The sequence below is a fragment of the Plecotus auritus genome, assembly GCF_963455305.1.
Source record: "Plecotus auritus genome assembly, chromosome: 3".
Classification (NCBI taxonomy): Eukaryota; Metazoa; Chordata; class Mammalia; order Chiroptera; family Vespertilionidae; genus Plecotus; species Plecotus auritus.
Window position 1 is genome coordinate 52,430,336 of NC_137772.1, and position 72,089 is coordinate 52,502,424.

A 72,089-nucleotide genomic window follows, 5' to 3' on the forward strand; every position below is an offset into this window, starting at 1 on the left:
GAATGGCAGATAGCTTGTCTTCAACCTGGTGAGAAAGAGTGGGGAAGAGTCAAGCAGCTAAGGTCCTCCTGGGTTCCTGTCCCACAAAAACTGAGAGATAGTTTGTTTCTTTACATTTTTATTTTTAATGCTATGTTTGGGGGTAACTTGTTACACAGAAATAGGTAACTAAAACATCAGCAGATCCAGGAAGTTACACTGATCAGATAACAGAAGAGTAGCTCCTGGATAGGAAAATACTCAGAGGAACAGCGGGGAGATAAGGGAAGGGCCGGTGTGCCTGATGTTCCATGGTAGAAGACGCTCCAGGATCACAGATACAATTAGAAGCTATATATTACTAGAGGCCTGGTGCACGAAATTCGTGCACGGGGGGGGGGGGTGTCCCTCAGCCCAGCCTGCACCCTCTCCAATCTGGGACTGCTCAAGGTTGGACATCCCTCTTACAATCCAGGACTGCTGGCTCCCAACTGCTTGCCTGCCTGCCTTCCTGATTGCCCCTAACTGCTTCTGCCTGCCAGCCTGATCACCCCCTAACCACTCCCCTGCCAGCCTGATTGATGCTTAACTGCTCCCCTGCCAGCCTGTTTTCCCCTAACTGCCCTCCCGTGCAGGCCTGGTCACCCCTAACTGCCCTCCCCTGTAGGCCTGGTCACCCCCAACTGCCCTCCCCTGCAGGCCTGGTCACCCCCAACTTCCCTCCTCTGGTGGCTTGGTCACCCTTATCTGCCCTTCCCTGCAGGCCTGGTCCCTCCCAACTGCCCTCCCTTGCTGGCCTGATCGCCCACAACTGCCCTCCCTTGCAGGCCTGGTCCCTCCCAACTGCCCTCCCCTGCTGGCCATCTTGTGTCCACATGGGGGCAGGATCTTTGACCAATGGGGGCAGCCATCTTGTGTGTTGGAGTGATGGTCAATCTGCATATTACTCTTTTATTAGATAGGATAGAGGCCTGGTGCATGGGTGGGGGCCGGCTGGTTTGCCCTGAAGGGTGTCCCGGATCAGGGTGGGGGTTCCCTTGGGGCATGGGGCAGCCTGGGCGAGGGGCCTGTGGTGGTTTGCAGGCTGGCCAAGCCCCCTGGTGACCCAAGCGGTGGCCCTGGTATCTGGGGTTTATTTATCTTCTATAATTGAAACTTTGTAGCCTGGAGCGGAGCCAAGCCTTCTGCTTGCTCGATGGTGGCAGCCATTTCTGTTGGGACTTATGTATCTTCTATAATTGAAACTTTGTAGCCTTAAGCAGAAGCCTGGGCCGGCAAGGGTGTGCAGAAAGCTTGGCTTCCTCCATCGCCGGGGGCAACCCTAGCCTCCTGCTCTCTCCAGCTCCGTGGCTGCTGCCATTTCTGTTTGGGTTTATGTATCTTCTATCATTGAAACCTTGTAGCATTGAGTGGAGGCCTAGGCCGGCAAGGGCAGGCGGAAAGCTTGGCTTCCTCCATTGCCGGGGAAACCCAAGCCTCCCTCCTGCTCTCTGTGGCCGTAGCCATCTTGGTTGGGTTTATTTGCATATTCCCTCCTGATTGGCTGGTGGGCATGGCTTGTGGGTGTAGTGGAGTGGTGGTTAATTTGCATATTACTCTTTTATTATATAGGAATTCCCTGTAAGAACGAGATGTATTTTAAAATAAGACAAGTAAAATGAATCTTATAAAAGTAACAAACCAAATATTTTAAAAGGCCCCATGATATCAGAAGTATTTATTTCTCTCTCTTTAAACACATTCCAGTCTGACTCAGTTAAAAAAAAAAAAGACAGAAAGGAAATAGAAAAAGATGAGAACACCTATTCTACTATTTTAGTTAGCATAAAAAATCAAAATGTTATCCATATCAGAGATTTATTACTATAAGCAAAATTAAAATAATGACCATGCCATCTACCATAGTTCCCCCCACTCCTTACTACCACTATACATAAAAGGACTTTTATTTAAAAAAGTGCTAAAGAAAGGATCATAGATAAAGTCTACAGAGACAACTTTCCATATAGCACAGAAAGCTATTAAAGAAAAGCACCAGGCACAGAAAGTGTTTTAGCGAGTTTCTACCAAATGTTCAATGTCCAGACAATTTCACTGTATTATAAATTGTATTATTATGTAAAAGAAAACGCCTGAGTTCGTTTTATAAAGCAAGCATAACATCAACATCTAAATCTGATAAAATATAAATGAAAGAAAACTAGGGCCAATGACACTTACCAATATCTATGCAAAAATACCAAATAAAATATTAGCAAAGTAAATACAATACCACATTAAGAAAAACATTATAAATGAGTATGATTTATTATAAGAATGTATGTTATTTCAATTTTAGAAAATCACTTAAAATCTTATGACACATTAATACTTCTAAGGATAAAACCAAATCTTTATAGATGCTAAGAAAACTGCAAAAATATTCAACATGCATTTTTGATAAAAGTACATTGAAAAAATAAAAATTCAGTAATAATTTCTTAAAGTGAGTACACACACATACACACGACTTTTATACTTTAACCCATCATCTTATAAAGCAGTGAAACAGTAGCCTGATCATTAAAATTGTAAAACAGAAGCAACACATAAACAAACAAGAAAAACAAACAAAAACTCATAGACACAGACAATAGTATGGTGGTTACCAGAGGGAGAGATGGATGAAGAAGGGTAGAAAAGGTTAAAGGGGCAAAATATATGTTGATGAAGACTTGACTTTGAGTGGTGAACACACAATGCAATATACAACTGTATTATAGAATTGTATACTTGAAACCTATAAAATTGTATTAACCAATGACAACACACTAAATTTAATAAAATTTAAAAAATCATGAATAAGGTAAAGATCCCATTATCTCTACTACTACTCAACAATGCATAAGTCAAGATAGATTAGTCAATGAAATAAATAGATGTTTTTAGAATCTCAGGAAATGGTAAAGAAAAAGTAAAACTGTATCTACTTGTAAATGATAGGGTGATAACCTGAAAATGTCAAAATTATTAGTCAGTGACAAAACTAATTAAAACAATGCAAAATATTAGAAATGTAACAGAGTATACAATTAACATAGAAATATCTCAAAAGCCTTCATATATCCAACAAACAGAATTTGAAGAAATAAGATAAGAAAAAAACATTCACAATAGTAGTAAACTAATGAAATAATTTGGAGCTACTAAGAAATGTGTAAAATCTATATGAGAACTGAAAAAAAAAATTTCCTGGATGATAAAAAGATTTGGAAAAATAATAACCCTCTGTTCTTGAATATGATAACTCAACATTATAAATACATGTTTTCCCTAAATAAATTTATACATTTAATTAATTCACAATAAAAATAACCATAGTCTTTTTATTTTTTTTAGACAAGTTGATACTAAAGTTTATATGGCGAAACAAACAGGCAGAAATAGCTCCTAAAACTGATTTTAAAAAACACTATGAGGGGAGCAAACTTCATAGAACATTAAAACACACTACAAAACCCTTATAAATAAAAAAATTATGATGCTGGTGTAATAGAAAATTATAGAATAGAAAAGGATAACAGAAATAGATCCAGCATAAATGGACATTTAATATATAACAAAGGTGGCATTGCAAATCACTAGGGCAAATATAATCTTTTAAATAAACAATACTTGGGTAATAGGGTAGCTATTTAAAAAGAGATAAAATTTAGATCCATGTTTGTACTAATACAAACATGAACTACAAATGGATGATATACAATGTAAAGAAATAAAACCATTCAAAAGAAAGACAAATATCACATAATCTCACTTATATGTGGAATCTAATGAACATGATAAACTGACAAAGTAGGTCCAGAGGCATGAATATATGCAACAGACTGACAGATGAGGGAAGTGGGGTGAGGAGACACAAAGACTTTAACCAAAGAAATTATATATGGGGTGTCCCTCCAAAATGTATACACATACCTTCAATAATTATAAAGGCAGTGTTTATTAAGAGATATTGTATTTTAAAAATTGAGCTATCAGCTGTTAAAATGTGTATATATTTTTGGGGACACTATGTACATATATGCATAGCCCATGGACACAGGCAATAGCGTGGTGAAGGCTTAGAATGGGGCAGGGGACAGGTGGAAGAGGGTAAGGGGGAGATGGGGACATCTGTAATAATGTCAACAATAAAAATATATTAAAAATTTTAATCTTAGTGTAGGCAGGAAATAGCTTTTCTAATTGTTTCGGAATGTTAGGCAAATAAAAAATATTCATACATTGGACTATATATAACTTTTCCCCCTCAAAAAATACCATAAGAAAGTCAAGACACAATAAATAGATAAAGTGGGAGATATATGTACCCTTCTTCACCATAAAGGAAGGCTCCACTGTACCTTAAGATAGAACCTCTGCAGCTGCTAAAATTGCCAGATGAAATACAAAAGGTTGACTTAATTTGAATTTCTAATAAACAATAAATATATTTTTTAAGTATAAGTGTGATGACTTTATCTCACAAGTGAGCTTGCCCAGATATATGCAGCACAGTGTGAGTGAATATGGATAATGTCCCTGAGGCAACCTCCAACATCCAAAATTCACTTGGACAATTTTAAGGCATATTCCTCCTAACTCAGGATAGACAGCAAGATTGAGCCCTATTTGTTCTCCATAATAACCAAACTAATGCACTCACTAATGATTTATGTCCTTACTCTGTTTCACTTTCTCCATTTCTACCGTGCTACCTGTGACCACCTCCAAAAGGAACTACCTACATCCCAGTCCTTCTTTGAAGGGAAACACAGCTAAGATACATTCCATCCATCATTGATTTGCATCTGCATATTTTTTAAATAGTTGAAAATTTATTTTCCTGAGTACTGTAAAATTTAAATTTTAGAATAAAAGTATTACATTATTCTTACAAGTGTATCTAATGAAATCTAAATATAATAATGATTTATTTAAAGCATTATAAAAATTAACATTCTTCTCAAGATGTACAGTTTTCCCACATATGTAGATTCATGCAATCACCATCAAAATCAGAATACAATTCCATCCTTTTGCCCTGAAAAAAAAAAAAAAAAAAAAAGAAAAGTCTATTGGGCTTGACTTTCTAGTCCAGATTTCATTTTACTTCTAATCCCTGATAACTACTGATCTATTCTTTTTTTTTAAATAAATCTTTATTGTTCAGATTGTTACAGGTGTTCCTCTTTTTTTTCCCCCATAGCTCCCCTCCACCTGATTCCCCACCCCACCCCACCCCATGCCCTTACCCCCACCACTATCTTCATCCATAGGTGTAAGACTTTTGTCCAATCTCTTCCCGCACCCCTCACACCCCCTTCCCCCTGAGAATTGTCAGTCCACTCCCTTTCTATGTCCCTGATTCTATTATATTCACCAGTCCATTCTGTTCTTCAGATTTTTTATTCACTTGATTTTTAGATTCACTTGTTGGTAGGTATTGATCTATTCTTATCCCTATAGATTTTCTTTATTCAGAATGTCATGTAATGAGAATACAAAATGTAATATTTTTGAGATTTTTACTTTACATATCATAATTCTATATACATGTTGTATATTCCAATCATGATTGTGTTAGTAGCATTTTATCCTATTGAACAGATATATCATGATTTGATTATGCAATTATCAGTTAATATTGTAATGTATTTTTGACACTTCAAACTAGAAGAATCCTTAATGGTATGTCTTTCACAGCTATGACTCAATGATTCTCACAGTGTTAAGTTATGAGGCTTCTAGATTTTCATATCAGCACCCTCAAGCAAAAACCATGCAAATGGATAACTGCTTCTTGATGAGAAATGGCTTTCTTCAAACAAAGTATGATGCTTTAAAGGGACAGAGGCTGAAGAGAATAATGGGGGTAGTAATTGGTCCAAACCAAAATTGGTTCACAGAAAACATGGCCTCTGGCACAGCATCTTCACCAAACAGAGAATAAAATTTATGAATATGAAATTTATCTAAATGACTTCCTAGGGCTCTGGCTGCCTGCCAACTTACTCTGACTGTTGGATAATTGAACTGGCTCTCAATTTATATCAACCATACTTCCTCCTTATTTTAGAGGATGATGCTAATGGAAGCCAATTAGACAGTGTTTTAGAAAAACTACACTCTCTACATCCAAGTGTGAAAAAAGGGAAGAAATTTGTGCTATCTATAAAATGTATAAACTGTGTAGAAGAAAAGAACATAAAACTTTGTGAAAAACATATAATAGAACACCTAAATATACATTAGATATTACTTGCCTTGAATTCTCAGTCCCATTTTATCTATCATCTATCTATCTATCTATCTATCTATCTATCTATCTATCTATCACATATCTATCGTCTATCTATTTTTCTATTTTAAAATTTTATTTTTCAATTTGCAGAATATATGGATTTCAAATGTGGGTAAGTAATGTTAAGTAAAGGGTCTCCAGGATAAACTCACCAGGACTTCATTATTTAAAATTAAAATAAAACTTTAGTAAAGTGAGAAACAATATGGTACTACAGACATAAAAGCAATCATATCAGAAAAAATTAAGGAGAAATAATCAACCTTGAGGTGTAGCCTTTTTAATGTGAAGAATAAAAGAAAAATTCAATATCAGGCAAAAACCAGTTTAGTTACAAAACAAAAAGCAAGTTTAAAATCATTAAATTTATAAAATATAACAGCCAAATTTGCAGAAAAAACAAAATTATACAAGAACAAAATATTTTTTCAAAGTGATTTGGCATTCATATGTGCATACTTCAAAAGAGACATTTGTGGAACTGCACATCCTTCCTAAAAATGCAAGTCTGCACATCGTACATACACACAGAAAGGAATACCACGCTTGTACGAGAGTAAAAATTAACTTAAGGAGAGACTATAATTTAAAATGGTAAGAATATTAGACTGCAAGTCAGTCTTCTCAGCTCCAGATTCTCCTTTTACTAGCTATGCAATTTAGACAAATTCACTTCTTTTGTATAATTAATAATACCATAAGAGCAGACTATGAAAACTAAAAATTAAATAATTTATGTAAGGTCGAAGTAGCACAATATGTTTGGCATAGTAAATGTACTAATAAAGATAAATATCTGATATAATAAAGAGGCAATATGCAAATTGACCCTCATGCCCTCACATCACAAGATGGCTGCCCCACAAGATGGCCACCACAAAGATGGCCACCCCCACGTCATCACAAGATGGCCAGCCCCATGTTGTCACAAGATACCCGGCAGGGGAGGGCAGTTGGGGGCGACAAGGCCTACAGGGGAGCAGTTAGGTGTCAATCAGGCCAGCAGGGGAGAGGTTAGAGGGCTATCAGGTTGGCAGGCAGAGTGGTTAGGAGCCAGCAGTCCCAGATTGTGAGAGGGATGTCCCAGATTGGAGAGGGTGCAGGTTGGGCTGAGGACACTCCCCCAGTGCACAAATTTTGTGCACCAGGCCTGTAGTATGATATAAATAAACAAGAGAAAAATGAGATGAATAGAAAATTTGTTTTAAAAAGAAAAGTTTGGTGGCTAATACTAGAACTACTAAGTATTTTTGCACATCTTTAGTAAATAACTAATAAATTAAAATGACAAAGTTATGAATAAAAAGAACACCCCAAGAATGTTGCAGGTCTGGTTCCAGACCTTCATAATAAAGAAAGTCTGGCAATAAAGAAAACTGTAATCTTTTTGCTGCTTTCAATTTGTAACAAAACACAACATCTGCAAATCGCAATAAAGCAAAGTACAATAAAAAGAGATATTTCTGTACTTCCTTAAAGAAAAAGCATAACAGATTAATATTTATAAATCCATGATAATCAGCAGTTGTACTCCAAGAAGCAGGAAGACAGAGCTGTAGATAATTAAAAGAGTGGTTTGTTCTCCTATATTTGACATTTTATAATTAATGAAGAATAATTTTCATTTACTTTTTAAAATATGGTAGGCAGCAAACCTTTTCTCCTTCCTGGGCAAGGAGCAGGCACATTGCAGGGGAGGGAAGGTTAAAATTTAGTAAAACACTGCAAAGAACTGTCCAGCCCATTAGAGATCTCCTACGCTGTGAGGGGCAGGATCAAGGAGAAGGCCCCAGGTGGGACACATAAACATTAACTAGCAGTCTACCACTTGGGGAAGAGGCAGGAGGATGGAGACCCTTTTTGATGGGCAGATATACAGGGAAGGTACAAAGCTGATGACAGAGATGGAATATTGAGAAAAACCCTCCAGCCTATCAATGCCACCCTCAGGTAACACCAGAAGAATATGAAGCCAGTGCACTGCATGTAACCATAGTAACAACAAAACCCAAAAGCAGCTTAACTCATGACAGGATTGATTCAAGCCCCTACATTAACATCCTAGCAGATAAAGAGACATATACTATTTCAAGGCACAACTTTTACACACCTAAACCTCTAATCTTCCAGACACTGGTAATCAATCACTTAAATTTTCAAACAGAAAAAGAGACAAGAATAAAACCACTGTCTGCCAAGAGACAAAACAATTAACAGAAGTTTATTCAGAGGCTATCACGTGTGAAGCTAAAAGGAAGAGAATATAAAATGTCTATGTTTGACATGCAACAGCATGGAAGAACCTGGAGGACATTAATTAAGTGGAATGACAGTCACGGAAGGACAGATTCTACATGATTTCATTAATATTACGTATCTAAAATAGTCAAACTCATAGAAGCAGAGAATAGAATAGTGGTTACCAGAGGAGGCTGGCGGGGGGCGGATATGGGGATTTGTTATCCAATAAAGCTTTAGTTTTGTTAGGTGTCATAGTTCCACTGGGCTGCTATAACAAAAATACCATAATAAAATCACATATGCAATCACACACATACAAAACTGCATACATAGTCATACATTCACAAACAGCCTCATTCACACTCACACCCCCCCCAGACACCCACACAAACTCTCTCTCTCTCTCTCTCTCTCTCACACACACACACACACACACACACACACTCATGCTATAACTATTTTATATGTATTTCTAAATTGAATAGATATATAAAGATGCATCCAACTGTTTAGGAGCATTGTATGAATATGATATTCAGATTTCCTGAAAAGTAAGTATTGGGTTGGGAGATGAGAGTGAACTTTGAGGGAAACATAGACACCAACATTTCATCATCTGCTTTTGATTGGCAAGTTAAACTTCAACATGACAGTAAAATTTCCACTGGCTTTAAAGCTGGTGAGGTGACTTGCCCCATTGCCTGGTATTAGTTTTCAATGTAATTAAATTTTATAAATTTTATTATCATTTTTGGTTTGTTTATTGGTTGCCCTGCTGTATCTGTAAAGAACATTGGAATTGACAAATTTTGTTGTTGAGATGATATTAAGAGAAATATGAATTTAAACAATTTGAATTTAGTTGTGTGCTGTTAGCTCTATAATGAACAAGCTCCTTGTTGACCTCATTACTTTTTTTTTTCCCACAAGGCTGACTTCACACAAATGCCCTTTTACTACTCAAATGGAAGTTATGCTTCCAACATAATCCCCAAGTGCCACAGCTTCCACTGCCCCATTGTCCTCAAAGTCTGTTTCAAAGCCAATAAAAAAGTTTTCAGGGCTTTGATTTCTTTTTTGAGCATGACTTCTTTAATGCTGGCCTATATGAATTCTTTATGATTACTAAAAATGTCATTAAAAAGTCATCCTTTGAAGCTTACAGATGTGTTTCTTTTCTTTTATCTCAGTTCAACACGAACATAAAATATTACAGTAAACCTTTCATACAATTTGTTACATATATTAACATTTACCTCTGGAAAGAGTATTTTAGCACATATATTTTCCACCAGTTTTCCATTCTTATTTCTACCACTTATAATCTGAGATTAATTATTAGAAGTCATTACTCAAGTTCTCCATTGTGAAACTAGATCTATAATTCAAAAGCAGATTTTGTATCTAAATCAACTGGGAATCTGGTTCAAAAAGGATATAATAGACAGCATCATTCTTTGACATACTGATGCAGTAAGTCTGATTTGAAGCATGGGAATTTATATTTCAGGAAGTTCCTAATGATGTAATGATATTCCTGTAATGGGAAAAATAAGTGCCCAGGATAATTTGACAATTTCTCCTGTAAGTTCAACAGATTAGTTATTTTTCAACGGTATTCAACCTTAATAATGCTTCTCTTCTATTTTAAGTTGAGTACACCATTCCTACTAAAACAAAATTATCTTAATAGATCACCCATAACAGTATACACTTAGATATCATTATCCTTTAATTCATAAAAGCCAATATATATCTTCATATGAATAAAGTATGCAGTAGCAGGAAGTTTGTGGAGGGGAAGAGTACCATTTTGCTCTAAGGACAGTTACTACAATGAATAAGGAATTGAAAAATAATGTTAAAAGTTAAACAATACACAAAAATGAAATGAATATACATAAAATAATTTATTGAATTCAATTAAGAAAGGAAGCAGTAGGGTAATAAAACAGAGCCTAAAAAATTTTGAGAAACTATTTTTTAGACAATGTTAGAATCAGCCCACCAGCCTAACTCCAAGGCTGGGTAATGTCTAACAGTACCATAAAACATAACTCTTTGGACTATAAGTCTCATTAAATAGAAAGTATTTGCATATCAAAAAATCTACTTTTCAACAAAATTATACAGTTTAACATGTAACCTAACTAACTCTAGGACACTTAATCAATAACAAAAATAAATGGAATTTGAATTAAATATATTCCCTTAGATAATCTTTTACCCTAACATGACCTTAAAGGGATAGGTTACCCACTTTTTGCCTTATTTTTAAAAATTTTAGGAATTTTCCTCTGAAGGTGTAGTATTAATAAGCAAGAGTTTTGAAAGTGAGATTTTAATTTGGAATACAGAATTAGAAAGTACCATTGAAATAAAAAATCCCCAATTTACTAAAGAACCACCTGACTTTGGGAGCTGACAAAATTAATGAAAGTTTTGAGTGACATATGTAAGAAGGGTTTGACTTTACACAGAGATTACTTAAACCAGCTTACATTGAAGCATCTCACAAACTCTCTACATTTTTCCAAAATGGAGTCAGATCACAATAATATAAACCAATATGTAAAAAGAGGATAGCAAACACAGCTGTCAGATCATCTTCCCTCTATTCTTGCTAACATGACACACCAAACAGACAGGCAGTTCATTCAGCCTCATGAAGTAATTATTGATCCTTATAACAAAAGCCATAATCTAATTGGAGAACTCCTTCTGAAAAGTCTATTAGTGTAGCAGCTTTTTTGATGTTCCATTTCTGTACAGTTTTATTGTACTATAGAAATTGATAAACTAATTTTGTCTGAAAGGTTTACTAACACTGAACTTCAATTTCCTACGTATTCAATATCAGAATTAAAATTACACATTAGCAGGGGAGAAACCAAGATGGCGGCATAGGTAAATACCTAAACTGCTGCCTCGCACAACAATTTCAAAACTACAACTAAAAGACAAAACGGACATCATCCAGAGCACAGGAAGGCTGGCTGAGTGGAAATTCTACACCTAGAAGGAAAGAGAAAAGCATACTGAGACTCACAGGAGCTGCAGAAGGCAGAGGTACTCAGACGCGCATATGGAGAGGACTGGCAACTGAGTGCGCGGCTGGCTTTCTCAACCGGGAGGGAGACAAAAGCTCCCGACTGTGCTGAACTCCAGTTCTGGGCGAGACTCTGGGGACCCAGACTCATACGGGGTGAAACTGGACTGTCAGGAAAAGAGAAAAGCACACTAAGACTCAGAGGAACTGCAGAAGGCAGAGGTACCGAGGTGTGCGTGGAGAGGGCAGGCAACTGAGTACGCGGCTGGCTTTCTCAAGCGGGAGGGAGACAAAAGCTCCCGACTTCACTGAACTCCAGTTCCAGGCAAGACTCTGAGGACCCAGACTCATTCGGGAAGAAACTGGACTGTTTGGCAGCAGGCAAAACTTGAGGGCGGCTTTCTCTCAGAGGTGCTTGCACGATTACCATGGGACACTGAGACACAGGGGCCTATTAGAGCAGGGCTAATGGGAAACCAATGCTGTCTGCTCCGCCCTGAGACTCCGCCCCATCCAAGATGAGCACGGAGGCTTTTGCAAGTCTTGTTTCATAAGGGTGTCTCCAGCACAGAAGTTCTCCCAGCATAGACACAGCTAACCCTCATAGCCAATTGGCCTGGAGCTCAATTCCTCCCAGTGATACCAACAACAATCAAGGCTTAACTACAACAAGACAGCCCACAAAGGGGTGCACCAAGAGTGTCCACCTCAGGTAACTGGGGAGGCTGAGCCACTGGACCCTATAGGACACCTAGCACACAAAGCCACTCTATCAAATCAGGGAAGCAGCCAAAATGCGGAGACAAAGAAACAGATCACAAATGAAAGAAACGGAGGAAAGCAAACGACTGGATATAGAGTTCAAAACCACAGTTATAAGGTTTTTCAAGAATTTTCTAGAAAAGGCTGATAAATTTAGCGAGACCATCGGGGATATGAAAAAGGACCAACTAGAAATTAAGCATACACTGACTGAAATAAAAAATATTATACAGAGATCTAACAGCACACTAGAGGATCGCAAGAATCAAATCAAAGATTTAAAATACAAACAAGCAAAAAACACTCAACCGGAAAAGCAAAAAGAAAGAAGAATCCAAAAATTTGAAGATAGTGTAAGGAGCCTCTGGGACAACTTCAAGTGTACCAACATCAGAATTATGGGGGTGCCAGAAGGGAGAGAGCAAGATACTGAAAACGTATTTGAAGAAATAATGACCGAAAACTTCTCCCACCTGATGATGGAAATAGACTTACAAGTCCAGGAAGCACAGAGAACCCCAAACAAAAGGAATCCAAAGAGGACCACACCAAGACACAGCATAATTAAAATGCCAAGGGCAAAAGACAAAGAGAGAATCTTAAAAGCAGCAAGAGAAAAGCAGTTAGTTACCTACAAGGGAGCACCCATACGACTGTCAGCTGATTTCTCAACAGAAACTATGCAGGCCAGAAGGGAGTGGCAAGAAATATACAAAGTGATGAATAGCAAGAACCTACAACCAAGATTACTCTACCCAGCAAAGCTATCATTCAGAATTGAAGGTCAGATAAAGAGCTTCACAGAGAAGAAAAAGCTAAAGGAGTTCATCACTGCCAAACAGTATTATATGAAATGCTGAAGGGTATTCTTTAAGAAGAAGAAGAAGAAGAAGAAAAAGGTAAAGATAAAAATTATGAACAACAAATACATATCTATCAACAAGTGAATCTAAAAATTGTCAATAAAAAATCTGATGAACAGAATAAACTGGTGAATATAATAGAATCAGGGGCATAGGAAGGGAGTGGACTGACAATTCTCGGGGGGAACGTGGTTTGGGGGGGTGCGGGAAGAGACTGGACAAAAATTGTATACCTATGGATGAGGACAGTGGGGAGGGGTAAGGGCAGAGGGTGGGGTGGGAACTGGGTGGAGGGGAGCTACAGGGGAAAAAAGAGGAACAATTGTAATAATCTGAACATAAAGATTTATTAAATTAAAAACAAACAAACAAACAAATAAATAAAATTACACTCTAGCTTTATATAAATAATCCAATAATGTAAAAATGACTGACAAGCAATGAATACAAACCAAATGGGTTATTAGAGAAATATTTTTCTAAAAAACTTTCCTATAATTATACCACAGAGTTTTTTCTTCTTCCCAAATAACTTAGATACGATTAGCCATCAGCACCCAATATTTTAAATTCACATAAATTTTAGTCATTCAGCAAATTGTCAGTGCTATTTTCATAATCAACAATTGTTATAATAGGCATTATGCATATTGTTCGTTTCTGTGTAACTTACTCCAAGATACTAAATTTATGAATCTTTAATTTTGTTATTTATTGTTGGCTCTAAACTCTGGCTGACTAAATGTAAAATAAGCCCAATCTAGGAACTTGCCATCAAGATTTTCTTTTTTTGTTTTGTTTTGTTTGTTTTTATCTACTACAGTTTCTTATATTACCCCTACAGGTAATATGCCATGCCTTTTCAATTTATTTTCAATAAAATTCAGCACTATGTTAAAAATATTTACATTACCTCTTACATCAGTGATTTATTAAATTGAACCTTAAATACCACTACAAATTATCCTTCATATTTCTCCTTTACCATATTTCTTCTTTTAAATACCCCATCATCTATAAAAGCACTTTAACTTTATGTCTTGTGTCAGGAAAATCAATGCTTGAGAAAAAATGGATGCTCATTTGAGGATTTATCTTATTGGTTGGCCCATTTCCAGACCGAGTGCAAAAGATACTGAAAATATTCCACAAGGATATCATAGGAGATATCCTTTTTAAGAAGAATAAATCTAAGTATGGAGCATATTTTTCCTTATGAAAATGTCAAAGTTTAATATTGGAACATCTTGCAAACTTATTATGTTAAACCTTACAACATTACATATTTTTATTCTGCATTTCCATAACAAACCATTCAACTCTCCCCTATCCAATCTAATAAAAGAGTAATATGCAAATTAACCATACCTCTACTACACCCACAACCCATGCCCACCAGCCAATCAGGAGCGAGTATGCAAATTAACCCAACCAAGATGACTGTGGCCATGGAGCGAGCAGGAGGCTTGGGTTTCCTTGGTAATGAAGGAAGCCAAGCTTTCCGCACACTCTGGCCGGCCTAGGCCTCCACTCAAGGCTACAAAGTTACAATTATAGAAGATAAATAAATCCCAACAAAAATGGCTGTGGCCACAGAGAAAGCAGGAGGCTTGGCTCCGCTCAAGGCTACAAAGTTTCAATTATAGAAGATAAATAAATCCCAGATCCCAGGGCCTCCACTTGGGACACTGGGGGGCATGGCTGGACTGCAAATGACCAGAGGCCCCTTGCCCAGGCTGCCCCATGCCCCAAGGGAACCCCCACCCTGATCTGGGACACCCTTCAGGGCAAACCAGCTGACCCCCACCCATGCACCAGGCCTCTATCCTATCTAATAAAAGAGTAATATGCAAATTGATCATCACTCCAACACACAAGATGGCTGCCCCCATGTGGTCAAAGATCCTGCCCCCATGTGGACACAAGATGGCCACCACAAGATGGCCAGCAGAAGAGGGCAGTTGGGAGGGACCAGGCCTGCAAGGGAGGGCAGTTGGGGGTGATCAAGCCTGCAGGGGAGGGAAGTTAGGGGTGACCAGGCCAGTAGAGGAGGGAAATTGGGGGTGACCAGGCCTGCAGGGGAGGGCAGTTGGGAGGGGCCCAGGCCTGCAGGGGAGAGCAGTTGGGGGGGACCAGGCCTGCAGGGGAGGGCAGTTAGGGGTGACCAAGGCCTGCAGGGGAGGACAGTTAGGGGCAAACAGGCTGGCAGGGGAGCAGTTAGGCATCAATCAGGCTGGCAGGGGAGTGGTTAGGGTATGATCAGGCTGGCAGCAGAAGCGGTTAGGGGCAATCAGGAAGGCAGGCAGGTGAAAAGCTGGGGGCCAGCAGTCCTGGATTGTGAGAGGGATGTCCGACTGCCTGTTTAGGCCCGATCCCGATCAGACATCGCTCAAGGCATCCCAGATTGGAGAGGGTGCAGGCTGGGCTGAGGGACACCCCCCACCCCATGCATCAATTTCGTGCACCAGGCCTCTAGTACTAGTATATACTAGAATGGTTCTGTATATACTAGTATTTGTAATCTTTTGTTAGGTAAATATCCTATCTAATAAAAGAGTAATATGCAAGTTGACCATCACTCCAACACATAAGATGGCCACCCCCATGTGGTCAAAGATGGTTGCCCCCATGTGGACACAATATGGCCGCCACGGGAGGGCAGTTGTGGGCAATCAGGCCAGCAGGGGAGGGCAGTTGGGAGGGACCAGGACTGCAAGGGAGGGCAGCTGTGGGCAATCAGGCATGCAGGGGAGGACAGTTGGGGGGAGACCCAGGCCTGCAGGGGAGGGCAGTTGTGGGGGACCAGGCCTGCAGGGGAGGGCAGTTGGGGGCAACCAGGCCAGCAGGGGAGGGCAATTAGGGGTGATCAGGCTGGCAAGGGAGGGCAGCTAGGGGTGTCTAGGCTGGCAGGGGAGGGCAGTTAAGGGCAATCGGGCCAGCAGGCGAGCAGTTAGGTGTTGATCAGGCTGGCAGGGGAGTGGTTATGGGGTGATCAGGCTGACAGGCATAAGCAGTTAGGGGCAATCAGGCAGGCAGGCAGGTGAGCAGTTGGGAGCCAGCAGTCCTGAATTGTAAGAGGGATGTCCAACTGCTGGTTTAGGCCCAATCTCAAAATGGCAGTCGGACATCCCCTGAGGGGTCCCAGATTGGAGAGTGTGAAGGCTGCGCTGAGGGACACCCCCCCCCAGTGCATGAGTTTCGTGCACTGGGCCTCTAGTATATTAATATGAATTTAATATCTAATAATTACATTCCCAATTTGTTAAATGAAAGGTGAATTTATTAAACAAATGTAGTATGTAGAAAGTTTTGAACATATTTTAAATATGGATTTCAGTTGTGTTTATGTTCTCTACAAAGAAAGCTATGTAGTTTACTACTTAGTGCCTGGAAAAGCCTCAAAGTGGAATAATGTGTAAAAATAAGTTTGAACAAGGCTATGTACACTTTAGAGTAATTATACATGACTCCAACTTTTTCTTGACATAAACTATTAATATGGTTGTGTCTGCTAGATTTTTGGCTAAAATTCTCTTAGGCAAACAGACAGCAGCCATAATGTCAGAGTAGGGGCCTCTAAATGTTTGCCCTTCTAGGAAAGCAATGAAAAAACTGAAAGAAATTGTGAGAATCCATATTTCATAACTGGAAATTAACCAAATATTTGCAGAAACCAATTTAGTCAATAAAAATGGTTGAATCTTGGTAGAACAGTGAGTTTTGTGATAATTTCACCTACTGGAGTCCTGTCCCTAACATTTTATTACATTTTCTTCTTCAGGTACAAAATAACTAGTACTGAATCCTATAAAGTTTGTCAAGAAAGCAGTTCATGCAAGTTCTCTTACATGTTTAAACACAAAAATTCCAGAGCACAGCTTTAATGATGTTTAGTTTACTAATGTGTTGTCCCTATTTTAACAAATGAATACTTATATCAGTACATCTCTGTTCTTTAATTATATCCAATTTTAATTATCTTCACTGATTATTCTTTAAAAAAAAATTTTTTTATTGATTTCAGAGAGGGAGGAAAAGGGAGAGATAGATAGCGTGTTTCCCCGAAAATAAGACAGTGTCTTATATTAATTTTTGCCCCCAAAGACACGCTAGGTCTTATTTTCAGGGGATGTCTTATTTTTCCATGAAGAAGAATATGGTACACATTTATTGTTAAATGAAAATAAAGGAAATTTATTACCTGTATACGGTACGGTAGTACGGTAGTTGTCAACACAAACCAGACAAACTGTGAATCCTACAGTATCAAGAATTTACTCATTTATTCAATGACAATCATGTCATCATCTTCTGGAACATCATCATAACAATCCAATTCCTGAATTTCCTGGTGAATTTCTTGTGACTCCATTTCTTTCAGAATCAGTGGACCAAATCTCTCATGTTTAGCAATAGCACTGTCTTTAAATGACTACTTCTTGTCAAGGTAGCCTGCTCGCAGTGCATTTGCAATGCAACTGTCAGTGATATTCTCCCATGAATTCCTCACCCAAGTCACAACTTCTTGCAGTTTAGGTTTCACAAAGTTTCCACGCTGATTTCTCTCCATTCTATTTTCAATGTAGTCATGAATTTCCATGAGCAAACTGTCTTTGAATGGCTTGTTGATTGCAATATCAAGAGTCTGGAGATAGGCCGTCATTCCTGCGGGAATCATTATCTGATCTATTTTTCTTTCGAGAAGAAATGTCTTCATGTCTTTAGTGCGGTGAGTGCTGGCTGCATCCCAGACTAGCAGACCTCTTTGGCTCCCTCGCATAACAAGCGGCAGCATTAAATCGACCCACTTCCCTATAACTGCTTGTGTGGCCCAGGCTTTTTCAGTTTCAAGAATAAAAACGCCCAAAACACGTTCAATCTTTTCCTTCTTGCCCTTAGAAATGATTAAAGGTGGGATTTTAGTGCTATCCAGACGAATTGCCAAAATACAGGAAACACGTGCACTTTTGTAAGCAGTGGACGGAATGTACGCCAAGGAGGCACCCCGCTGTTCAATTGTTGTTTGAGATGATTGGCCCATAAACACTGCAGTTTCATCCATAGCAATCATGTTGGAAAGATTGTATTTAGAGAAGTCAGCATCATCAATAAAGGACTTGAATGCAAGTGCTCGCTTAATAACTTGAGTATCTTCCAACCTAAACAATGTTGTAGATCTTCTTAAAGACAGTTCACTTCGCTGAAGGAAATTATCCAGCCAGTGTTGTGATGCTTTGAAGTCTTCGGGGGCTATGTCAAACTGTGGTGCCATTGCAAGGGCAAATTCTTGAATCTGAGCCCTATTCACAACCAAAGTCTTTGCTCTCCCGTCAACAACCCATTCACAGATCAGGTCTTCCAGCTCGGAAAATAATGGTTGCCGACCTGATCCTTACTTGCGCTTTTTAGCATTTCCCTTGTCCACTTGTTCAATGAGGTTACCATACTCTGCTTGCCATTTTCAGACCAATTGGATACTCAACATCTTCTCTTTGCAGAAAGCAGTAAGATTTTGGCCCCAAGAGTCTTCCACGATTCCTTTCTTGTACTCCACAGAGTAGCTTTTTCTTTTGGCGCTCATTTCTACCGTAGGGGTAAAAAAAAAAGGAATTGGGGTATCAAGGTGGGGGGGGGAATCACTCAAAATGACACAGGGGGGATCAGAGGGAGGAATCAAAATGGCACAGAAGAATCAGAGGGGGGATTACCATTCTAGTAACCCCTTTTGATCCTCCTGTGTCATTTTGATTGTCCCCTCTGATCCTCCTGTGTCATTTTGATTGCCCCCTCTGATCCTCCTGTGTCATTTTAAGTGATCCCCCTTCCCCCACCCCTGTGCCACTGAACACCTCACCAGACATCCCCCCTACCTCTTTATCAGACATTCACCCCCTGGGGCCTGCCTGGGGACTGTCACTGGGCTTGCTGGGGCCTGGATCTGGGCTGGAGCAGGGTCTGCCACTGACTGAGAACCTTCAGTCATCATGAAGGCGGCCGCGAACATCAGGTAGTGTCACCAGAGGCAGACCAGCACTCACCACCTTCGCTGCGTCCCATCCGCTCTAATCCTCCTGTTCTTCTACACACATCTGTGAAAGTCTCCTCCTCTCTCCCGCCCCACGCTCACCGCTCACTCCGATCTCCGCTCCGCCTGCACATAGCAGTGACGTCAGGACTCCACGTAACGTCACTGGTTGCTAGATGCCAGTCGGGGCGGCCCTAGCGACCAGTTTACGGTAAATTAATTTTCATTCTGAAACAGAGCCTGGGGGCCTTATTTTTGGGGGATGCCTTATATTTCACTCAGAAGGAAACCTGTAAGTAGGTCTTATTTTCGGAGGATGTTTTATTTTCGGGGAAACACGGTAGAAACATCAGTGGTGAGAGAGAATCATTGATCAGCTGCCTCCTGCACATCCCACACTGGGGATCAAGCCCACAACCTGGTCATGTGCCTTGACCAGGAATCGAACCATGACCTCCTGGTTTATAGGTCGACATTCAACCACAGAGCCATGCTAGCAAGACTTTTTAAAATCCTCACCCCAGGACATTCTGGGGACTGAACCTGCAACCCAAGCATGAGCTCTGACCAGGAATCCAAATGACAACATTTCGGTCCATGGGATAACACTCAAAATATAATTCATACATCTACTTTAAAAATAATTTTGGAATACAATAGTTCTCTACCAGTCCCTAAAGAAAATAGCTACATGGAATTTAGTTTTTGTCCTGTTTTATATTTGAAAGTGAAAAATGCAAGTAAGTAAGAGAATTGAAAACTTCTAAGATCCTGCAGAAGAGTAGCCTGAAATTTGTCATAGACTTTGCTGTCTTCAAGAAATGTGGTTCTCTGATCTGGTACTCAGTAGAATTACCTGCATGCCTTATAAACCATTAACATGTCTTTCTTATCTGAATTTATAGTGAAAATATAAATATATCATGACAAACCACAATAATCAGAAAAAGGATGATTTTAGTGCTTAGCAGATCTGATAGTAGCTACTAAAACTAATATGATGGTAAGACAACTATAGGTATATCAACTTACCTCTAAGTCTCTGAGACTATCAGACAAAGATGAGGAAATAGCATCATTTTTCTGCTTCTGTGTTTTAAGAAACACATCCTAGTACTCCCCACAGCATGAAAGGAAGGTGACCCTGTCTTTCAGTGTTCACTCATTAGGCCTCATTATTTCCCAAATGATACTACTACTATATAATCCTATCTAATAAAAGAGTAATATGCAAATTGACCGTTACTCCAACACACAAGATGGCCACCCCATATGGACACAAGATGGCCACCACAAGATAGCCAGCAGGGGAGGGCAGTTGGGAGGGACCAGGTCTGCAAGGGAGGGCAATTGGGGGTGATCAGGCTGGCAGGGGAGGGCAGTTAAGGGCAATCGGGCCGGCAGGGGAGCAGTTAGGCATCGATCAGGCTGGCAGGCAGAAGCGGTTAGGGGCAATCAGGAGGGCAGGCAGGCAAGCAGTTGAGAGCCAGCAGTCCTGGATTGTGAGAGGGATGTCTGACTGCCCATTTAGGCCCGATTCTACCGGGTTTGGGCCTAAACGGGCAGTCGGACATCCCTTGAGGGGTCCCAGATTGGGGAGGGTGAAGGCTGGGCTGAGGGACATTGCCCCCCATGCATGAATTTCATGCACTGGGACTCTAGTACTACTATAATCTACAAGATGCCCAGTGCGTGAAATTCGTGCATGGGGGGGTGGTGTCCTTCAGCCCATCCTGCACCCTCTCCAATCTGGGATCCCTCTCACAATCTGGGAGTGCTGGCTCCTAACAGCTCGCCTGCCTGCCTGCCTGATTGCCCCTTACAGCTTCCCTGCCAGCCTGATCGCCCCCAACTGCTCTCCCCTTCCAACCTGATCTCGCCCCCAACTGCCCTCCCCTGCCAGCCTGGTCACTCCCAACTGCCCTCCCCTGTAGGCCTGGTTGCCCCAATTGTCCTCCCTTGCCAGCCTGGTCACCCCCAACTGCCCTGTCCTGCAGGCCCAGTTGCCCCCAACTGCCCTCCCCTGCCAGCCCTATCACCCCCAACTGCCATCCCCTGCTGGCCTGTTTGCCTGCAACTGCCCTCCCCTGCCGGCCATCTTGTGCCAGCCATCTTGTGGTGGCCCTCTTGTGACAATGTGGGGGTGGCCATCTTGTGATGTGGGGGCAGCCATCATGTGATGATGTGAGGGCGGCCATCTTGTGATGACATGAGGGCATGAGAGCCAGCTAGGCTTTTAAAAACCCAGTGGTCCTAATGCTGTAATGACCAAAGATGAGCGTGGGTGGGCGGGGCTGTGAGCACGGAGAGGCGCACGTGGGTGGGCGGGGCTGCGAGCATGGCGGGGCTGAGCCTAGCGAGGCTACGTGGGTGGGTGGGGCCTCATGATTTCGTGTGCTGGGCTTCTAGTAATAATATATTGTTAATGCCAGAATAACTCCAGAGATACTTTCTGTAAAGGGTCAGATAGAAATATTTTTGGTTTTGTGGGCCAAAAGGAATAATCTGATAAAAAATAATAAAAAAAATCTGGATATTATGTAGAAATTCACATAATAAGAATGAAACTAACTTTTATATATTTCATGAAAATATAAGTATAATAATTTTAATAGTACAAATATAATAACAAAAATTTGTGTGTGGGGTTTACAACATTTTGCTTGATTGTATTTCAAATTTAATATTTCCTATCAAAATTGATGACAAAGATTTATAAGTTAATGATAAAAAAGAATGAGATTTTATGTAGTTTATCTTTGAAAATATCTTCACATAGGTACTCTCAGGTACTGATATTAATCCATAAGCATGTAATAATTGAATATATTTATTGCTTAAAAGCCATTTACGTAAGTCTTTTAAATCCTTCTTTAGATATTTGCCTATTGGTATGTCATTACATTGCAGAGTAGTCACTTCCAATTGAAAGTTAGATAGATCTCTCCTGCAGTTAAATAGCTTCTTAAACATGGAAATTTCCTTAGAAAATTTATCCACTGAAAATTTGTATTTGATTGGAGATAATAATTGTTTTAACTCTTGATAGCATGGAAGTGGGTAAAGAAGCTTGAGAATACTTATGATTCAAAATACTGTCACTGTCATAAAAATTATTTTACTACTGTATAAGCCTCACATATAAACTTATTTCTCTTTTAGTTTTTTGGATGAATTATTTGAGAAACAATTCTACATAAAAAGCTAATTTCCAGAGCCATTCTATAATAGTGGCTAAGGACAGTTATCATTCAGAAAAATGTCAGTTTGTTCCTGAGCTAAAAAAAAAAAAAAAAAAAAAAAAAAAATCCCACTAAAATATTACCACAGCTAGTTCATTATACTGAAGTGTGACAGGGCAAGTAGGTTATTCCACTTGTGTCTGACTAAATATTACAGAACTTACAATGGTTAAATCCACAAGAGAAATTAAGTTCATCACTGAATGTCTGGTTAAATTTACATGATAGAATATTTTCTGCAAAGTATGTTGATGAATAATACAATTATTGGAAGTTTTAGACACCCTGTTTTCATTGTAAAATTTCCTAACTAATCCTTTTCCCATTATTAGTTCTGACACATCTTAGCAGATTCCACTTTAGGTTGTACTGAATTAGTATTTTTTCACCTACTTTAAAATTTTCCCTCTTGTAATTATTCTACACAGACTATTTGAAAGTTTAATTCTTTGGTCACTTTCTACTTTGCATTGACCCATCTGATTAACAATGAAAAATGAACATGTTGGTAATATGTGTATACTTTTCAGAAATTAAAAAAAACACACAACTATACAAATAGTTGTCCTGTTTTTTTTTTTCATTAACTATGAAAGTTGCTCCCAATGTTCTCAACTGCTCTTTAACAGGCTCATAGTCTTCACGTGTGAGTTTTTTTATTGTGATCACCCTTACTTTCAAATGCTACAATCACAAAATTTAATTAATTCACCAGCAATAAATGGCTCCTACAGAAAATTTATTTGTTTAATAGCTTCAATTTTTTGAAAAAAAAAATTGATTTCATAGAGGAAGGGAGAATGAGAGAGATTGAAACATTGATCGGCTACCTCCTGCATGCCTGCTACCAAAGATCAAACTCACAATCTGGGCATGTGCCCTGACCTGAAATCAAATGGTGACCTCCTGGTTCATGGGTAGATGGATCAACCACTAAGTCACACCAGCTGGGCAGCTTCATTTTTTCAAGCACAATATTCAAAGCCCATTTTTCTTGTTATGTCATGATAAGTATGCACTAGTAATATACAAATAGAAAAGACAAGTCAAAGTAAAGTGATGCATGTGACAATCAAAATGTATAACCCATGGACACAGACAATAGGGTGGTGAAGGCTTGGGGTGGGGGACAGGGCAGGCTAGAAGGGGTCAATGAGGGAAATGGGGACATATGTAATACTTCCATATTACAAATATTAATAAATAATGATATAAGAAAAAAAATAAAATTTCTTTAGCAATTAAAAAATGCTATGAAATTACAACTAAATCACTGCAATTTGTAGTGTGTTGAACAAAGAAAACTGATAATAAAAACTGCATGGGATGTCTTATGACCATTAAACTCTACTGCTCTAATGAGAAAAGAGCCATAGACAATACAAAAATGAGCAGGCATGTATGTGTTCCAATTCAATTTTATTAATGGACAGTGAAATTTGAGTTTCATATAAATTTCAATAACATAAAATATTATTTTTTAATTTTTAAAACCTTCGAATAAGGTAAAAACCATTATTAGTTTATGAATTATGTAACAGAAGGTATTATACCACTTTTGTCCAGAAAAGAATAGTTTGCCAACTATTGTTCAAGTAACAATATTGTTTTGCTTCTGTTAATTATAATTAAATAATAACTATAGAGGTAATAATAATTACCTAATAATTACATGCTAATTAAATTAAACAATTTACATAATTGAAGAGGTAAAAATATCAAAGAGAGGTTTCCTGATTAATAAGTGCTTTAATGTGTAATACATTTTAGGAGCTTCAGGAGCTGACCCCAAGAAACAGAAGAGGGTGGAAATTTCAGAATTCTTTTTTTGTCTCCTAATATATCCTGTAACAATATATGTATACACACACACACACGTCTTAATTCTCACTCCAGAATACATTTTTCTTTTTTTTTTTTTTTTAGAGATAGGAAGGGAGGGAGGTGGGAAGGAGGGTAAGAGGGAACATGGATGTGAGGGAGAAACATCGATCAGTTGCCTCCCACATGAGCCCCCACTGGGGATCCAACATACAACCTGGAAACAAAATTCCTAGAAGAAAACATAGGGAAAAAGCTTCTTAACATGGACTTGGCAACAACTTTTCGGCTATGACACCCAAAGCACAAGCAACTAAAGCAGAAATAAACAAGTGGGACTACATCAAACTACATAGGTTTTTGATAACTTTTCCAAGCAATTTTAAATATTACATTTGCTCTCCAAATGATCAATATAAGACAAAGTGTGCATATATAACTTATCTATTTTTGCACTTTAGAAAACTGAAGCTCATAATTTAACTCTTTCATGCATATAGTACTGATAACACAGATATTCAGATCCCTATGGTGAATTTTAGATGTTATTATTGACTCTAGTAAAAAATATTTTCAGCACCAAGAATTAACTATAACTACATTGAAAGTAGACAAATTCTACTAGGGAAGAGTTACTATAATAGTAGTAACCATACAAAAGGCTATATCCTTCTCCAACAGGGAAGTGTTGTAAATGTCAAGGAAGATGACATGCAGCTCCCCTTTTATTAACTGAAATCAAATTTTCATTTTCTCTGACTCCTGCTCTTCCTTATAATTACTGCTCTCTCCTGATCTATAGTTTCCCTGACATTAGGATATGTGCACTTACTAATAAAACCCTAATCTGATATCTGATGTTGTCTTAGCATGATGGCTCTCTAATCTATTATCTTTTTGGCAAATATTCGGAAGAGGCATTTTGAGACTCCTGACTGAGGGACAAAGTAAAAAAGTATAAGTATCCACCATTTCAGAGATTTTCTAACATATCCTTATATATATTTAACAATTGATCATATTATATTTAGTATGAATTTATATCCAAATATATCAAGGAATCCACCCCCCAAAAATAGTTTGGAGATTCCAGTGGTAATATCTTTTCTGGATTCTAATTATATGAACGGTGACTTGGACAATCAGCCAAACAGGTACAAATAAAGTGCCAGAATTTTGAGGAATTAATCATTTCATTGAGATTGATTTTTCTTCTGACCATGACTCAACTGACATGACCAGCTGTCATAGAAAACAAAACAGGGGCGTGTTCATAAGGTTTGGCACAAATTCATGTAGGTAATTGCTTAGACCAAAGGATTAATTGTTTTTTGAACAACCAGCTGCTATTTACTTGCCAGTCATTTTTTTTTGACATATATTCTCTACCTCTACACTAATTTTTAATGTTTAAACCAAAATATGTTTTTCTTTCTCATAGTACTATTTCCAAAATTTAGAAGATTGTTTCAAGACTATTCAGATCCAAAACATAATAAGACATCTTTCATACTCAACCTGAATTTTTCACTCAAGTTGCCTCCTCTACTTTCCTGATGCTCAATTTAATGTCCAGTCAACACATTCTCCCAGGAGAAATGTGTATGTATCCTTGTGAGTGTGTTTTGTAGAGAAAGCAAAGTCACATTACAGTTTAAAGTTATACACATACTGTCTGAAAACACAGAAACAAGCATTATAAAATACTGACAATAAAATCAATTACTGTACACCAGGACAGAAAAAAAAAAAATAAAAAAATAGGGAACCTGGTCCTTTCTCAGTTAACATTCACACCATATTTTCTTAACACACACACAGCCCAATACTGTCTTACCCATAGTATCTCTTAGCATACTTTTTATGTTTTTTTCAAAAACGGAATTGATTGATTATATGTCCTCATTTTAGACTTGAAAAATAAAATTATGTTATTTCACATTTCTTCAAATTTAATAAAATCCAAAACTGAATATCTCTACAAAATAGAATATCAGCCAAGTAGTATGTTAGGCAAATATTAAGCAATTTGCTTTTCTTCTTTACATTTCCTGACAAATCTTATTGTCACAATTACTGTAAACTAGCAAACTAGTTGAGAGATATTAACTGTCTAGTCAAGATCATAGAGCTTTACATCGACAAAGCCTGGATTAAGCTTTGTTTGGTCTTCAAAATTCTTTAAATGATGAAAATCAGAAATAAGCCAAGGAACAAAGCATCCTTGCAAAACAATCCCATATATAATCAGTTTGCCCATGATAGAAAAAGTAAATTCTGTTGAACTCACTCCAGTTGACTTGGAATACTTAGTCTGTATCTGGGTCAGCCAATCAAGTTCTGAATCTCAAAACCATTGGTTTAAACCAAGTGACCTTGGACAATCTATTTAACTTCACCTTTAAAATAATAAAATCAGAGGTCAGTAAAATGACACATCATTGGTCATAATGGAAGTTAAAATTCAACAGACTTTGATTTCCAATATAATGTTCTTTACTGTTTTTTAGTTGCTTTAACAGAATGAGTATAACATTGTTTTTCCTCTTGACAGTTAAACACTTAAAAGATGGAAAAACTCACTTTTCAATGGCTATCGAAAGCCATCTTCTTTGGAGATGGGATACAGATTTTATTAAAATATGAGATTGAAAATATTGGTAGGGTCATATTTAAAACAGATGCTAAGGTTGAAACCAAGGTAGTAGTAGTCAGTAGGGCAAGAATGAAATTAATCAATTGAGAATAAGAACATATAATAAATAAGATTTATAGGACTTAGCTTCAGATTAAATTTGCTGGTTAAAGGAAATTGAAGAATCAAAATTGTTTTCTATGAATCTAGTTTGTAGAAATGAAAGGTGCTTGTAGATTCAAACAACCTGTATATTTGAGAAATTAATAAGTGGTCAAAGCCTAAATATACAAGTTATATAACTGTATTGAAATATTGCCTTAATATTTTGGACATCAAAATTCTATGGAAATATTGCCTGTGATGTTACAAAAATTATAACGTAGGGATTAAAATTAATTGCTTAGTAAATGCTTAATTCTTGAGTCACCTGCCCACAAAGGACTCTGGTCACTCCAATCAATGGATTTATTTCTATTTAACTTTATCCAGGCTATTTACATGACCTTGTCTTGATTGTAAGGTTTTAGAAGGCAGTGTTCCTGGGATACTATAATTTTAATGCCAAAGCATTTTGGTTAGCGTCATTTTAAAAAATATATATTTTATTGATTTTTTACAGAGAGGAAGGGAGAGGGATAGAGAGTTAGAAACATCATGAGAGAGAAACATCGATCAGCTGCCTCCTGCACACCCCCCACTGGGGATGTGCCTGCAACCAAGGTACATGCCCTTGACCGGAATCGAACCCGGGACCCTTCAGTCCGCAGGCCGATGTTTTATCCACTGAGCCAAACCGGTTTTGGCTGGTTAGGGTCATTTTTATTTTGCATTAATTAATGGAGTAGGGGGAAAAGGAGGTTTACAGTTGTGAGTACACAAACACAGAGTTTACTCTTATATGATTATATTTATTAATTATTGTATTCTTTACCATATGAGCAACTGTAAATCTATTTTTGCCCACCCCTGTATATTTGTGTCACCACTATCTAACCAAAAACAGCCAATAAAAGCTTTCTATTCAGTTTGCTATATTTAAGATAAATAACAGCTATAAAAAATGATGGCACTCTCATGTTAAACATTGTTAAATAGCTTTTCATTTCTCTCTGAAATATAAACTCTTTAGCTGACATATATACATCAGTCATATTAAACTATAATTACCAGAAAATGTTATTTTTCTCAAGCCTTTCGCACAATCATCTTTCTATACTAATATTTATTAAAAAAGTCCTTCCCTTAGAATTTGGTTAAGATAGTACCTTCCTGAATGCCTATATTTTAAAACACACACACACACACACCCCAATCTGAATTAACTCCTTTATTATGTGCTTACATATCTCCCTTTGTTTCCTATTGTAACTAACCACCATAATGCCTGTTTGTTGTCTGTTATCATAAGAGACAGTATAAGGACAATAATATTTTTGTACTTATTACATGCTCCAATCTCTGCATGTAAAACTCTCAATAGATAAATATTAATCACTTTAACACAATTTCTAAAACCTAAAGGTTATGAGAAATACTGACTCTTCTGATTTTTAGTCTTCCCACATATCTCCACAAACAGAGCAACTAGATAACAGGCAAAAACTTCAATACAGCATATAAAATAAAACTCAGTGATAAGGGTTCCATTTGAATCTCCAAAATTCTAGTAAGTGGAGAAGAAACTGAAACACACATAAAACTTGTAGGGTAGTAGCAACAGTCTGAAAGAAACAGTAAAGAAAGTTCTGAAAGTCCTGAGAGTTGCAAAACATCTAATTGCTAATGGGAAAACACAAATGGCCAAACTGTATACAGCAGAAAAAAGCAGGAGTACATGTGTGATCTCCGATTAAATTGGAACTACATTTGAAAGAGCCTTTGGATGATTGGATAGTACTAAAACTATTGGGGATCTACAAACTTATAACCTTCTCCCTTAGACAAAGCTTCACACTGAGAACAAACATTTGGGTGCTAAGTTAAATAGAATAGGGCTGGGAAAATAAGAACAAAGAAAAAAAAAATTTGAGCTGAAAGAGAAACTGAGTACAAGCTGATCTCAGAAATTATGAAGCAATTTAGGAGCCACTCTGACTTATTCTCTTCTTCCTGGAGCGCAGGAAAACGCTTTGTGTCTTAAACACAAACACAGCAAAAAGAGGAAAAAAAAGTACCGAAACTTAAAGTTATTGTAGGGGAAAAACACACCAGAAGAATATTCCCCTTTGAAAATAAACTCTAAAAGGTATTCCCACAAAGCTGAAGAGAATGATAAATCTTTCTAAAGAAACCAAAGTGACTCAATACAAGGAGAGATAGTATAAAAGAAGAGCATAAAGAATGTTTTTTTAAGAAATTCAAAATTGAGGCAATTAAAGAAGACTTGAAAAGAGAGTTGACAGAATTCAGAGCTGTATCTTTAACCATTTTTAGGTTGCTATTGTTATTTCCTTCTAGTTTTTGTTGTCCTGACATGACTATTTTCCCATTTCCATTTATGTTTGCTTTCAGTGTCATATTCCATTGTAGGATAAGGTATTCTAATTTTAAAATGACTCAAGGTAGATACTTCCAGAAATAATCATGCCTCTTTTCTAGTCTTTTCTCTTGCTTAAATCTCCTTTCCTTTGTATAGTACAGCCCTAGTATACTTTCATATGGGTTGTTCCTTACAACATACTTTCTGAGGTACAAGTCTGTGTTGCCAAATTTATTTGGATTACTTTCTTTACATTGCCTTTGTTTGGCTGATGTTCACTTACATAAAAGTCACTTGTCCCCTGACTGGCGTGGCTCCGTGGTTGAACCTCAAACTATGAACCAGGAGGTCATGGTTCAATTCCTGATCAGGGCACATGCCTGGATTGCAAGCTCAACCTCCAGTAGGGGGCATGCAGGAGGCAGTCAAACAATGATTCTCTTTCATATTTGATGTTTCTCTCCCTCTCCCTTGTTCTCTGAAACCAATTAAAATATATTAAAAAATAAAATTACTTGTCACTGCCTCAGAAAAAAAATTTTCAGCCTACCTATATATTGAAGCAACCAACCTGCCTCTATACTAAGTCCATTTCCTGTTTCAAAAATTGTGATTTTTTTTTTTTTTTTTGGTCCTGACCATAAGCAACCACAAAGACTTTGTCACACTTCATGGGGAAAATAGCCCTCCCCACATCAAACATGCTGCACAGCCAATGCATTGCAATTTCTGAAGTCAGCTACAGTTAAGGACTCAGACACCCCCTGACCCACCACGCTCTTCACATATTTGCATTCTATCCTGGTCACCTTCATTCCCAGGTCTCCTTACCTGAGGCATTTGACAGAGGTCTTGTTCAGGTACCACTACTGAGGACTCCTTTTTGGAGGGATTGGCAGGAGGTGGAGGTGGGGGACGCAGAGGCAGGGGAAAGCTTGAAGATACTTTTGCCCACTGACTTAGTACCTTTCTATTCATTGATCACCCCAAAATCCCTCTACTTATGTCCTACATTATTGCATATTTCACTACCTTGTTTTCAACTCTCCTGCCCACTAACTTTACAATCACTTCTGCAGTTTCCATTCCTGCTTCATGACTATGATGCAAGGAGGCTGGTCCTCTTCTATGAATCTAACTCTTTGCTTAAGCTGCACTGTCACATAAGCACACACCACAAGTGCAAATGTAGACTCAACTTCTCATGTTAAATATTTTAGTTATCAATTAAGTCTTTGTCCAGGTTGCGTTTCCATGAAGTTCCAGGCATCCTCTTCCCAGTAATTTCATTGAGAATGAGAGGATAAAAATATTTAAGATATCATAAATACTGTAATTGCCAGGGTCAGCCCTGCCACCTGAGTACTATGAATGTTCTAGATAGAGAGCAGAGTCAACTCAGATTCCCAAACTCAGGCAGTGACTGGACCTGAAACTTGGATGAGGACTGATCGGCCAAGGTGCACAGGGAGTCAGACAAATGCTCCGCCCTCACATCACACCTGTTTCCAACTCAGAATTGCCAGGCAATTCTATGGGGCTCCCAAACGAATTCATACAAGCAGAAAAAAAGGGCAAAGCCCAATGGTCTGGGGGCTTAATCACAAGGAACAGCAACAGCCTGTAATTATTTGAATCTAGGGGGAAACCAGTCTGCCTGGACATTCCATCAGGGGAATTTGGAGAGCTAACTTAAAATGAAACCTAGACAGAGACCACAACCCTCATCCCACTCAGAACTCCTCCTCTAGCCTGGATGTCTACCATCTTGATTCATGGTTCCCTCACCTTTACTCCATTTTGCCCAATTGTTAAGATTAACATTAAAAATTTCTTAAATTACTAAAAAATTATCTTTCATGTTTGAATATTTGTGATATTCGGGGACTGTGAGCCAGGTCTAAGGGATGCAGTGCCCTCCAGTGCTCTCCCAGTCTAATGCTGTCGTTCATGGCATCATGCAGCAGTCACATCCAGTATTCACTGTCTTCCAATAGAATATGGACACAGGAGTGCAGAACATAAAACTGAATCTAATTTAGTGTAATATATAGCCAAAGATATAATAAATATGGCAAAAATGGCCAAGTTTAAAAATTCATATCCTAGTACTTAATAGATTCATTGTAAGACATATATGAAATAATGGGATATAAAATTGGTCTCTGCCCCCCAGTTCCTGGCACAGAGCTATTGAAACCCTTATAATTTGCTAAGTGATACCAGCACTAGGATCATCTTTTGTTCTAATATTTGGTCTTTGACCCCAGTTCCTGACACAGAGCTCCTGAAACTCTTACAATTTCCTGGTAAGAGGAGTATCTTCTGTTTTAATGAGGCCGCTCAGGGTAGGCTCCTGGCTGGCACATAGCTGAGGGCTGGTCACCAGAAAGACCAAGCAATGATTATTAGAAACTTGGATTTTTTAGCCCCAGTCCACCTTCTCTTGAGGAGACAAAGAGTGAAAATGGAGTTTATAACTAATCATGCCCACCTGATTATGCCTGCATAAAAATCCCCAAAAGTATGGGGTTCAGAGCGCTTCCAGGTTGACAAATACATCTACACTGGGAGCGAGACAAAACCCAACTTCACGGGGACAGGACTGTGCTCAGGCTGGTCCCAGACCTCACTCTATATATTTTCTTCAACTGGATGCTCATCTCTCCTCTTTGTCATCTCTCCAATAAACTGGTAAGGCCAAGTAAGTGTTTCCCTAAGTTCTATCGGATGCTCCAGTAAATTAGCCAGACCCAAGAAGTGGGTCATTGGAACTTCTGATCTACATAGCTGGTTGGTAGAAAACTAATACCTGCAATGTGTGTGTGTGTGTGGTCTTATAACTAGTGCCTGCAATGTGTGTGTGTGTGTGTGTGTGTGTGTGTGTGTGTGTGTGTGTGTGTGGTCTGTTTTGTGAAAATACCAGTAGGCTTGTAACTAGTGTCTACGGTGTGTGTGTGTGTGTGTGTGTGTGTGTGTGTGTGTGTGTGTGTGTGTGTGTGTGTGTGTGTGTCTGGGTCTGTTTTGTGGGACTCAGACCTTAACCCTTGGGATCTGGTGCTATTTCAGGGTAAATAGTATCGTAACTGAGTTAAGTTGTAGCATACCCATCTAGTGTTTGAGACTTGCTTCTTATAGCAAACCCCCCCACAAGTTTGGTGACCAGAGTGTCAGAAGTGCAGTGTTCTGTGTTATAGTAATGTAAAAGAGACACACAGTAGGGAAGAATTGAGTTTTTCCCCTACACTGATGGAACACTTGGTATGGTTTTTCATACCACGAATCTCTGCCTGCCTGCCTACCTACCTAACAGTCACAGCTTGTTGTAAAGGATGTGTCAAAATCTTCCTCCTTATTTCACCATTAATGTAGCATCCATTTCTAGTATTAATTCAAAATAGAGATGCCTAATTTTATGCATCAATTTGAATGGGCTAGAAGGTGCCCAGATATTTGGCCAAACATTATTCTGGGTGTGTCTATGAGGGTATTTTTGGATGAGATTAACATTTATATTGGTAGACTGAGTCTATCAGATTGCCCTCCCTAATGCAGGTGGGCCTCATTCATCAGTTGAAGGCCTGTAAAGAACAAAAAAGCTGGCCATCCTGAGTAGAAAATAATTTCTCCTTACCAAATGCCTTCAAACTGAGACATCAAATTTTTTCCCCCCTGTCTTTCAACTTGAACTGAAACACTGGCTTTCCGTGGGTGTTAAGCCTGCCAACCTTCAGATAGGGACTACATTATAGGCTTACCAGAGTCTCCAGTTTGCAGATTCACCCAGCAGATCTTGGGAATTGTCAAACTCCATAGCTGAGTAAGCCAATTCCTTTATTTATATTGACACACACACACACACCCTTTATTGGCTTTGTTTCTCTAAAGAACTATAACTAATACATACAGCATAAACCTTTAACTTCCTGAAGAGTTTCTAAATTATACTTGGTAATGTTCAGTTCTGAGCGAATTCTCATCAGTATTCTCTCTCTCTCTCACTCTCTCTCTATATATATAATTTGGTCAGTTATAATTGCTGTCAAATTCAAATGACTCTTTAACTATGAGTTCTAATTTTTTTTTTTTTTACAAAGGACCTTAATGAAATACATGCAGTAGAATGTATGAAGAAAGACAAAGCCAACATATACAGGAGGTTTGAATTTGGAACCAATTATGCAAAATAATTTTCATTGCCGGAGACCAGTTGATCAAAACCCTATAATTAGATGAAGTATAAGGCACTAGATGAGTCTATTATATGTAAATTTAATGTTAGAGCATTAACATGAATATAATTATTATCATTATCATGTCACAAATACTCTGGATACATAACGGCAGAATTACACAAGGTCCTTCAACATAATGTGTGTGCCCCTAAAGTAGACACAGCTGTCTGCCACCAGCTCAGATTGGAAAGGGATTTGGAAACTGTAGAAACACCACACAACAAAATTGAAGATCAACTGTAAAACACTTGTTGGCTCTGTTTTCAGAGAATTCTGTTCTTCCACTTGTTAGAAAATTAAGTCTTAAATTTCTAAAATAAAGAAAGCTGGCCAGGGCACTTTTGTATGGAGCTTATTCAGTAAATGCTAGAAATATAAATTATCCTTTTCAAAGTAGACTGGGATTTTTTCTTATTTTTGGCCAATTATTGAAACTGGATTTAATATGTGAGGATTTGATGAAGACCTTTTTCACTCTCAGACTCAGTAATGACCTAATAGCTCATGCCTGGGATGAGTAGACATTTGGTCCTGTCCAAAATGTCCACAGAGACATCCATTCCATGCCAGAAGGCCACTTCCAGCTAGGCTACCAAGGCAAGAAGAGTTTTAATTAGCAATAAAATACGATTGCATTTTTCATGTATTGATCACATAAATCAAAAGTATAAATATACGCTATGAGCTATTTGAACCCAAGGATGTTTTCTAAGTGTGGATGTCTTTGACAGGACCAAATATCAAGGACCATTTGGAGTGGACTAAATATTGATTATTTAAAATATCATTTAAATAAAATTCTTTCCACTTATTTCCCCCAGAGTTCCATCCTATCCTACACCTGAAGGTAAATTTCTTTACTTTCAATATTGTAATTAGCTCTACAAGTATATCTACCTTAATTTGGAATGTTATTGTCAACACCCCCTCATCCATTCTGCTTACCACAACATTAATCATTCTTGAAGGCCCAATTTAAATTTCATCATTTCTAAGAAAGTTTCCTAAAAACTACACTTTACAGCATCTCTCTTCTCTAAATTCTGATAATATTAATAATCATAATTACATTTTTAAAAATAGAATTGTAGCCCTAGCCGGTTTGGCTCAGAGGATAGAGTGTTGGCCTGAGGACTGAAGGGTCTTGGGTTTAATTCCTGTCAAGGGCCCATGCCCAGGTTATGGGCTCAATCCCCAGTAGGGAGTGTGCAGGAGGCAGCTGATCAATGATTCTCTCTCATCATTGATGTTTCTACCTCTTTTTCCCTCTTCCTTCCTCTCTGAAATCAATAAAAAATGAAAGTTCAGTTTTTGGTCAAGAGGCCTGTGTCAGCAAACAATCCCTAGACTCTAGTTTTAAATTCAGGCCCAGTTAATTACAGGAAGTCAATCCATCCTGATCAATTACTTCTCAGGATTTACAATGACTCATAAGCAAATATACAGCTATATCATATGACTATTTTCCACCAGTAAGTTGTCAAAGGTTATTTATGTAAGCAATTACCGAAATACATAGGACAATAATTTCCTTGTTCAACTATTTTCTTTTACACATGTGTATTTCTTTTATTTATTGAACAAAGATAATTTGTTTATTTAGGCCTAGGCCTTATTCAGAATGACATTCCTCAAACTGGAAAGCAAAAGTACAATTAAATGGAAAATAAGAATGAAACCAAGACAAAAGATTAATTTTGAAGCAAGAATTTATCACAGTCAAACCTTGTGAGATAAGACATTTAATTAGAACCCTCACAATAAAGCAGAATGAATAAAAGCTTCCAAGGCCTTTGCTAAACTAAATTGTGTTAGCATTTTACAAAATCTTAGCTTGCAAAATATTTGGCATAATTTGTAATGTCCATTGACTCTAAAGAGTTAACTTTCTGTAATATATAAGGTAGACAAATAAAGTGAATATTTCAAAGATTTGTAATGTCATGAAAGTCCTTCAGAGAAAAAGATGTTTCACTCTATAAATTGCATCAGTCCACAATCCTTAGAAACTGACTAAAAAAAAAGTTTCTAAACCATTCAGACACACCCTATTAGCTAGAGAAATTCCTGATGCTCTGTGGAAATGTAGCTCTGAGTCTTCAATTCCTAGGGTACACTGCAAAAATCCATTTCATACTCTATACTAGTCAAGGATTTTTTTACTCTCTCATCGTCCCTCTATCCAAAGCTTTCTTCATACTCTAACACTGTATTGAATGACACATTTTCAGTGTCGTCTTCTCTGTATGTTTAATAGGAACACATATTTAGTTATTATAATAATGATACCATTGTAATTAACTAGCTACTGATAATAGGAAAGCAGCCAAGGGAAAATAGACGCATGCCCAGCAAAGTTGGGGTGATGCTGGGAAGGTGCTTGTCTGTTAGTCACACCTGGAAGCAGGTCATGGGTCAGAATGGGCGTGCAAGGGTGTAAAATGTGGGATATTCAATCCCCTAAACAAAGGAATTCACTCTCTTGGTTCCTCGTAGCGTGCGATGCTGGGCTCCTGGCTTGTGGGGCTCTCATGCTCCTGCAGCTAGCCTGATGCTGAAAGGGACCCAGCTGCAAGAAGGAGCACCAACTCTGGACACTGGCTTTGCTTTTAGCTCTGCTGAAACCCCGCCACACTTCCTCCATGACTGGAATGGGACTTTGGCAATCCAGGCATGTAATTCCATGCAAATAAGAATCCTCCTCCTGTTCCAGTCTCAGAAATTTCTTGAGATATAGTAAGGACCCCACCTCTACCACCCAGTTGGAAAGAGGATACCCCAATGTTCCCGATAACAATATTTTAGATTGGAAGGAAAACGGCTGTTTTTAAAATTTATCTACAAAACAAGGTATCGCTTTTGAATTTTGATTTTATCAACACCAAAGAGAGTAACTTGACATCAATATTTGATGGTTATTTTTTTTTATTTTTTTAAAATATTTTTACTGAGGAGAAACCAAGATGGCGGCATAGGTAAACACCTGAAATTGCTGCCTCACACAACCACTTCCAAACTACAACTAAAAGACAAAACGGAGTGCTCAGCGCGCCTTCGAGCCGGCGCCTTCCCAGCCATCAGAGCCTCCGACTTGCCTCACAGCATGGCCCCACACGCCAGTCCTCGCTCCCACCTCAGACCAAGAAACCGAAACTGGCTCCAGCCCCCGAGCCGGAGAAGAAGCCGAAGGGAGAAAAAGAACAGCAAGAAGCGACTGAACATACTGATGAAGTACAAAATGGAATAGACAGACTTAATGGACAAGCCAGTGAGGGGATTTTGAAAGTAGAACAGAAATATAACAAACTCCGCCAACCATTTTTTCAGAAGAGGTCAGAATTGATCGCCAAAATCCCAAATTTTTGGGTAACAGCATTTGTCAACCATCCACAAGTGTCTGCAATGCTTGGGGAAGAGGAGGAAGAGGCGCTGCATTATTTGACAAGAGTTAAAGTGACAGAATTTGAAGATATTAAATCAGGTTACAGAATAGATTTTTATTTTGATGAAAATCCTTACTTCGAAAATGAAGTTCTCTCCAAAGAGTTTCATCTCAATGAGAGTGGTGATCCATCTTCAAAGTCCGCTGAAATCAAATGGAAATCTGAAAAGGATTTGACGAAATGTTCAAGTCAAACACAGAATAAAGCCAGCAGGAAGAGACAGCAGGAGGAACCAGAGAGCTTCTTCACCTGGTTTACTGACCACTCTGATGCAGGTGCAGATGAGTTAGGAGAAGTCATCAAAGATGACATTTGGCCAAATCCTTTACAGTACTACTTGGTTCCTGACATGGATGATGAGGAAGGGGAAGGAGAAGATGATGATGATGATGATGAAGAGGAAGGGTTGGAAGATATTGATGAAGGGGATGAGGATGAAGGTGAAGAAGATGATAATGATGATGAGGGGGAAAGGAGAGGAAGATGAAGGAGAAGATGACTAATGAACACTGATGGATTCCAACCTTTTTTAATTTTCTCCAGTCCCTGGGAGCAAGTTGCAATCTTTTTTTTCCTTTTTCTTATTTTCCCCCTTTTTGTGCTCAGTTGCCCTGTTTTTGAGGTCTCTTTTTCTCTCCTTTACACCATGGTTCTCACCTTCTTTGGGGGGGCGGGGGGGAGGGATGTACCTTGAGCAGAATACAGTGGGAAAAGAATCTTTGCCCCTTTCTGTTCCAAATTCATTTTTATCCCTTCCTGTCTCAAGAAAAACTTAATGGAATCAACACCACTGTGCTCTGTGGGGAAAAAGAAAAACCACCTGCTCCCCTGGCTCTGCTGGGAGCTGGAGGTTGCTGGCCCCTGTGCATAGAATTCCAGCTTTTTTCCTCCTTTCTCTGTATATTGGGCTCAGAGATTACACTGTGTCTCTACGTGAATATGGACAGTTAGCATTTACCAACATGTATCTGTCTACTTTCTCTTGTTTAAAAAAAGAAAAAAAAAACTTAAAAAAGGGGGGGTGGTTATAGAAGGTGAGGGAAGGGTGCGTTTGAGATGTTTGGGTGGGTTAAGTGGGCATTTTGACAACATGGCTTCTCCTTTGGCATGTTTAATTGTGATGTTTAACGGACATCCTTGCAGTCTAAGATGTCACTTTTAAAATAAAATTCTCTTCTAATGATGACTTGAGCCCTGCCACTCGATGGGAGAATCAGCAGAACCTGTAGGATCTTATTTTGAATTGACATTTCTCTATTGTAATTTTGTTCCTGTTTATTTTTAAATTTTCTTTTTGTTTCACTGGAAAGAAAAGATGATGCTCAGTTTTAAACATTAAAAGTGTACAAGTTGCCCTAACTGGTTTGGCTCAGTGGATAGAGCGTCGGCCTGTGGACTCGGTGGTCCCGGGTTCGATTCCGGTCAAGGGCATGTACCTTGGTTGCGGGCACATACCCGGTGGGGAGTGTGCAGGAGGCAGCTGATTGATGTTTCTATCTCATCGATGTTTCTGACTTTCTGTCCCTCTCCCTTCCTCTCTGTGAAAAATCAATAAAATAAAAAAAAGTGTACAAGTTGCTTTGTTACAATAAAACTAAATGCGTACACAAAGAAAAAAAATAAAAGACAAAACGGACATCATCCAGAACCACAGAAAGGCTGGCTCAGTGGAAATACTACAACTAGAAGGAAAGAGAGAAGCACACCAAGACTCAGAGGAGTTGCGGAAGTAAAGTGAAGAGGTACGGAGCTGTGCACAGAAAGGGTTGGCAACTGAGGACCTGGTTATTTTTTTCAATCAGGAGGGAGACACAAGCTCCTGACTGCTCTGAACTCCAGTTCTGGGCGAGACGCTGGGGACCCGGACTCATATGGGGAGAAATTGGACTGTCTGGCATCGGGCGGAACTTGAGGGTGGCTTTCTCTCAGAGGTGCTTGCATCTATTACTGCGGGACACTGAGACCTGAGGGCCTCTTAGGGTAGGGCTGAGGATCAGCCATAGCTGTTTGCTCCACCCTATTAATTCCCTGAGACCCCGCCCCATCCCAGCTGTGTGCAGAGGCTTTTGCATATGAATGGCCTGGCCCTTTGCAATCTAAAATTACCTAACAAACTGCAGCTGGGTCAGAGAGACCCAGAACATCCAAAAGAAGGGCCAAGGCCCCACAGCAGCTTGCATAGCTTCACAGCTGGGCCTCATCTGGGCACCTCCAAACCCCAAACAAAGAAAAGGAATCTGAAGATCTCTCCATAGCTCCTGCTGGGTGGCCTCAGGCAGAGGCTAAATTAGCACCTCCTTAGAGATCCAAGAGCCAGTGTACCCAGTGGTCAGAGTGGGACCATCCAGATTATAACTCCTTGGATTCATAATGGACACAGGGGATAGACTCAGTGAGCACCATGCCCCACTGAAGCAAGTCTTGCCCCATAAGGGTGTCTCCCGCATAGAAATTCTCCCATCATAGACACAACTGATCCTCACAGCCAATTGGCCTGGAGGTCAATTCCTCCCAGTGATACCAACAACAATCAAGGCTTAACTACAACAAGACTGTGCACATAGCCCATAAACCGGTGCACCAAGAGTGTCCACCTCAGGTAACTGGGGAGGCTAAGCCAGTGGGCCCTATAGGACACCTAGCACACAAAGCCACTCTATCAACACAGGGAAGCAGCCAAAATGCAGAGACAAAGAAACAGGTCACAAATGAAAGAAATGGAGGAAAGCAAACGACTGGATAGAGTTCAAAACCATGGTTATAAGGTTTTTCAAGAATTTTCTAGAAACCGCCGATAAATTTAGTCAGACCCTTGAGGATATGAAAAAGGACCAACTAGAAATTAAGCATACACTGACTGAAATAAAAATAATATACAGAAGAGATCCAAGATGGCGGCGTAGATAAACACCTAAACTGCTGCCTCGCACAACAATTTCAAAACTACAACTAAAAGACAAAACGTCTATCACCCAGAACCACAGGAAAGCTGGCTGAGTGGAAGTTCTACAACTAGAAGGAAAGAGCAAACAGCATTGAGGGGTGCACAAGCACTGAAAAGCTGAGGTACGGAGACGCGCGAATTGGGCTGGCGAAGGGTGACTGGGAGCGCTGCTGTTTTCAACCCGAAGGGAGATAAGCTCCCGATTACTCTGAACTCCAGTTTCTGGGGAGACGCGGGGGACCCAAACTCCTACGGGGAGAAGCTGGACTGTCTGCCGTGGGGTCGGAAAGTGAGGGAGGCTTGCTTGCAGGGCTGCGCGCAGGAACAATTGTTTATTGTGCTGGGGCGAGGGACGCGGGGACACGGTAGGAGACGCAGAGCCGGCTTACTGGCAGCCATCGCTGTTTGCCACGCCCTAGCCTAGTCACGACCTGAGACCCCGCCCTGCACAATCTACGAACCCACCCAAGCTCCAAGCAGCGGCTTTAGCATATGAATGGCCTGCCCTATGGCAGCTTAACCTAGCAAACTTGCAGCCCAGGTCAGACAGCTCCAAAACCTCCAAACCCCAAGCAAAGAAGAGAAAATTGTAGTTCTTGCTGTAGTTCCTGCTGGGTGGCCTCAGACAGTAGCTGACCTGCACCCCATTGGAGATCCAGAAGCCAGTGTACCTAGTGGTCAGTGTGAGACACCAGATTTCAACTCCTCACATCCATAAGTGACACATTCAAGAGGCAGACTCAGTGAGCACCAAAGCCCCACTGAAACAAGTCCTGCACCATAAGCGTGTCTCCAGCGCAGCAGTTCTTCCATTACAGACACAGCGGGTCCTCACAGCCAATTGGCCTGGAGGTCAATTCCTCCCAGTGTACCAACAGCAATCAAGGCTTAACTACACCAAGACTTTGCACTCAGCCCACAAAGGGGTGTACCAAAGGCGTCCACCTCAGGTGATTGGGGAGGCTGAGCTACTGGCCCCTATAGGTCACCTACCACACAAAGCCACTCCATCAACACAAGGAAGCAGCAAAATGCGGAGACAAAGAAACATGTCACGAATGAGAGAAATGGAGGAAAGCAAACTAATGGACGACATAGAGTTCAGAACCACATTTATAAGGTTACTCAAGAATCTTCTAAAAACCGCCGAGAAACTTGATGAGACCTCCGAGGAGCTTAGTGAGACCTTCAAGGACCTTAATGAGAGTGCCAAAAAAATGGAAAAGGACCAGTCAGAAATTAACCACACACTGTCTGAAATAAAGAATATACAGAAACTCAACTGTAGATCAACGTACCGCAAGAATCAAACCAAAGATCTGAAATATGAGGAAACAAAAAACACCCAACCAGAAAAACAAAAAGAAAAAATACAAAAATATGAAGATAGTGTAAGGAGCCTCTGGTACAACTTTAAGCGTACCAACATCCAAATTTTTGGGGTGCCAGAAGAAGAGAGAGAGCAAAATATTAAAAACCTATTAGAAGAAATAATGACAGAAAACTTTCCCTACCTGGTGAAAGAAATAGACTTACAAGTTCAGGAAGCACACAGAACCCCATACAAGAGGAATCCAAAGAGGACCACACCAAGACACATCATAATTAAAATGCCAAGGGCAAAAGACAAAGAGAGAATATTAAAAGCAGCAAGAGAAAAACGGTTAGTTACCTACAAGGGAGCACCCATACGACTGTCAGCTGATTTCTCGGCAGAAACTATGCAGGCCAGAAGGGAGTGGCAAGAAATATTCAAAGTGATGAACAGCAAGAACCTACAACCAAGATTACTCTACCCAGCAAAGCTATCATTCAGATTTGAAGGTCAGATAAAGAGCTTCACAGACAAGAAAAAGCTAAAGGAGTTCATCACCACCAAACCAGGATTACATGAAATGCTGAAGGGTGTTCTTTAAGAAGAGGAAGAAGAAGAAAAAGGTAAAGATAAAAATTATGAACAACAAAATGACATCAAATACATACCTACCAACAAGTGAATCTAAAAATCAAGTGAATAAAAAATCTGAAGAACAGAATGGACTGGTGAATATAATAGAATCAGGGACATAGAAAGGGAGTGGACTGACAATTCTCAGGGGGGAGGGGATGTGAGGGGTGCGGGAAGAGACTGGACAAAAAGCTTACACCTATGGATGAAGACAGTGGCGGGGGGTAAGGGCATGGGGTGGGGTGGGGAATCAGGTGGAGGGGAGCTATGGGGGGAAAAAAAGAGGAACACCTGTAATAATCTGAACAATAAAGATTTATTTAAAAAAATAAAAGAATAATATACAGAGATCCAATAGCAGACTAGAGGATCACAAGAATCAAGTCAAAGATTTGAAATACGAGGAAGCAAAAAACACCCAACCGGAAAAGCAAAAAGAATAAAGAATAAAAAAATATGAAGATAATGTAAGGAGCCTCTGGGACAACTTTAAGCGTACCAACATCCTAATTATTGGGGTGCCAGAAGAAGAGAGAGAGCAAGATATTGAAAACCTATTTGAAGAAATAATGACTGAAAACTTCCCCCACCTGGTGATGGAAATAGACTTACAAGTCCAGGAGAGCGCAGAGAACCCCAAACAAAAGGAATCCAAAGAGGACCAAACCAAGACACATCATAATTAAAATGCCAAGAGCAAAAGACAAAGAGAGAATCTTAAAAGCAGTAAGAGAAAAACAGTTAGTTACCTACAAGGGAGCACCCATACGACTGTCAACTGATTTCTCGGCAGAAACTATGCAGGCCAGAAGGGAGTGGCAAGAAATATACAAAGTGATGAATAGCAAGAACCTACAACCAAGATTACTCTACCCAGCAAAGTTTTCATTCAGAATTGAAGGTCAGATAAAGAGCTTCACAGACAAGAAAAAGCTAAAGGAGTTCATCACTGCCAAACCAGTATTATATGAAATACTGAAAGGTATTCTTTAAGAAGAGGAAGAAGAAGAAAAAGGTAAAGATAAAAATTATGAACAACAAATACATATCTATCAACAAGTGAATCTAAAAATCAAGTGAATAAAAAATCTGATGAACAGAATAAACTGGTGAATATAATAGAATCAGGGGCATAGAAAGGGAGTGGACTGATAATTCTCAGGGGGAAACAGGTATGGGAGGTGCAGGAAGAGACGGGACAAAAATCGTACACCTATGGATGAGTACAGTGGAGGGGGGTTGTAAGGGCAGATGGTGGGGTGGGAACCGGGTGTAGGAGAGCTATGGGGGGAAAAAGAGGAACCACTGTAATAATCTGAATAAAAGATTTATTAAAAAATTAATAAATAAATATATTTTTATTGATTTCGGAGAGGAAAGACAAAGATAGAAACATCAATGATGAGAGAGAATCATTGATTGGCTGCCTCCTGCTCGCCCCCTACTGGGGATTGAGCCCACAATCCAGGAATGTTCCCTTGACTGGAATTGAACCTGGGACCCTTCAGTCTGCAGGCCAATGCTCTATCCTCTGGGCCAAACCAGTGTGGGCATAGATGTTTAAATATTAACTTTTATTTTGATTAGTCAACTGTGTTATCTATTGTGGACTGACTTCTTTCTACTTTGTTCTGTATTAGCTTTAAATGTCTCATTAAAGTAAATTTTATTTAGCACTCAGTTTGAAAGTCCCCTGGCATTTTGATTTAGAGTGTATATTTCTTCTACACATGTTAGACACACATCAGTGCAACAAACCTGGGGCTTCCTAAGGGAAACATTTCTCTCAGGTTTCAATAAAACTGATCTGTTCCTGAATAGGTTTGTTGCACTGGATGCTTAAAAGCATTATTTTTACTACAACCTTAGTAAATATTCTTGATATACAACATTTCTACCTCCACATTGCCTCTGTTAAAATACTCATCACCTTTTTCTTTTCAATATTGAATATCCAAGTCATCACAAGATTAACTTTACTAACTCTTTTTTCCTAGTGCTCACTAATAAAATTCCAGTGCTGGGCTTAAAAAAAATAAAGACATTTTCCATCTGCTGATAAAGGAATTATGTGCATAAGAGACAAAAATATGTTTCCTCTTAACTTATATCTATACAAAGGCACCCAATATACTGAATTAAGAAAAACCCATGCATATGCAGTTTCTTAAAAAGGAGTATCATAAGAGTGAGGCTTCACTGATTGTTACAATGTATTAGTTTGTCCCTCTTCTGTCAAATCTGAGTGATGGCCTTGCCCTCTGGATCCAATGAAGTAGCCCTGTCTTTGGTAACCAAGGAGCCAATCCCTGATCCACCTTTGGGGTCTTTCTTCCCTTTTCTTAAAGCAGTGGTCGGCAAACTGCAGCTCACTTGTGGCTCGCGAGCCACGGTTTGCCGCTCTGTTGACTAATAAGTTTGCTGACCACTGTCTTAAAGGAAAGCACATGTTTACAGCTCTAGGGACCCATTTTATGGCTCTAGGATACAAACCTTCCTTCATTTCATCCTTTAACTGTCCCATTCAATCTAAACTGGTAGTGTTTGTGTGAGATGGTTGACTAAATCCTCAGGTCAGATGCCTCATCTCTTTAACTAATAGTAGCTACCAAGCTACACTCTTGGCATTCTCTCCAGACCATGCTTCCTCATGTTTTGCTATATAAAGTGGCTAGTAATTTTCTAAAATTTCAAGTTCCTTTTTGCTTAACCATTTCTTCTTTAATCTACCCCTTTCCTCTCACCTTTTAGTATAAGTACTAAAGAGAAACCAGTTAATCACTTGCAAGTTCTACTTTCCACAAAGCAATAGAACACCATTCAGCCAAGTTCTTTGCTACTCTATAACAAAGACCACTCTCCATCCAGTTTCCAACAACATGTTTCTCATTTATGTCTGAGACTTCACCAGATGCACCTCTGCATTCATATTTCTAACAACAGTCTCTTCAAGATGAAAGGGTTAATCAAGAAACAGGGCTAACTTAGCAGGTGCTAACAAAAAGCCTGCTCCCTCCCCAATTCACCTCTGACTCTTTCTCGAGTCAGTCCACCTGCACCAGGTGCCATGAATAAATATCATTTTGATTACACTGAGCCTTGCGTCCGTTCTGTGTGACCCCGGCCCAACCCCAAACCTTTCACAAGGCAATGTAAGTTTTTTTCCGTAATGTACCTTACAACTCTTCTAGCCTCTACCCATTACCCAATCCCAAAACCATGTCCACATTTTTAGGTTTTCGTTGATAGGGCTCAGGTAACAAAATACCATAAACTGGATGGCTTAAACAACAGAAATGTATTGTCGGACAGTTCTGGAAACTTGAAGTCCAAAATGAAGGTGTCATAGTGACTACGAGGACAAGAGAGAAGGATCAGTTCTAGTCCCCCCTTCTAGCTTATGGTAATTTCTTGACTTGTAGCATTATAACGTCAGTCTCCACCTGGTAAGATTCTCCCTGTGTGTGCTTATTCCAAATGTCTTCTTTTAATAAGGATAGCAGTCACACCGGACTGGAGCCCCACCCAAATCCAGTATGATCTCATCATAATTAATGATATCTGTAATAACCCTATTCTTAGTAAGAATGCATCATGACAAACTGGGGATTAGGACTTCCATACATAATTGGGGGAGGGGGGGCAATTCAACCCATAACATACTATGTTTTAGATGAGTAAAATTTAGCTGATGTTTATCATTATACATACAATTACTATAGGAAAACTTCGTATGTATGTTTTCATGATACTTTTCTCTTGTAGACTATCTCTTTTGTTATGACATAGAAATGGGAAAATGAGAACTGGAAAAGAACAAAATACTTTAAGACTATTAATTTTCCTGGACTAAAACTATAAACAATAAAGTAGTATAAAGATTTTGATTTGGCATTACTGATTTCTTGAAAATGGCAGGTTAGTCTCACAAAGTGTGTCAAACCTCAGAGGTTCATATTAAACTAAGTTACAATTCCAGGATATGGGAAATATTTCTCCAAATTTTACTTTCAATATGAAATTATATGCATAAAAACTAACTTTAAATATATTATAAAATAAAGAAAAATGACAAAACATACTATTCCATAATAAGGTTTCCATTATCTACACTAATAAAAGAGAAACATGCAAATTGATCATCACTCCGCTACACCCACCAGCCAATCAGGAGGGAATATACAAATTAGAAGGACAAAGATGGCGGCCATTCAGATGCTCCAGGCATGAGAGGGAGGGTGGGGGAGCGGGGGAGGGGGCGAAGGGATCTACAGAAGCGGCGGCACTCCGGCTGCAGTGAAGATGAAGTCTGCAAACTCCGGAGTCTGCAGCAAAGACAAGGCAGACTCTGGCTGGAGCGAAGTCCTGGGTCCTGGGTGCCGGAGGAAAACTGGTGCTGGAAGCCAAGGGAAGGAAGGCCTATTGCACAAATCTCTTCGTGAAACGGGCCTCTAGTACTAATATATGAAATATATAAACTTGTATCATGGGTAGATAGTGATGTTTAAATTTACTAACTGAATGTTAAGGGGAATTTTAGTGACAAAATTTATTGTAATGATACCTTAGCAATTTTATAATACATCCTTGAGTAAATATAATTTGCTTAAGATAGAGATAAATTGCCTTCTTTTAATGCTATTTGATCTACTGCAAATAACATAATCAGATAATCTCTTTCCCATATGAGAGGATTTGCACTGGTCTGACCTCAGTGGATACAAAGAAGATAGAAAAATAAAAGTTTTAATGGTTTATTGGAAAATTGGAAAAGCAATGAAAAATTAAACCCCAAATACATGTTTGCAATATATTTCAACCTAATCAGAGGTTGTTATTCTTTCTCCTAAGAACTATATACTTTGGAAATAAAATAAAGCTTATAGATGAAAGTTGATGTATCTATTCACTGAGAAACAATTATAATCATTTTTATAGTTTAGATAATGAGAAAGCTAAAAAGATACTATTTTTATCTTAATTGGAGAAACATGGATCACAAGAATATTTGAAAATTTTGAAGTTGTAGAATTTAGGATAAGTAAATACAAGAAAAATTCACCTTCTAATTCACTGGATAATGTATAGTTCAAAAAGATCACTTAAATAAAATTTAAATATTAAAGGTAGTTTTCTGGGGGTAATAGAATTTATGTTCTTATATTTTTCACTAATTTTCATTTAGGTTTTTAAATATTTTTATTGCTTTTTAGATTTCTTTTATATACCCTAAATATCAATTTCTATGATGAGCACTGTTACTTTGTAACATGACAGAAACCATAAAAATATTTTTATTTTAAATTGTTAAACAACAGAAACTTATGACTGACAAAGAAAAAGCATCACTTAAGAATTTTGTTGTAGAAAAGATTTGCATTTTAAAGAATTATTGTAATGTTTATTCTATCCTGGGAATGAAATATTTTTTTCTTGGGGAAAATAAAAAAGTATTAAAAATTTAGCACCAGAGGGGAAGGGGGCAGGGGAGATGGGTGAAAAGCTGAAGGAATTCAGAAGTATAGATTGATAGTTACAAAATAAGATGATGTAGAGTACAAAGTAGAAAATATAGTCAATATTATTGAAATAATTATGTATGGTGCCAGGTGGGTACTGGAAATATAGAGGAAAACACTATAAAATATATAATTGTCTAATCACTATGCTGTACATCTGAAACTGACAAAATGATATTGAATGTAAATTGTAATTAAAATAAATAAATACAGAAAGGAAGGAAGAAAGAACCCAAAATTCAAGGGGGAAATTTTTATATTCTATTATAATCTAAAAGTAGATAAGAAGAAAAGGAAAAGTCTATGTTATTGGTTGTGATTAATTTGTTATGGTCTTGTCAATTCTTTTTTTTTTTTAATATATTTTATTGATTTTTTACAGAGAGGGAGGAAGAGGGATAGATAGTCAGAAACATCGATGAGAGAGAAACATCGATCAGTTGCCTCCTGCACACCTCCCACCAGGGATGTGCCCGCAACCAAGTTACATGCCCTTGACCGGAATCGAACCTGGGACCCTTCAGTCCGCAGGCTGACGCTCTATCCACTGAGCCAAACCGGTTCTGGCTCTTGTCAATTCTTAATGAATTTATAAATTGACCTGCATGATATTATAATTTGGTTCTTTATTTTAGAATCATAACATTAAAAAAATCTACAGAATAAAATAAAAGTAAAAAAATAACTGTAAATTTTCAAAAACTTATCCAGGAAAGAAGATTTGAACCTACCAGATATTGTGACATTCTAAAAACCATTGCTATGATAACAGTTGGGTTAGAGAGAAATAAATAAATCCATGGAACAAAATAGAGAACTCAAGGAATAATGTTAACTGTAAACTTACAAAAACTAATGTGAGCAGAAATGTAAATTTGATAGAATCAGGAAAACAGGCTCACTACATGGCCCAAAATAAAGCAACATCCTGTTTTTTTTTGCCACATAGAAAAGTGAGTCCGAAATGAATTAAAGACCGGAATGTAAAGACATGTTGTAACCTAAGAGGCAGAACTGGAAAATATCTTTGCATCAGAGTGAATTTATCTTAAAATGTCTAAAAAGTACAAAAGATAGGGGTTTTTAATTGTCAAATTTGACTAACTCAAAATTAAGAATTTATATTAAATAAAAATGATACACACCAGGTAATAAATCAGTGAATATATGTTTGTGACATCTTAAAACAATAAGAAATTGATATTTAGGGTATATAAAAGAAATCTCAAAAGAAAAATATTTAAAACAAATGAAAATAATTTGCAGGAAAATTTACATTAGCTAATATGTTTTCTATCAATTACACATTCTATTCTAAAGAAGTCTAGGGGAATGCATGCCATACTATTATTTCTTATTTATTGTGAAATGAATTAAAACCTATACATTCTCTTTACTGACTTACCTTAATTGCAAATTTTCTTTCAACCAAAGTTTAACACTTTTTATATCACAATTTACATTCTACCTTTGCAAAATCATGCTAAATTTCTTCTTCCAGAATTCAATTTATTAGACTGACATTTACTACTTTTATATTATTTTTTTAGTAGGTACTATGTTTGGGATTGGGAACATGGGGCACTTATTAACTATGTCAGACCTTTCTCAGCAGCTTTCAGCTTTGTGGAGAAAAACGCAACAAAATAAACAAAAGCAAACCAAAAACATGTAATACTTTGTAATGTGCTATGTTACATTTTTTACTTAGGATGCTACAGAAACACAAAGGAATTACAACTAAATTCAACAAAATGCTTAACAAAATTAAGTGATGAAAAATTATCGATAGAGTGAGCTAGAAGAAAAGGGGGTTAGTAAGAAGAGAAAAGACACCCACATAGGACAATGGGCGAACATAATGTGTCATGGAACTTCAAGTAGTTTTGATTGTTAGGTGCAAAAATGCCTGCCTACAGTTAAAAAAAGTCTATTAAGATAAATTAAAGCTGTCAAACAACAATCCAAAAATTATGAGCTGCTAGACTGAAATAGAAACTTCAACATATTTATCTGTGAGATTAAATGCCCCCACAAAAAACCAACACCCTTTAATTTCACTTGTACATCCTCTTATTTGTTCCAGTCAGTAACAAAAATACTGAATGCCTAAGAGCCAAGGGACAGGGTCCTATGACACTTCCCTAGAACTCTTTATTAATCAACAATTTAAAATCAGGAGTCCCTGGCAGCTCTGAATACATTTAATTGTTTTCTGGCCAATATTCCTTCACCTTTCTGTGAAAATGTAGTAAAGAGATTTTGGCAAATGCTCTGCTGAAACACACACCACTGCTATCTTGGTAGATGCATTTCATTTCCTATTCTGTGAATAGCCTCAGCTCTTGGACTGCATTATGCATAAAATCTCTCAATGAAAATAGGCTTTGACTGACTGATGTCTTTCTTCTCCTTCACTTCTTTCTTTTTAATTTTAATTTTTTTCCTTCATTTCTTAGAAACTGCATCCTCTTTTTGGGCAACTGTGCCTTCCTCATTCCAAACACATGTCTCTAGAGGGGTCTAGCAATTATTTCACTTTACCTTCATGGGCACAGCAATAGTTTCCAAAAATAATCACACAAACCAATCCTTGCTAATCAGAATTCTTTACAAGAATATCTCAAACTGATTTTGAAATATGAAGCTCCAGGCTTTAAAATAATACAATATTAAGAGAAGAACGTAGTCAACTAGCACAAACTCATGCATATTTGGCTACAGATAGATCACTCTCTTAAAAGAAAATAGTGATAACTAATTAATCAAATATGCCCAGGACATTATTTAACAAAAAGAAAAAGTTGGAATGAGTTTATAACCTTAATTTTCTATAACCAATCAGAATTGATCCTAATTTCCAAGATGTTTTTCCTGAAGGTAAGCATACTTGAAATTGTCAAGAACTCACAAGTAATCTTGTATTTGAAAGCATTTAGTCATCAGACGGCATCTATCTAGATACATATTCAAAATATTATTGCTTACTATTATATAATAGGCATGGAGGATATAGCAGTGAATAACATTTATATATACACACATATGTATGTGTGTATATATATATGTGTGTATATGTATAAGCGCGCGTGCACACACACACACTTGGACTTTATGTTCTTACATTTTAATAGATAAAACCAAAAAGTAAGCAAATAAATGAAGAAAGTAACTACAGATTAAAATAGATCCATAAAAAAATGAATAACTTATAGTGACAGAAATCACAATTTGGAGGTATAGCAGATATTAAAGAAATTCTCTATGAATAAAAAAAATTAAATCTGTTTTTTAAAGAATGTAAAGGCAGTATTGAACCAAAAGTTAAGGTTTCATGAAAGAGGAAATAGAAAGTGAAAATGCCTAGAGATAAGAAAGACACTGATTTTAGGGGGGAAAGAAAAAAGCCAGAGAGAGATTCAAGATAAGGCTGTTGGAATGAAATTGTAAAAAAAAAATATAAAAAAATGACACCTAGGGCATTACAAGCTGGTTTGTAAAATGGGAAGTCATAGGACAACTATGATAAGAAGTATATTTTTAAGGGTGATTTATGGCCATCTTATGAAGAACAGCATGTGTAAGAGCAACAGGGGAAATGGGGAGATCATTTAGATGGCTAAATCAGCACTTAAATTTAAAGTATTGTACTGGGGACTCACACTGTAGTAGACCTGCACACAAGGTACATATCTGGAGGAAATAATAGAGTTTGCTGACAGTAAAGATGTAAAGGAAAATGAGTCAGCAATGATGACTACCAAGTTTCTGGTAAAACTGAGTAGTTAAATCATGGTGTTGTAAAACTGCAGTATGGACACTTAATAAAGGAACACTTGAGTGTGAGGGGAAGATGGATAAAAGTTCCATTAGGTAATTGTCTTGCATTGCTGATGCATGATCCAGGAAGAATGTCAAGTGGCCAATTACATGAGCACAAAAATTGGAGGAAATGTCTAGGCTGAAATTGCTGCTTTGAAAAAGAAAATTAGTTTGAGTACAGAAGCTTTCAAATACAATAATCAGGCATTTGGGAAAGATACAAAGAACCAATAGTTTATCAGAATAATTATCTGATAAACTCAAATAATTATTCAAGAATGTATTAAAGAAATTGAAGAGAATAAAGGACTATATGAAGTGGAACTAGTAAGTGCAAAATTATTGATATATAAAATAAAACAAATATTGGACAAAGATCTCAGATTGCCACAATTTTAGAAGTAACAACAAGGGAATAGATGAGATAAAACATCTGATATGGTTTTGGTCCTGTTTAACTTTTTTGGTTGAAATAAAAATACCATTTCCCCGAAAATAAGACAGTGTCTTATATTAATTTATGCCCCCAAAGACACGCTAGGTCTTATTTTCAGGGGATGTATTATTTTTCCATGAAGAAGAATACGGTACACATTTATTGTTAAATGAAAATAAAGGAAATTTATTACCTGTATACGGTATGGTAGTACGGTAGTTGTCAACACAAACCAGACAAACTGTGAATCCTACAGTATCAAGAATTTACTCATTTATTCAATGACAATCATGTCATCATATTCTGGAACATCATTATAACAATCCAATTCCTGAATTTCCTGGTGAATTTCTTGTGAGTCCATTTCTTTCAGAATCAGTGGACCAAATCTCTCATGTTTAGCAATAGCACTGTCTTTAAATGACTACTTCTTGTCAAGGTAGCCTGCTCGCAGTGCATTTGCAATGCAACTGTCAGTGATTTTCTCCCATGAATTCTTCACCCAAGTCACAACTTCTTGCAGTTTAGGTTTCACAAAGTTTCCACGCTGATTTCTCTCCATTCTATTTTCAATGTAGTCATTAATTTCCATGCGCAAATTGTCTTTGAATGGCTTGTTGATTGCAATATCAAGAGTCTGGAGATAGGCCGTCATTCCTTCGGGAATCATTATTTGATCTATTTTTCTTTCGTGAAGAAATGTCTTCATGTCTTTAGCGCGGTGAGTGCTGGCTGCATCCCAGACTAGCAGACCTCTTTGGCTCCCTCGCATAACAAGCAGCAGCATTAAACCGACCCACTTCCTTATAACTGCTTGTGTGGCCCAGGCTTATTCAGTTTCAAGAATAAAAACGCCCAAAACATGTTCAGTCTTTTCCTTCTTGCCCTTAGAAATGATTAAAGGTGGGATTTTAGTGCCATCCAGACAAATTGCCAAAATACAGGAAACACGTGCACTTTCGTAAGCAGTGGAGGGAATGTACGCTAAGGAGGCACCCTGCTGTTCAATTGTTGTTTGAGATGATTGGCCCATAAACACTGCAGTTTCATCCATAGCAATCATGTTGGAAAGATTGTATTTAGAGAAGTCAGCATCATCAATAAAGGACTTGAATGCAAGTGCTCGCTTAATAACTTGAGTATCTTCCAACCTAAACAATGTTGTAGATCTTCTTAAAGACAGTTCACTTCGCTGAAGGAAATTATCCAGCCAGTGTTGTGATGCTTTGAAGTCTTCAGGGGCTATGTCAAACTGTGGTGCCATTGCAAGGGCAAATTCTTGAATCTGAGCCCTATTCACAACCAAAGCCTTTGCTCTCCCGTCAACAACCCATTCACAGATCAGGTCTTCCAGCTCGGAAAATAATGGTTGCCGACCTGATCCACACTTGTGCTTTTTAGCATTTCCCTTGTCCACTTGTTCAATGAGGTTACCATACTCTGCTCGCCATTTTCGGACCAATCGGATACTCAACATCTTCTCTTTGCAGAAAGCAGTAAGATTTTGGCCCCAAGAGTCTTCCACGATTCCTTTCTTGTACTCCATGGAGTAGCTTTTTCTTTTTGCGCTCATTTCTAGGGGTAAAAAAAAAAAGGAATTGGGGTATCAAGGTGGGGGGAGGGGGATCACTCAAAATGACAGAGGGGGGATTAGAGGGGGGAATCAAAATGGCACAGGAGAATCAGAGGGGGGATTACCATTTTAGTAACCCCTTTTGATCCTCCTGTGTCATTTTGATTGCCCCCTCTGATCCTCCTGTGTCATTTTAAGTGATCTCCCCCCCCCCACCCCTGTGCCACTGAACACCTTCACCAGACATCCCCCCTACCCCTTTATCAGACATTCACCCCCTGGGGCCTGCCTGGGGACTGTCACTGGGCTTGCTGGGGCCTGGATCTGGGCTGGAGCAGGGTCTGCCACTGACTGAGAACCTTCAGTCATCATGAAGGTGGCTGCGAGCATCAGGTAGTGTCACCAGAGACAGACCAGCACTCACCACCTTCGCTGCGTCCCGTCCGCTCTAATCCTCCTGTTCTTCTACATGCATCTGCGAAAGTCTCCTCCTCTCTCCCGCCCCGCGCTCACCACTCACTCCGACCTCCTCTCCGCCTCCACACAGCAGTGACGTCAGGACTCCGCTTAACGTCACTGGTTGCTAGACGCCAGTCGGGGCGGCCCTAGCGACCAGTTTATGGTAAATTAATTTTCATTCTGAGACAGAGCCTGCAGACTAAATGGTCCTTTGGGCCTTATTTTCGGGGGATACCTTATATTTCACTCAGAAGGAAACCTGTAAGTAGGTCTTATTTTCGGGGAAACACGGTACATCTATTCAGAATTACTGGCCATTATTCATATTATATTATAAATATTATAAAACCTATATACAATTTACTATGAATAGGGTACCTATCAGTTTTAGCATACTCTTACTTCACTTCTTTGTTTTCTTCTTTTCTACGCTCACTGATATATTTTAAAAATACTTTATTTTTTAAATGTTTATTAGATAAATATAGAAATCAAGTTGTTTATTTTTAAAACATACCAAGGAGCTTATTTAGGTATAAAATTGCATTTACTGTTCTAAATATTTGATAGCTATTAGGCTTAAAAAAAACAACCCTCTGTATTTGAGTTAATTTTATTAATTTATATTCTGAGAAAGTCTTCTAGTTTTCCCAGATTTATGTGTATTGTCAGTGTTAAAACCCTATGAGCTTATTTACTTAGTATCCCCTTGCTCTATCAATTTCTGGAAGCGGTGTGTGAAAGTCTCACTAAGATTCTGTCTATTTTTAAAAATATATTTTTATTGATTTCAGAGAGGAAGGCAGAGGGAGAGATAGAAACATCAGTGTTCTATCTCGGGGTTGAGCCCACATACCAGGCATGTGCCTTGACCAGAATCGAACCCAGGACCCTTTAGTCTGCAGGCCGATGCTCTATCCACCAATCCAAACCAGGTTGGACAAGATTGTGGTTTTTATGTTAGTGAACCCTTAAAATGATTTCAAATGATCTGAAACAAAACTGATAGACAATACATACCTACATATGTATATTACATATATTTGATTACTAATTTGATTTGACTAGAGTGAGCTTTAAAAGCTTCAATTACCAGTAAGTCTTATTTAACATAATTATATAGAATACTTCATAACTTAAATAAACCATGGCAAACTACCCAAATCATTTTATGAATTTTGCATAATCTCAATACCAATACAGAATTAAGATAGTGATTTTTCTAAAGGAGAGTTCTAGGGGAAATGATTCATTCTAACAAGCAAACAATAATTTGGAGTAAATTACAAGTTCACAACTTCTTGGACAAACTCCTTACACTCTTAAAGCTTTAGTTTTTTCTCAGCAATACATTGGGTAAAAATGATTGTATTAAAATTCTCTTCAAAACTGAATTCTCCCCAACTTTTTAGAATCATTATCAAACCTGAAAGTGTCATTTTTATATTTTGTGACCTTATGCAAGAAACCTAAGTCAGCTGGTGGAGTAAACATGAAAATCCCCAACTAGAATGGTCTATATGAGTCTTGAGCAATCATCATACTAAATTTAAAATTAAGTTATTATTATCTTGAGTCTGGGTGATCACCTACATCTAGAACTGGAGGTCAAGTTACAGTAAAAGCTGTCTTGCTAAGAAGGAAAAATAATAAGGCAATAATCTTTATACCCCATAAAGATGAAAAACATGACCTTTCTTCCTGATTTACTTACTTCTACATATGTTCATTTTTTTCTCTTTTTCTGTTTCATGAGATACATCCAAATCCTTTCAATATAATTATCTTTGACCTTAACCTTATTTGAATATTTAATTTCTCCTTGAAATAAAACTCTGATTAATCTAATAACACCAAATGTATAGGGCTATTGCTATAGTAGTATATGTGGTTTATATTAAACATTCAATAAATATTATTTACAATAATTTATATACTTATTCAATAGAAGCAAAGATAAGCCACTGAACTCTGGATATATTTTGAAAGCAACACCATGATTAATTCCTGACACATGCCTATTGGCTGACAAAGATGTAAAAACCTAAAGAAAAGCAGCTGGGAGAATGTTGATGCTATCAAGTTAGGAGGAAGGGAGGGTAGAGTTGGTTTGGGGTGAAAAAGTTCAGTTTCACATATAATTTAGTGGAGACTCAAGTAGAAATGTACAGCAAATATTTGGGTGTGAATTTATAGTTCATATAAAAAGTCTGGCTGGAAATATCAATTTTCTAATTGTTGGCTTATAAATGGCATATGAAATTGGATGAGATCAAAGTGCAGATAGAGAAGATCAGAGGGCCAGATACTAAGCCCCCAAATCTGCATGTTAACAGGAAACAGGAAGGAACACAAGGAAACAGCAAAGGAATCTTAGTAGAAGCAACCTGTAAGAGATGAAGAAAACATTAGAGGTGATGGTGTTCTAATATTAAAATGAAGGTGTTGTTTCAAGGAGTAATGAATGATGTCAAATGCTATTGCTAACTCAAATGATATAGAAATAGGGACATCTGGTGACCTCTCAGAGAGGTCCCTTATTGTGTGTACTGTTTTGTGCGTTGAGTGTTTAGGGGGAGGTATGTGTTTGTGGCAGGAGGTAGACAAGACTGAGGGGAGAAGCATTTATAATTTATTTAACAGTAGAGGAAACAATCATAAATCCCATTTTAATAAAATTTGAGAAGCATATTTATTTTCATAAAAAATATGGAAATTGGCTATTTGTTTAAAAGCTCAAAAATATTCCACTTTATATATTTTAAAGTTTATACAACTGCTCAAAAAAAAAAAAAAGCCTAACTGGTTCAGGAATTGTAATTCTGCTATAAACATCTTAAAAAACGGAAAATATATATGAAAATGTTCTTTTCAGATCTTTGAAAACAGGCCTTACAGGACTGTGAGACCTAAGAGAAGGAAAAAATGAGGTAAACCTTACAACTGTCCTATATTACTGCAGGAGTCTGTTTCCAGCGCCAGCAAAGGCTGTGTAAAACCAGAGTCTAACCATCTCTCAGAGCTGAAGAGACAGCTATTGGAATTCAGAAAGGCTAAAGTAGCTTTACTATTTTTTCTTTTGTGATTTTTTTCATTTTTACTGAATTTATTGGGGTGACATTGGTTAATAAATTATATAGATTTCCGGTTATATACATCATCTGTATATTGTGTTGTATGTTCACCACTCTAAGTCAACTCTCCTTTTATCACCATTTATCCCCCCTATACCCTCTTGTACCACCCCCATCCCCATAGCAGAATATTAGAGATAAGGTAACTTCACAGAAAAAGAAAGAATCATAAAACTGCATAAGATAGTCTCCATTCAAGTCTTTGGCAGATAATTGATCTGTACATACACGGAGCAAGACTCCAAAACCAAAGAAAAAAAACCATTGGCAAGCAGCCCATAAAACAATTTCTGGAGTTCACACAGGGCTTGGAACTATTTCAGTCCCCCTAGTCACAATGTAGAGACCTCAAAATGCACAGGGCATCAGATAGAATCTACAGAATGATTATGTTTTAATAGTGGTGTTATGTTAGCATTACAGGCTTAGTACATGAAATTTGTGCATGGGGAAGGGGGGTGTCCCTCAGCCCAGCCTGCACCCTCTCCAATCTGGGACCCCTCGAGGGATGTCCGTTTAACGGGCAGTCGGACATTCCTCTCACAATCCAGAACTGCTGGCTGCCAACCGCTCGCCTGCCTGCCTGCCTGATCGATGCCTAACTGCTCCTCTACCAGCCCGATCGCCCCCAACTGTCCTCCTCTGCAGGCCTGGTGGCCCCCAACTGCCCTCCCTTGCCAGCCTGGTTGCCCCAACTGCCCTCCCCTGCTGGCCTGCCCCCCCCCCCCCAACTGCCCTCCCCTGCTGGTCTGGTCTGCTCGTGAGCTGCAGAGGAAATACCTTTCCTGACTGCTCATTGGCTAAGCTCCTGGTATGCCACTCGCAGCATTCTTGATAACTTGGGTAATAAAAATCCAAGAAGGTGATCTAGGGTCTTCCCACCTCACTCCTAGAGGAAAAAACGAAGGTCTGCTGCTAGAGGGGCTAAGAAATGTCATATCCTGCCCTAGCCAGTTTGGCTCAGTGGATAGAACCTCGGCCTGCCGACCGCAGGGTCCGGGTTTGATTCTGATCAAGGGCATGTACCTAGGTTGCAGGCTCCTCCCTGGCCGGGGCCCAGGTCAGGGCTTATACAGGAGGCAACCAATCGAAGTGTCCCTCTCACATTGATGGTTCTCTCTGTCTTTCCCTATCTCTTCTACGCTCTCCAAAAAATCAATGGAAAAATATCCTCAGGTGAAGATAAAAAAAAGAAAAAAAAAAAGAAAAAAACAAATGTCATATCCTATGAAAGAGACATCTTGAAAATGCCTAAAGAAAGTTGTCATTTTTTCGTGGTGAAGGGACTGGAGTTGTGTTGATGAAAACACCTTGGTGGCCGGCAGTGGCAGCAGCAACAGGGTGATGGGGGTGGTGCCTTCCCCTGATCAGCCTGCAGAGGGAGGCCAGACTGTGGAATCGGGCCTAAGCCTTCAGTAGGACATCCCCTGAGGGCTCCCGGACTGTGAGAGGGGGCAAGCTGGGCTGAGGAACCCTCGCCCCGCCCGCGCCCCCCCCCCCCCCCCCCCCGTGCACGAATTTTGTGCACTGGGACTCTAATATTCCTATATTTACTGAAATCAATTTCTGAGTTTCAGAGATGTAATTTACTATTACAAAGTGTTCCTATAAAAGTTTTTTTCTTCTCATTTGCCTGCTTGAAGGAGCTCAGGTCCAGCTTTAGAGTGGCTGAATAAGGGCACCCTTTCACTGATTAAAAAAAAAAATACAGCAGGCTCTTCCTGTGCTATGTAGATGGGTATCAGTCATTAAATTGACAGCCTCTTCCCTAATTCCTCTTTCCTACAAAACTTGGCAGAGATGTGTACTAACTAACTTTAGGGGACACGGAATAGCTGCTCTTGCAAGAAAACTCCATACATAGTACAAGCATGATGTTCCTTCAACTGCCCGAGCTTTAGGGAACATTCATTTTTGCAGATCTGGCTCCTGCTCCAGATCTTATGCCTCGAATTTATCTACATCCATACTGAACCACCACCAGCTCCCAGGATTCTTTTGGGCCAGCTTAAAATCATTCCTGTCCAATTTCTTCTTCATAAAGGAGTGGATGAAGCCATCAGTGAGAGTAGCTAGGAGTGTGTGACCGCTACAGTGTCCTCAAAAGGCCTGGCCCCAGTGAGGTTTCAGCAGTGGTTAAATGGGAAAGGAATACTGTCAAGGACAGTAAGACTCACTTATGCTCCATCTTTTCAGAATCCTAAACCGATTATTTTGAAAAAATTTCAGCATTATGGGAATTACGCCTCTTCATTAAAATAACATCAAAATCACACTCAAAATACAACTAATTTTAAGTTTCCTAAGCACTATATAAATATACTTTGCCATTTTATATCACTGACTATTGTGTTTCAATCTATTATATGAAAAATGTGATTTTGTGAATCACATTTTGTGATTCTGCACTTAGGTACTTATTGGAAGAAAAACACGTTGAATTATAATTCCTCATGTTTCAAAATAAGCAAATGTATAAATTAGGCATTAATGTATGGCATTTATCAAAATTACCATTTATATAACTGGCTGAGTTGTATGCATTGCATTTATTGTACTAGGCTATAGAAGTGCTTGCAAACTAATGTAAAGCATAAACTCAAAAGCATTTTGATTACAATGGAATATAAATATGGGATAAAAAAATAAGAAATAAGTTAGCACCCTTTAAAATTGTAATACAAAGAAAAATAAATGGGTTGGTTATGTGGTTTGAAGGATAAGTTATTCAAAAGCCAGTGTTAGAGAAACAAAAATATATTGAAGTTTAAGGACATAATTTCCCTACTCATTTTGGTAGTACAGAGCTACCAAACATGAACAGGTATATATCTGACCAAATTTGAGCCAAAGAATGGTTCATAAGCTAGATAATACAACCTTGATTAAGATAGGTAACTGATATTAATCTATTCTTTCATATTAAGAAATTTTAGTTCTAATTGTCATTGGTTTCAGCACATTTAATCTACTTTTTCTGAAAGATATATTGCCAACGAATAAAATGTAAAATCTGATTAATTTACAAGTCCTTTTGGAAGCTGTAGTTCACCTTTTTTTTTTTTAAAAGATAAGTAATCAATGCAGAAAAATCTACTGAGTCTGAGAATCATGAATATTAAAAGCCATAAGTAAAAAAGAAAAATAGATAATACTAGATATACTAATTTCCTTGCCAGCTGAATTGACCACAAAAATGCTTTAAGTATAATATTGCAGTTGTTATTTTTAGCAATAATATCTACCAGTATTTCAAATTCTATTTTATGATCTGTTTTTGGTATTTTTGTAATCCGGGTGTACCAAGAACATACCAGATGATGGGCAAATGTAATACATGACCTATGTATTCATAAACAAACATACTGAGAAGAGAAATGAAGATGTATACTTTTGAAATCTAATTTTAATGTGATTTTATAAATAGGAATAACTACAAAACAAACAACTACAAAATTATAATCAAGCCATATTGAAGGTATCTCAGCAAAATTCCTTACAGTTTAAGATTTAGAACGTTCAGTGATATGAGCTACACATTCTCCTGCATCAAAGAAATACGTCTCTGAGGGTTTGTCTGAGATTTTTCTCAAAAGTGAAGAGCCATTATCATCACAGCATACCAAGGGGATGAGCTATTAACATGGCTTATGTTAGCCTTGATCACCTGGCTGAAAGAGTGTTTGCCAGGTTTCTGCATCATAAAGTAACCACCCTCCCTTCTTACTATAATCTTTGGAGCAAATTACTAAGCACAGATTATATTTAAGGGAACGAAAGGTAGGTTTCTCCTTCTTGAGGGAGAGCATACATTAAATTCTTTTATACAGGAAATCTGTCCCACCTTTATATATTCTCTCACATTTATATATTCATTTGTTTATATCAATATGGACTCATGGGTCTTCAGTTTATAGTTTGGGTTAAAATCTAATACTGCATTATTTTATCACTCAAAATTTTCCAGCTTTGGCCACTGGGAGTTTTTTCAGTTGCTTCCTGCTTCCCTTTGACATATGTCCATCATGCATTTCTTTACTTTCTGGTACTGCAACATACACAACTTGCCTTTTATACCCCATATCCCTCCCTAGTATCAAACATTTCTCCAAAGAGAATGGTACTAGAAACCAAGATCTGGGTGTTCAGTGCTACTCGGGCATTCTTGCCTCTAGGTTATCTTCATGCATGGAACTGGTATATACATAATAAAATACAAACTGGAGACCAACCTTGAAAGTCTCCTGAGCGAACAATTTAAACCATGTAAGTAAAACTTAATTTAGCTTATTCTGCAAGACAAACAAAACTTAACTTGGGCCAATTCTTATAAATGGCTCTGAAAATCATAAACGAAATTTAAGCTGTTCCCAAATATTGGTATGAGGTAACACTGCTCACCACTCCTTTATCACTAGAAAAGCTGTTGTAACCAATCATTGAAAAGAGTAAACAGCATCTGCATTCTCACTATATAAGTTGCCTTATAACAATATCGTTCAGCAAAATTTCACTGTTGGTTTGAGAACTCCTAGTTCACCAACTGTTGTTCCATGAACAATAGACTCTAACTAAGTACTACTTTATTAATTTGGTGATTTAAATTTTGCTATTTCTGAATTTGGCAGTATGTACACTAACCCATCTATACAAACAGCCTATATAATAAAGAGGTAATATGAAAATTGACCTTCATGCCCTCACAAAGTGGCTGCCCCTATGTCGTCACAAGATGGCCGCTGCCACATCATCACAAGATGGCTGGCAGGGGAGGGCAGTTGGGGTGACCAGGCCTGCAGGGGAGGGCAATTGGGGGTGATTGGGCTAGCAGGGGAGGGCAGTTGGGGACGATTGGGCCGGCAGGGGAGCAGTTAGGTGTCAATCAGGCTGGGAGGGGAGGAGTTAGGGGGTGATCAGGCTGGCAGGCAGAAGCAGGTCAGGGGCAATCAGGGAGGCAAGTGGTTAGGAGCCAGCAGTCCCGGATTGTGAGAGGGATGTCCCATATTGGAGAGGGTGCAGGCTGGGCTGAGGGACAACCCACCCCCCCGTGCACGAATTTTGTGCACCGGGCCTCTAGTTACTTATAATTGTTTATCTACTCACTGTACATTACTCTAAACATGAGATCACACGGACGTGTCTGCCTCTAATACAACCTTCTCCCTTTCTTATCTATAGTTCCTCCATTCCAATAGTGAGAAACTATTTGTTCAATATCAGCATATATGCATAGCACTTTCAGAATTATTAATCTGTATGAAGTAAACTTTTAAGTGAAAGTTCCGAGATAGTACCATATTAGCTCTTGAAGCTACAGTTCTCATCAACTTGGTAATGTTTTTGTTTCTATGTTTGTTAAGGGATACCATGCTATCTTGAGATTTATAATGTTGTTTATTTATAATTAAATGCAGATTTGATGGGCAACCTCTATATATCAGCTTCAGATAAAGCAGGTGTTTTAAAATATATCTTACTATTATTATTGAAGGGTTAACTAAGTACAGTACTATTCCTTATTTCACCATATCAGCATTATCAGCAAGTAGATGATATAATAGGAAAACATGAGAAATTCAATTAATTAACATATGGTAGTACAATATGCTACAAATATGTCCTCAGCTATTACATTCCCTTGAAATAAAGCACATTTGAACTTTTTAAAAATATATTTTAATTTTTAAAATATCTCTAATGTTGAAAGCATTAAAAATAGGTCCTCTTCCCCCCCCCCACCGACCCATTAACCTTTCCCCACCCCAGGCCCTCAAAATCCTTAATTATACTGTTGCAGAAGACCAGAAAAAAAATGCAAGCAAGGCTTAGAGAGTTTGGAGTTACACTTTAATATACACTGGTGGGCTTAGCGAAAAATGAATTCAAGTTCTAAGCAGAGCCAACAAGCAGAATTTTTCTTTTTATTAAAGAGCCAGCCCTATGTGTGCTTAGTGGTTATCGTGCTGGAAGCTTGTGGCCTTGAAAACAACACAGTTCTATCCAATTAAAAAAGTACATCTGGCATGGCATGAGAGTATGGGTGTATCTAGTCTCTGGCCTACAAGGTCAGACAGCTAAGTTTATGTTGATTATTATTCAAGCAGGCTAGAAAGCAAAAAAAAAAGTTTGTTTTTTTGTTTTTTGTTTTTTTTTTCAGGATAGGGGGCTGTCTAAAAAATAGCAGAGTTGACCTTACAGAATAAGGGACTATCTAAATAGCAGAGAATTTCAAACAGTAGTTTTACAAAATAGGGGTTAGCCTTCTCAATACTATAATTATAATACTACTAGAGGCCCGGTGCATGAAATTCATGTACTGGAGGAGTGGGGGTTGTTCATGAGCCCAGCCTGCACCCTCTCCAATCTGGGACCTCTCGGGGCAGTTGAACATCCCTCTCACAATCTGGGACTGCTGGCTCCCAACCACTCGCCTGCTGGCCAGCCTGATCATCACCTAACCACTCCCCTGCCAGCCTGATCGATGCCTAACTGTTCCCCTGCCAGCCTGATTGCCCCCAACTGCCCTCCCCTGCAGGCCCAGTCACCCCCAACTGCCCTCCCCTGCAGGCCTGGTCACCCCCAACTGTCCTTCCCTGCTGGCTTGATTGTCCACAACTACCCTTCCCTGCTGGCCATCTTGGGTGGCCATCTTTGAACACATGGGGGTGGCCATCTTGTGCGAGGATGTGAGGGTCAATTTGCATATCACCTCTTTATTATATAGGATTACAAATTTGAAAAATGTTTAAATGCCATTGCTACAATTAATTCTATTTGCTTCTATTGTTAAACATAAACTCAAAATCTAGAAAATTAGTCTTAATTATTTGTAGGTTCTGAGGTCTATTTTTATAATCAGTAAATTTATGAGTAGCCAGCACATTTTTTTCAAGTGATCAATTCTAATTGCTATCCTCAGGCTGGAATTTATGTTAAGCAATTTGGAACTTTTTCTAGGACTCAGGGCTAAATCCATAATACATGGATTTACAACTCTAGTCCAGTAATTTAACTACAGGAGTAAATATTTAATTAAATGAGGAACTCCATAAAGTATCCATTTGAATAAATAATGACATATACTTTAAAAAAAATGGCTTTCTTTTTCTTTTTTTTAAATGGCTTTCACTCTAACCTACTACATAGATTTTTAAAAACCCATATAGCAACATGTTTTTTGAGACTGGCACCAAGCTAGTATATTGCCTGTTAGAATAAAAGAGATGAACTAATTATGACAAACGTAAGTATATATTATTAAATCTTTATCACAGAATACTTAATTCTATGTTTAAGAATAGTTTTGGTAATAATCACTATATATTTTTTTGTTTTGTTTTGTTAATCCTCTCCTGAGGACATTTTTTTTCCTTCCTTCCTTCGTTCCTTCGTTCCTTCGTTCCTTCGTTCCTTCGTTCCTTCCTTCCTTTCTCTCTCTCTCACTTTATTTTTTTAAAGAGAGTAGAAGGGAGGGGGAGAGACAGATAAAAATCAATGTGACAGAGACACATCGATTGACCAGGAATCAAACCTTCAATCATTCAGTCTACAGCTGATGCTCTAACCACTGAGAAAACAGGTGAGGGTGTGATTATAATTATTTACCTGCTTCAGTGTGAGATTCATAACCTATGCATCTTATTTGAATGTTTTTAAATAGCATTCGTAATAAAGAGTTCAAGGGTTATATCAAGTGCTGATATTTAAAAAAGTTATTGGGAGAGTCAATATTTAGCAACTTCTTCTTAAACTAGATTTTTATCAGCCAAACTTCCCCATAATTCTTACTGTTGGGTAGGGCTACCTGACTAGCTCTGGCCATTGGGTCGTGGATTAAAGGCAGGTATATCACCTCCAGAATGGAAAATTTAATTGTAAGTCTTAAAAACATCAAATATTTCTCTCTCTCTGCTACATTTATCAAAGATATGCTTCAGTTCATTAGAGTAAAAACACTATGGATTAATGGCTGTTTTTCTACAACATAATCCTATCCTCCCTGAAACAAAAATTGGTATCAAAGGAAAGTCACTGCTATAAATCTTTAGGTGCTGAGGAAAGAAAGAGTGTAGGTGAATGACAATACTACATGGTATGTAGTTTTTTAAACATTTGGTCAAATCATCACTGGTGGCACTCAAGAGATAGATAGCATACCTAATAAACTTTAATGTTTAATGATAATAAGAACACTAGAGGCCTGGTGCACGAAATTCCTACGACAGGAGATAGTTTTTTAACTGGGAGCAAGACATCCACTAAAAGCTCCTACTCTTTCCCAGACCCTTTTATAGAAACTGGGAGATGGGCACAGTCCTTGAATATTTATGTTCCAAACAAATGATTCTAGGTCTTTAAGGAGGGCCTCCATAGGAGGTTAAGACAGCAAGAGGCTTATTTAGCTTTTAAAAAGATTTAAGTACAGTTCAAAGAAATGAAGAAAAAAATTAAAGTTACCAGGTCTCTAAAGTAAATGCTCTAAGGAAAAAGAGAGAGGACATTTCCTTTATTTTCAACAGTGAGAATTAAGCCTCATTATTTTTAATTTGTATCTGCACTTACTCATACTGAAAGACAATGATTGCTTCAAGGAAAAACCCTGGTACAATTGAGAAAACATGAAACTAGAAGCTTTTTTCATGGAATATCATTTTCACTCCAAGCACCAACTAACAAACTATGGCTAATTCGACTTGGGCATTTGCAAATACTCTCTTGAAAATGAATTAAGTGAGTCAGTCATCTGAAGGGATATAATTGAGAATATGTGTTGCCATTGATATTCACTTGAATTGTATCTGCTGTCGTATGCTTGACATATTATTTAAAGGCTTATAAAGAATGGTACCAGTGGTAATTAAAATGAATGTAATTCTTGATATAATAAAATGTACTGGCATTGAAAAGAACTGCTCAACTCAGTAAATACATACATTCCAAGTGAGCAATATATGATGTTATAAAATTATGTATGGGGGAAATATCCATTCACAGTGTGAGATATTCCAATGGATTTAAAAATAACAATTCAAAGAGCTTCTTTCTATAGTTGTAAATTCTACATTACAACTGAAATTTAAGAGATTACCACTTATTCAGTATTAATGCAGAATAAACAATATACACAAATATCTAAAAATACAACCATCACAAATACTCCTCCCTCTTCCAATCATACATCATGTGAAAATGATTTTTTAAAATATATACATTTCTACCGACTGAGCATATCACAAGAGACTGAGGCAGAAGCAAATACAAAAATCCAGCTATGGTCCCTTAAGCTAAGCATTAGAGAGAATTGCAAAATGCATGAAACAAAACACTCTTGTTTGGGAAAAAGTTATACTTTATAAAAATAAGGTATTTCTATTAACATATAATGGGTTTATATTTTTAAATAAATTTAAAATAAATATTCAAATATTTCTCAGTTTTAATTCTGTATTACAAATATAGACAGATGTAACCCAAATAAATAGAATCTCTTAAAAAATTTCAAAGGTTTTTTATGAGGGAAGAGGTTTCATAAGGTCAAAACATGTGAGGATCTCAGATTTAGAGAATCAAGAGAGGATTAGCAGATGAAAAACCAAATATATAATTTTTCTGGGGAAGGTCTGTAACAAAGTATGTGGGAGTGTTTATTGGAAGATAGAGCTGACTGGCATCCTATATAATAAAAGAGTAGTATGCAAATTGTTCCCTCAACTGGGAGTTCATCCGGGAGCTTGACCAGGGGGCAGGGCTGGCCAGGGGAAGGGAGGGACTACCTGGCTGGCAGCCACTAGGGACCCTAAGGTACATGAATTTCGTGCACTGGGCCTCTAATAAAACAAATAGGCAGCACATCAGGTTTTAGATACAAATGTTGTCAAAAGGAAACAAACCTGTCTTAAGAGTCATTGTGATGGCTAAAGACTAAAGTGACTCTTGGGCCTGCATTCATGGTTAGAAAGGAAACGGCCCAGAAAACACAGTCTGCACGGCAGGCACAGGCCCCTTCCTCACTTCCAAGTTGGCCAGGAAGAGAGCAAACAGGGGACAGTTCCCTAGAGAGTAGATTCTGAGCCTAGAGAGCAAAGGAAACCAACATCTACGGTATTATTTACTAGGGGTGTTGTTATTTAGTCCCCAAAATATCACTGTCAACAAAATATTTTAGCCCCTTTCTTTTTCTTTTTTTTAAAAAAATAAATCTTTATTGTTCAGATTATTACAATTATTCCTTTTTTCCCCCCATAGCTCCCCTCTGCCCCGATACCACCCCACCCTCTGCCCTTACCGCCCCCCCCCCACTGTCCTCATCAATAGGTGTACGATTTTTGTCCAGTCTCTTCCTGCACCCACCACACCCTCTTCCCCCTGAGAATTGTCAGTCCACTCCCTTTCTATGTCCCTGATTCTATTATATTCACCAGTTTATTCTGTTCATCAGATTTTTTATTCCCTTGATTTTTAGATTCACTTGTTGATAGATATGTATTTGTTGTTCATAATTTTTATTTTTACCTTTTTCTTCTTCCTCATCTTAAAGAATACCCTTCAGCATTTCATATAATACTGGCTTGGTGGTGATGAACTCCTTTAGCTTTTTCTTGTCTGTGAAGCTCTTTATCTGCCCTTCAATTCTGAATGAAAGCTTTGCTGGGCAGAGTAATCTTGGTTGTAGGTTCTTGCTACTCATCTCTTTGAATATTTCTTGCCACTCCCGTCTGGCCTGCATAGTTTCTGTTGAGAAATCAGCTGACAGTCATATGGGTATGCCCTTGTAGGTAACTAACTGTTTTTCTCTTGCTGCTTTTAAGATTCTCTCTTTGTCTTTTGCTCTTGGCATTTTAATTATGATGTGTCTTGGTGTGGTCCTCTTTGGATTCCTTTTGTTTGGGGTTCTCTGCACTTCCTGGACTTGTAAGTCAATTTCTTTCACCAGGTGGGGGAAGTTTTCGGTCATTATTTCTTCAAATAAGTTTCTAATATCTTGCTCTCTCTCTTCTTCTGGCACCCCCATAATTTGGATGTTGCTACACTTGAAGTTGTCCCAGAGGCTTCTTACACTATCTTCATATTTTTGGGTTCTTTTTTCTTTTTGCTTTTCCGGTTGGGTGTTTTTTGCTTCCTCGTATTTCAAATCTTTGACTTGATTCTTACGATCCTCTAGTCTGCTGTTGGATCTCTGTATATTATTCTTTATTTCAGTTAGTGTATGCTTAATTTCTAGTTGGTCCTTTTTCATATCCTCAAGGGTCTCTCTCACTAAATTTATTGGCGGTTTCTAGAAAATTCTTGAAAAACCTTATAACTGTGGTTTTGAACTCTATATCCAGTCGTTTGCTTTCCTCCATTTCTGTCAGTTGTGACCTGTTTCTTTGTCTCCGCATTTTGGCTGCTTCCCTGTGTTGATAGAGTGGCTTTGTGTGCTAGGTGTCTTATAGGGCCCAGTGGCTCAGCCTCCCCAGTTACCTGAGGTGGACACTCTTGGTGCACCCGTTTATGGGCTGTGTGCACAGTCTTGTTGTAGTTAAGCCTTGATTGCTGTTGGTATCACTGGGAGGAATTGAGCTCCAGGCCAATTGGCTGTGAGGATCACTTGTGTCTATGATGGGAGAACTTCTGTACTGGAGACACCTTTATGGGGCAAGACTTGCATCAGTGGGGCTTTGGTGCTCACTGAGTCTGCCCCCTGAGTGTGTCCATTATGGATCTGAGGAGTTGTAATCTGGATGGTCCCACTCTGACCACTGTGTACACTGGCTCTTGGCTCTCCAAGGAGGTGCAAATTTAGCTCTGTCTGAGGCCACCCAGCAGGAGCTATGGAGAGATCTGCAGATTCCTCTTTGTTTGGGTTTTGGAGGTGCCCAGATGAGGCCCAGCTGTGAAGCAATGCAAGCTGCTGTGGAGCCTTGGAAGTTCTGGATCTCTCTGACCCTGCTGCAGTTTGTTAGGTAATTTTAGATTGCAAAGGGCCAGGCCATTCATATGCAAAAGCCTTTGCACACAGCTGGGGAGGGGTTGTAAATTGGGTGGGGCGGGGTCTCACGGAATCAACAGGGTGGGCAAACAGTAATGGCTGACCTTCAGCCCTGCCCTAAGAGGCCCCTGGGTCTCAGTGTCCTGAGGTAATTACTACAAGGACCTCTGAGAAAAATCCGCCCTCGTGTTCTGGCCCCATGCCAGACAGTCCAATTTCCCCCCGTATGAGTCTGGGTCCCCAAAGTCTCGCCTGGAACTGGAGTTCAGAGCATTTGGGAGCTTGTGTCTCCCTCCTGATTGAAAAAGACAACCGCGTTCTCAGTTGCCAGACCTTTCCATGCACGCTAGCGCACCTACGTACCTCCGCACTTTACTTCTGTACCTCCTCGGAGTCTCAGTGTGCTTTTCTCTTCCCTTCTAGTTGTAGAATTTCCACTCAGCAAGCCTTCCTGTGGTTCTGGATGATGTCCGTTTTGTCTTTTAGTTGTAGTTTTGAAGTGGTTGTATGAGGCAGCAAGTTCAGGTGTTTACCTATGCCGCCATCTTGGTTTCTCCTCAGCCCCTTTCTAAAAAGAACCAAGACAGAGGAAGTTAAAGCATCTTGCCTACAATCACCGGGGTTAAGAAGTTGTGTAGGCAGCATTTAAGCCAGTGTTTTACCATTCGTTTACAGTCTTTTCTCATTAAAATTTGCTTACTTGTTCACTCATTCATTAATCATTCAACACGTTTTGAATACCTACTCTATAAACGGCATTGTGTATAAAACTAATTACAAAAAGCAGTAATAACCTTAGATTTTGCCTTCAAGGAGCTTATAGGCTCACAGGGAGGTAGGATACGCACCTACATTTTTGTAATATAGAGAAACTATGAAATAACTGACAGGATCATAAAGCAAAATTATAACCTTCAGAATAGGATTATCATAAGAGAATTGATGAAAAGGTCATCCTGGTAAAATGATTTGTTTTTATTGTGAAAACATGACTCCATTTCAAGTTTTCTCCCATGTTCAGCTAGTGTCTTGATATATTAACCCTGTAAAAACATATTTGCTAAAATAAAAAGAATTATTTGTACACAGAAGTGGGAAGAAAATGCCATTGGAAAGCAGTGCTTTATAGTAAAGGTTATTCAAAGAATGTGTGAATATTACAGTGTATGTGAAGAATAAGTTAATTTGTTCTTGACATTATTTCCATCTGAACAGGTGAAGAAATGCAATTATAAATTTCAAACAGATTACAGAAAAGTCTGGCCTATGATGCAAAAGAAGCTATAAAGATAATTAAGATATTTTCAGTTTTGAAACAACATAGTGTCCATGCTCAGAGATCTCCTTCCCATAGGACACCCAAATATACAACATAATGTCATGTAATTTGTCTATATATATAAAACCCTAATATGCAAATAGACCAAATGGTGGAAGAACTGAACAACTGATTGGTATGACGTGTTCTGACCACCAGGGGGCATGCATGGAACATGGCGAGTGTCGGCAGAGGGATGGTGGAGCAGGTGAGCAGGGGCACCAGACCAAGGCAGGGCACCGGTTGCTGTCATTGGGGCGAGCCTCTGGTGGTTACTGAAAATTCTTTGCTCTTGAGTGCTGTGGTCCCGCCCAGTGCTTGCACGAGCTGCTGATACTGGCCCCGCTCATGCCCGCTGCCAGCACTGGTGCCACCGCTTACACCCGTTGCCAGTGCCCGGCACCTGCCCCGATTACTTGGCACCATCAGCGCTTCTCCACCTCCCCTTGCTCCTGAGTGGCGATCAGGGCCGGCAACCGCCTCTTGCACCCACTACCAGCGATGTCCCCAATTGCATCTGCTGCTGGCGCCGGCCCCAATTGCTCCGTGCCATCAGTGGCTGAGAGTGGGACCGGCGCCATCAGCACATGGAAGTGGTGATGGCGGGAGCAGGGCTGCCGCCAGACAGGAGACCAGGTGCCGAGATGGGAGGGGCCAGGTGGGGCGAGGAGGATGGGCCGAGACTCACTCCTGTGCCTACCACAGCCTCGCAGCCCACAGTTCCTTTCAAGGTGCACGAATTTGTGCACTGGGCCCCTAGTGAGGAAATAATAAAGCAGAGTAAGGGAGCTAAGAGTAAAGGAGGGGCTTCTCTGAGGAGATGACTTTTGAGCAGAGACCTGAGTAAAGTGAGCACAGTAAGGTCTCACTTATGTAGCCAACAGGTTCTGTAACTTTAAGCAAAACGACCTATAGGAAACCAATTTTACCATAGGTTGACTGATATAAACAAGAGTTAAGTTCCTGCGGCATCTCATCAATTTTATAATGAAATGATATTGAAGGAAATGACATTGTTGAAGGACCTGCTGGACTATGCACCACTGCCCGGGAAAAGCTTTTCAGGCAGGGGGAACTACAAGTGCCAACTCCCTGGATGGAAAGTGATCTTGCAGTTAATGACCACTTCTAGGGTGAGGTAGCCCCCTCTGTGAGCAGTCTTGCTGCTTCTGTTCTTACCAGATTACCGCCTGCTTCTAAAATTGGCTTCCAAAATGTAGTGTTTATTGAGGAGCTAATCTGTGTCTGGAGTTTCCATTTATACTATATCAAGACACATAATGGTCATTATGGTACTGTCATCACCATCTTATGAGAAAATTGGTTCATGGAAATTAGATGATTTTTATCAAGGTAATTATTTGTGGGATTTGGATATGAATTCAGTAATTTACCTCAAAGCCTGGACCCTCTCCATCTCTTGTATAATGAAGTCACTTAAAAAAAAAAAATCCAGGCCTCAAAAAATATTCTAGAAACTAGACAGAACAATTTTATAGAAATTGGAAGAGTGACTGTGGCAAAATAGGAAAGACACTAATAATTTCATAGCATGCAACCCTTTCACTTTCCCCAAATCATGAGAACTTTGGGGAAGACTGGTTAGGACTATAGCATGGTCCTCGCTTGAACACTCTTAGGATACAGGCATCCAAAAATACCAGGGCTTGAAGCGTGCAAAGAGCATTTTAGTTAGAGAATAGAACTCGCAGTTGGTGGGAGTGAAAAGTAATTTCAGAGTCTGCTATTTTTCTGTTCCATATAAATAAAGTCATTGGCCATAAACCTTTTCATACTCTGTGTAAACTTCTATAGTTCCCAAATATAGTTGTCCAAATGTGAAAGCAGCCATCTCTGGCAAAG

General features: G+C 38.6%; 1 pseudogene across 1 annotated transcript; it reads left to right on the forward strand.

Annotated features, from left to right (window-relative positions):
• Positions 1-36,003: 36,003 nt before the first annotated feature.
• LOC308244037 (protein SET-like) lies at positions 36,004-37,605 on the forward strand (annotated as a pseudogene). The gene is made up of 2 exons: positions 36,004-36,035; positions 36,689-37,605. The product of its transcript is annotated as a protein SET-like (transcript).
• The last annotated feature ends 34,484 nt before the right edge of the window (positions 37,606-72,089 follow it).